At 46.2% G+C, this 72089-nt stretch overlaps 1 protein-coding gene across 1 annotated transcript; it reads left to right on the forward strand.

Moving 5' to 3' along the window:
- The first annotated feature begins 30430 nt into the window (after positions 1–30430).
- LOC138268623 (uncharacterized) lies at positions 30431–35162 on the forward strand. Its single transcript, XM_069218461.1, has 2 exons — positions 30431–32958; positions 33485–35162. The coding sequence occupies exons 1-2, from the start codon at positions 31808–31810 to the stop codon at positions 33594–33596; spliced, it is 1263 nt and encodes a 420-aa protein (XP_069074562.1). The 5' UTR covers positions 30431–31807; the 3' UTR covers positions 33597–35162.
- The last annotated feature ends 36927 nt before the right edge of the window (positions 35163–72089 follow it).

A 72089-nucleotide genomic window follows, 5' to 3' on the forward strand; every position in this document is an offset into this window, starting at 1 on the left:
CCTGGCACATCCACAAAGGGAGGCAAGGGCCCCAGAGAATCGGCGAAGGAGGGCAAGGGCAGCAGGGCGGACATTTCCGGCAGCTGGCGACCAGGAGGGCCCCACCAGCCCCATTTCGGGTGTGAAGGGGCCCAGGACTCCAGCACAGGAGGGCCCCGCAAGCGACAGGTCGGATCGCGACTGAGCGGAAAATATTGGCCCGATCTGGTTCCCTGGGAACACATGTCAAGCACCGCTGAACAGGGCACCGCCGTGAGAAGCACCGCTGAACAGGGCCCCACCGTGACAAGCACCGCTGAACAGGGCCGCGCCGTGACAAGCACCGCTGAACAGGGTCCCGCCGTGACAAGCACCGCTGAACAGGGCCCCGCCGTGACAAGCACCGCTGAACTGGGCCCCGTCGTGACAAGCACTGCTGAACAGGGCCCAGCCGTGACAAGCACCGCTGAACAGGGCCCTTCCTGTCAAGCACCGCTGAACAGGGCCCCGCCGTGACAAGCACTGCCGAACTGGGCCCTTCCTGTCAAGCACCGTTGAACAGGGCCCCGCCGTGACAAGCACCGCCGAACTGGGCCCGCCGTGACAAGCACCGCAGAACAGGGCCCCGCCGTGACAAGCACCGCCGAACAGGGCCCCGCCGTGACAAGCACTGCTGAACAGGGCCTGCCGTGACAAGCACCACCGAACAGGGCCCCGCCGTGACAAGCACCGCCGAACTGGGCCCCGCCGTGACAAGCACCGCTGAACAGGGCCCCGCCGTGACAAGCACCGCTGAACAGGGCCCTTCCTGTGAAGCACCGCTCCGCTGGGCCCTTCATCTCAAGCACCGCTCCGCTGGGCCCTTCATCTCAAGCACCGCTCCGCTGGGCCCTTCCTGTCAAGCACGTCTCCGCTGGGCCCTTCATCTCAAGCACCGCTCCGCTGGGCCCTTCATCTCAAGCACCGCTCCGCTGGGCCCTTCATCTCAAGCACCGCTCCGCTGGGCCCTTCATCTCAAGCACTGCTCCGCTGGGCCCTTCATCTCAAGCATCGCTCCGCTGGGCCCTTCATCTCAAGCACCGCTCCGCTGGGCCCTACCTGTCAAGCACCGCTCCGCTGGGCCCTTCATCTCAAGCACCGCTCCGCTGGGCCCTTCATCTCAAGCACCACTCCGCTTGGCCCTTCATCTCAAGCACCGCTCCGCTGGGCCATTCCTGTCAAGCACCGCTCCGCTGGGCCCTTCATCTCAAGCATCGCTCCGCTGGGCCCTTCATCTCAAGCACCGCTCCGCTGGGCCCTTCATCTCAAGCACCGCTCCGCTGGGCCCTTCCTGTCAAGCACCGCTCCGCTGGGCCCTTCATCTCAAGCACCGCTCCGCTGGGCCCTTCATCTCAAGCACCGCTGCCCCATTGGCAGGGCCGGATCTGTGTCGGCCAGGGCTTCACGAAGCACTCTGGGCACCATGCCTCCTCCAGAACCAGTGGAGTCTGTAATCCACTTGATGGACTGTGGCTTTGCACTCCCCAGGATGGATCAGTGGGCAAGCCACCCACTGTAGAGACTTGAGAGACTGGCTTTGCACTCCCCAGGATGGTACAGTGGGCAACCCACCCACTGTAGAGACTTGTGAGACTGTGGCTTTGCACTCCCCAGGATGGTACAGTGGGCATGGAGGCCCCTCGTGGATCTGGCGTCGTGGACTCAACTGGCTGAGGTGCCCCCCTTCCCTTCCCCCTGAGGTGCCTGTAGTTTTACTATCTGATGCCCCTGCAGTGTTCGCTCCAATGGAATCGGGTCTCGTGTGTGGGCTTTGCCCATGTGTTTAGGCCCATTGGCCCACGAACAATGGATGATAGCCAATATGGCCCGGACTTTTGACCTATGTATATATTGTTCATGATGTAATATATTTTATTTATATATTTCATATTTCACTTAACTTCAATTATGCTATAATATACTTCATTTTTAATGATCATTTTATTTAGTCTTTGCATTCTTCCGGGGGGGCTGGGGGGGTGTCACTCTGACTTGTTGCTCTGCATTCATGTGTGTGTTGTAGTGGGTGAGGGTGGGTGTGTGGCGTATGTGTGTCCCTGTAATTTTTTGCCTCCCCCCACCCCTGTGTCGTAGGTGCAGTACTCACCGTTGTCTTCTGTGCCGGCGTTCGTGCTCCTGGTCGAGGAGCAGGTAGACAATAGCTGGTAGGATGTGTAGTTCGGGTTCCATGCTGTCCAGATTCCTCGTGGAGTGTGTAGAGGTGAGCGTTTTCCTGTTCGAAGTCTGTTTCCGCCGTGTTTTTATCGGCGGGGCTCCCGCCCCGGAAAAGGTGGCGGATTGGTGAGTTGTGATAGGGTGGGTGGTACATTGTCTGCCGCCTGTCTGTCGGCGGTGACCGCCGCGCTGCTTGTCTGTACCGCCGTGGCGGTCGGAGTGTTAAAGTGGCGGGCTGTGTTGGCGGTTCCCGCCAGGGTCGGAATTACATTTTTTTGGCCGCCTGCCTGTTTGCGGATTGATCGCCGCTTTTACACATACCGCCAGGGTTGGAATGACCCCCTAAATCCCATATGTATCTGGATTTGGACCATAAAGCATGGAGTATGAGTGTGATACGTTGTACAAAAGCACTGTCTCACCAAGAAAGGGAAATTGCAAGTCTGCCTGCTGGGTGAGGAGCTATCATCCAGGAAGTCAGATCACTTGCCCTGAGCGTGGAGCACCAGTCTTCTATCTTCATACCAAAACCAGAATAGCTTGTGAGGAGGAGAGTGCCTAGATTCTGTCTGCCTGTCAGGATGGGTGGGCCTGTGTGGTGGAAAAGAGCACCTGGATGGAGTTGACGCCACCCTCCATGTGCACCAGGGGGCAGGAGACACAATGAATTCTGGACCATAATCTGTGTGTGGTGGAGTTGCCCCGTCCCTTGTGCCAGGAAGGGGACTCACAGCCTACGTGTGGGCCAGAGTGGGTTACCCCCTTGAGTCTGGAAGGGGGGCATCTTGGAGCCATGGCCATCACCCTGACTTGTTGTGCCAAAGGAACTATTGGGAACAATTACTGATCACTGGGGGAGCTGAGGCAGTGGTCCTCCAACATCAACACAGTCACTCAGACACTGAAAAGGCTGATGCAACATTGGGAAACGACCGCAAGAGGTAGTGGGACATCAACGTGTGGCGACCATAGCCTATGAAGTAGTGCCCCAGTCCTCTGAAGTTGTTTGTTTACCTCAGATCCCGTACGACTGTTTGAGTCTTTTGGGACTGCAGGAGACTTGCATGAACCTAGTGGTTGAGTGCAGCTGACTGAACTCTGAAGGTCAAGCATAAACTTTGCAAGTGGCTAGCATAAGCTACATCTATGAGCCTACTCTAGCATGAAATGGGGAATAATAGACCCAACTAGACACAACTGGGGAAATTGAGGATTCTTGCTAGAATTCCGTTGGCATGCCGACCTGAAGAGGCTGTGGAGATTATTGAGGAATGCTGATGCTATGCTTTGTGTGTTACGTTAAAATGCTCAATTTTTCACAAAACCAAGTATTTGACTGGACAATTGCCTTATTGTTGTTGCTGTTTGCACTTTGAGTTTCAACCTGTGCATGTTACACCTATTTTCACCTGAAGAGCTTTGTATTGCAAGACTTGCACTACCACAAGAGTGTACTGCTGGACGTGGTAGTACGTGGTCCACTTACAAGGGCCCTATAGTCCAGTAGCTCCTGCTTGCCCTGTGGCCCTCTGAGACTAGTTCTGACAAAGTAAAACTTATGTTTTGCTTTTTTTACCTCAAAATGTAAAGGCTTTAATTACATTTACCATTTACAAAGTGCACTTTCTCTACATACAGAATTGCTTCATTGTGTTTTACCCATCTGTGTTTATTTTCTCAAATTCAAAATAATTAAAGCCTTAGTTGTGTGAACCTGCATTCAAATCCATGACCTGTAGTTTGCAAAAGCATCTTTAAGCAGTCACTGAGCACGCAGAGCTATCTTTATATAGTTAGATGTTTAGTAGCTTAAAAACAGGACGAGAATAATAGTACCTGGGTAAACGAAAGTTACATAAAGGTGGTCATTTTAATATAACTGAATTGTAAATATGAATACAAATACTAATGATATCATACACAGTTATTGTTACTAAGCTATGATTACTAATTGGAGTTGATATGTAGAAAAAGTTTGAGAAAAAATGGGGAAAATAAAAGAAAGAAAAGACGAAAAGACAATAGTGGCGAACTATCTCTAAGATAAATTTTTCCTTTGAGTGAAATTTAGAATAAAACATGACAAGAACAAAGATGCAAATGAAAACTGGGGAAATGCAGGCGGTTCTAAAGCTGGGGAGATTCAGAAATGCAATAAGGTTTTAGAGGCATCTTCGAATCATCGGATGGTCTAAAATAGAACCAGAAATGTGTGTCACAGTGCACGATTGTCTGATCATTGTTAAATACACCGGACTATTTGGAAGGGTGCTGTGAAGGCAAGCAGCATTTTGGTTTTTCGCAGTACATTATTGTCTTGTAACCAACCACAAGACCATGTTCAATACCTGATGTAGGTGCGAAGGGTGTCTTTCGCGGAAACGCATGGCCCATCAACCAGATTCGAGCTGTACTTCCCTGAACAGAATTCTGTAATCCTGAGTCTGAGATCTTTAAAGAAGTGAGCTGTCTTTCAAATGAACTTATGATACAGTGGATCCTAAATGTATTTAAATGATCATCAGACGTACCTTTAAGTGAATTTTTCTTTTGCTTGTTATTTGGGAGGGAATTTGTGAGAATGGAGTCAGGTGCAAGCATGAGAGACTCAACTCTAAATGTATATGCTGTTAAAGCTGATTCAAAAAGTGACTACTATGTAAACGAACCATAATCACCAAATATCTAAAACACTGAAAAGTGATTGAAAAAAAAATCGAATGTTTGTTTATAAGCTCTGATGAAAACTGTAAGAGGGCCACCGTTGTACTCCACTATGGCCCCTTCGAAATGTGCCTCAAATGGATCAAGAGACGTATGTGGATACTCTTTAATAGCGCAGACCCTTTAATGGGTGCATGAACCCGAGCTCCGGCTCCTCCTAATAATCATGGGTCCATATCATAAGCACACACAGCGTGATGCCTGTGTTTAGGTGACTGCAATGCTGTGCATAGGTTGAAGTCTGAATGTATTTTCAAGTTAGTGGATGAGCTGCAGAAAGTCAGCTGGAAAACAGAGAAAGGCAACCACTGGTGTTGATTCACCAATATGTCACATGTGGTGGAAAAGACATTACATATCCCTTGACATTAACAACGTCATAGGATGTGACATCATGTGACCCTTGGTGTAATTTAATTTCTTCCAGGAAGCATGTCACAAGACCCTAACATTACAATTGACATTGCTGAAGTTCCATGATAACTGCATGATTAATGCAATAGCATAACACACACAAACGTCTATTTTAGATACCACCTAAGCTGTATTGCTGACTTGATTATGGAAAGTTATGTGGCATGAAACATGACCTGAGTTGTAGTGAGTGAGGAAAAGAGAATAAGTCAGTAAGCCAGACCTCTGCTAAGGGGTTTCTTTGAATTGATGGGGTGAAATTGTGCATTTTGAAGCAGAATTGTCATATACATTTGCTAAAGTGTCAAGGGCCTAGAATGGACACTCATCGAATCTCCAAATCCTGTCATGGCAGTCCAAGAAAAGGAAATCTAGCGTTCCTCAGGAGTTGGCCCCATTTTATCATGGTGCCATATGTCAAAATTACATAAATTGGGCAAGGGCTAGCATTTTGTAATATGTGCCCCTTATATCAAAAATAGCACAAAATGTGCCAGTGCCAATTGTTTATGCTATTCATATAACATAGGTGACATTTATAACATTACCTCTCTATGTCAGTGTTAGCATTTTGTCATGGTTGCCGCACTCAAATATGCCAGTTTGTCCACCTTTGTGCCAAAAATTAACTTCATTGTGCTAGTAGCAGCGTTCTGCCACTGGTGTCAATATGCCAAGAATTTCCTCACGTGTGCTAGTATTTTTTCACAGGTGCCCTATATGGTATGAAGTACCTCTAGTTTGCCAATAGATGTATTTTAACAGTGTTTCCCGTTATGCCAAGAATTGCCCTTTGTGTGCCATTGCCAATATTTTGTTACAGGTGTCTGTCATGATAAGTATTGCTGCAAGAGTGCCAGCACAGGTATATCTCCGTATTTCTAAAGGACAATGGTTACCTTCAGTATGCTAGGGCCAATGAAAACTCTCAAGCATCATATCACAGTCTCACTCACACCCACATTCACTTACTCACACTCACTCTTACTCGTTTGTTCTCACTCACACTCACACCTCTTTACACTCATTCTTTTTCATTTTTACTCACACACTTGCATTCACTCGATCTCACTTATTCTCATTCAGTCACACTTTCTGACACTCAGGCTGAGGTTTAGTAGTGCTTTTCACTTGGTTTGCATCACTTTTTTAATGTAAATCTGACGTAAAATATTAGGGTGGGATTTACTACTCAACGCACATCAGAATTTGTGTTTGATAGGATCCCAAAGTAACACAGAGTTGTGCTATGCGCTCTTTTGTGTTACCTTGTGTCAAGGGGACGTTCCGTGAGTGGTGCAAGGGCATTACCAAGCAACCACCAAAGGGTTTTGACCCAGATCAATATCTACTAACATTGACAGGAATTTGTGTCAAATATTACACCTCCTCAATACAAGTATAACTAGAAGAAATAATTTAATTTCTCCTGATTTTTACAGGAAAGGACCACTTCTAGGACAAACCCTATGCTTCAGATAACACACAGACATGTTTTGGCACATGAATGCCAAAGTGCGCAAGCACTCAGGTAGAGAAAGAAAACACACAATATCTTAGTAGATATGGTGCATTTTTTCTCTCCCTTTGAAACAAGGCATCAAAGCAACCTTGTTGCAGTGTTGCCTTGCATCAAAGAACAGTAAATGTGGATCTCAATCTCACTTAATCCCACGTACTACCTCTCACTCTCAGAGACTTTTCCTCAAACACACATGCTTACACATACACACATGCTCGCACATACACGTACTCTCTCATATAAATACACTCACCCAAATGCACACTGCACACACACAACATACATTTAAAACAAAAAACATTTTTACTTACCACATCTGCCACCAGAGCTCCTGTTCCAGCTGAGTGTGTGCCATTTTTTTTTTCTGCAAATAGTGACTAATCAATGTTTACGACCGGCACAGTCCTCAGCTACTCCCAATATCGGGCCTGTTAGCACTTTTTTATTATGAGTCCCAGATATGAGAGCTCCAAGACACGTTAGGGGGTGACTTAACCAATGTTAAACTTTTTCTCCGACGTGTCTAAATGGTTTATTTTGATATGTGGCTGGTGTAGTTTTGACTGCAGCCATCCAGTCACTAACATGGGCTGTCAATAGTGCTACAGATGGAGTGTCACTGGAGCCCAAGGTTTGAGAGACTCACTTCATCGTATCTCAGGGTGTGTGCAATTTGTGTAATTTGCTTTCATGTAATTATGCAAAAGTTCGGCAAAATTACGCTTAATTAGGCTATCTACAAAACTTTCATCTTGCAGTATTTTTAATATGTTTTCCCATCATTTTTTGCCACATAGATGCATTTTAAGAAAGCGCCACAAAAACAGTCGCTCAGGTTCTGTTGTTCCTCCTAATAGTGTGAATGTCACCATTGGCTGAAAAACTTTACTGTGAACGTCGCATAATTCAGCAAAATCGAGTGATAGCGTAATTTCAGGAAGTTTGCATAATGTGTATGCGAAATTCCTGAAATTATTCAAAATACACCAGCATATTTTAAATTTCCACCTGGCCAAATCTCACATATAGCAGCTGTCTGTTATTATTCAGCTTGGTGGCAGATACCAAATTTCATTACCTACATGTCCTCTTCTTAGGGTGACCAGATTTTGAGGAGCAAAAACGTGACAGAAAAGAAGGACTAAAGACATTACTCACTTTTATACCTGGCCTGTCCGGTTTTGTTTGCGTAGCTTTGTAAATGTGTGCCTATACGTGTGTGTGTGTATACACACACACATACATATGTGCATTCACACATGTACAAGACTACATATAGAAAATTAGCTATGTCTAGACCTCCCACCCTGCACCTCCAACTGCCCCCACCCACCTCTCCCTGCTCCCCACTCCGTCTCTCTGCTGGGAGTAGACAGGGACTGTGTTGCCTGACAGTAACAGATAAATAACTTGAATTATTTCATACTTTGTAGGCCTCTTTAACTTATGCTTCCCTAGATAATCTGACCTTTGTCATAAAAACCGGGACATTCATTTAATAATATGACCGTTGATCCAAAAACCAGGACATTCATTTAAAATTAGGAGAAGCGTCGGGACACCGGGACAGTCCTCTAAAAACCGGGACTGTCCGGGGAAATCCGGGACGTCTGGTCACCGTACCTCTTCTACGCTCCTCAGTTCAGCTGGGCCTTGTGGATCTTTTACATATCTTAAAGGGTAAAGCACGGCAAAGGTAATCTGAATTGCAGTTTCTCAGTGCCCTAAACGCCAGAAAATTGAGTCCCAAATCAGAAAAATAAACAAATCTGAGGATCTGAGGAGCCCACACAGAAGGGAATTATTCCCTACTCTAGGTGATTCTGAACATTGTAGAAAGTTTAATTAAGATACGTTACTGCGTTTTATTATAAATCAATAATCAGAATACAGACTAGGAGCTAATATCTATTGATCTACATTTCATTTTTTGCTAACAATTGGAGTCTCACTATCATTTTACTTTTTATTAAACACACCCCTCAACTTCTCTTCCCGACAACTTTCTGGACCTTCAATGTACATCATGTATTCTGTAATGTTTACTGTTGAAGTGGTTCATCAAAATTCGTTATCATCAGAGTTAGCAATAGAATATAATCGTAACCATGCCTTTGTGCATCTTCTAGGGCATGGGTACTCACAAACTTTTTCTCGGGGGCCAAAATTGCAGTATGGTTTGCGGCCGAGGGCCGCACTGAAGTGACAGTGGGGGGCGGGGCTTAGAGGGGGCGGGGCTTAGAGGGGGAACAACCACCCCACCCCCTTTTTACAGCGCCATCTGCTCCCACCCCTACCCCAGTAACACACACAGCGCCATCTGCTCTCACCCCTACCCCAGTAACACACACTGCGCCATCAAAATGGGGAGACTGTTTGCATGATTTTATAAGGTATAGTTAAGAGAGAACGGTTAGTAGACAAAATTTTGACTAATAGTGGGGTAGGTTAGACCCTAGTTAGGTGGGATGCCTTATAAATCGGGTTTATCGGTTAATGGCCGTCTCCCGGGTCCAGTAATGGCACTAGTACATGCGTGTCAGCTCTGTCGCCCACTGGGCCTCCACTCTGAAAATCAGTTTGTTGTGAAAGCATCGGGTGGGGGGAGGGCCTTTCCTGATGGTTATGGGTCGCAGCCGAGGCTCACAGTGTTCAATTAGAGCTGGGATTTCGCTACGATTGGTAAAGAGGCTACAAGCGTTTTCCTTTTTTTGTCGGAAAGCTACCCATTTAATGTTATTAGGTGTGGTATGTTGGATTTACGAATGTATTGACTAGTGCCTGCAACTCTGTTAAAATACGAAAAGAAGATCGGTGCAGGCCCTGAAGAACAAAGCGATGTATCTGTCCTCGGATTGTTCCTAATGGGGGTACATTATTCCGTGTAATACCAGAGTGGCACTGTGGAAGCAGTCAGTGTGTGCCTTGAGTTAATGGCAGCACCGCTTTGCCTTTTATTTATACAGAGTGCAGCTGGGTGCGAGCTGATGTGCCCTGGGTCATGGCTCCAGTGAGGAGAGACAGCACGCGCTGGTGGTAGGGGGACAGACTCTGGTGAAGAAGCCGGGCGGGGGCACCTGCTGTGCCATTCGCACTGTGACTGTGGGCTGCGAGTGTGACGTCACAAGTGCCCGGTGATCTGAGTCTCCCATTACTACGTCATAAGGCACCTACCATCATCATTTCCATTATGTATTATTCAGTGTCCGGTTATTTGAAGACTTTTATCTTCATTATATTTCCAAACTGTAGTTGCCGAGGCCCAAAAAAAAAAAAAGAAACATATTTGCTACAGGAAGTGGTGAGCGAAAATGTCCAATTGTGTGTATAATGCTTGATGGCTTTTTGGGGTGCAAATTTAGTAAAGTGTGAGCACGTTTAAGCTATTAATGGTGTACAGTGGAATCGTTTAACCGTTATCAAAATAAGATATGTATTTTTAACATCTTAAAGCGCGTGACGTCAGAGGTGTAAAATGAAGGCCATGTGCACATTAAAGGCTGCTGACGTACGGTGAATTCACAGGCATGGTCTAAGTTGTTGTGCGTCTCGCGGGCCGCCAAGCTAGGTCCGTGGGGCCGCTGGCGGCCTGCGGGCCGTACTTTGAGTACCGTTGTTCTAGGGAGTACATCATTGATTCCTCACCCAAATCCCCGGCGCCATGATTACACCACATTAGCATCATTTTGTAACACTAACGTTGTGATATTATTGCAAAAACGGTGCACCAGATTTACAAAGTGGTACAATGCATGCTTTGTGCCACTTTGTAACCTCTTGCACCACATTATGCCTGCGCCAGGCATATTGTATGCAATGGGGGCGTTCCCCCGTTAGTGGGGGCCCTAAAAAATGACGCAAAGAAATCTAAAAGATTTTTTTCAGCATTTTTAAGGCCTGCTCAGAGCAGAAGCAGGAGGCACACCATTATTTACAATGGGCCTTTTGTGCTGTTCAGATTTAACTCCTACATTTTGGCGCTGACCCTGAACAGTACATCAATAGCATATAAATTCTGATGCTATTGCCCCCTGCCTTGCGCCATGATGCACCGTATTTTAAATACGGTGCAGACATGGTGGTGGTAGGGGGCGCTAATGGGTGCAAGGAAAGTGGCATTGCACTGGGTGCAGTGCACTTTTTTTAAATCTTCCCCTCTGTTTATAATATGTGAACTGTTTCAGTGGGTATGTCACAGTGGGTATGTCACTGATTGGGTTTCTTCTCTAGTATTTCAATAGTGGGCCCAGATAGTCTCAAAGTCCAAGGTACTCTCAAGCCTGTTGAAAGCTAGTTCTGTTTTTTCATGGCATAATGTTCCAGAAATGCGAGTGCAAGTATGCAGTGTGTGTCCCTTTTTTCTTCACCTGTGTAGTTACTGTAGTTTTCGCTGCTCCCAAGAAATTCCATAAAAGTGTTCCATGCGCTTTAATTGATATTGCAAGTTGTATGCGCTGAGCCCTTTGGGCACATATGGAAGTTTCTCTGGCATGGGGTAACCAAATATGGATTTAAGTGCAGCTAGGAATTCCCCACAATAGAGGCTGATGTTGGGGCCTTCCCTCCAAAGTTAATCAGACCTCCCCACAATTCCACAATCTCTCCAAGATAATGGTTTACCCAAGGTATTGAATTTAGACAAGTTGAAAGGATGCAGGCGCCAATCGTACAGTAACTTATAACCCGCTTCCCTCCCTAGTATGATTTATGGCCTTATTTAAGACTTTCCAAATGTGTGTTCATTAGCCTTCCGTAGGCTCACTTCCCGTAAGTTTCTCTCATTTGTCTCTATTTATGTTGTGTATATCTGTTGGCACTTTCATTAGAAGCTTGCAATTTTGAGACTACTCCCCTAATCGTGGATGGTTGTTCTACAAATTGCACACTTGGGGCAAATTCCCCTAGGGCTGCTTTTTTAACCAAGGGGTGTAATACCCAGTTTGTGCGTAGTAGAGCTGTCCCATTTTCTCTATTTGGAATTCTTGTTCACAATAATTAAATGTTTTAAATGTCCCATCACTATACATGTCTACCTCCTTGAGACTTTCTCCATTATCTTAAGCATTAAATGGCCCCAGGACAAAGGCTAGATTGAAGGAGGGGTTTAATTGAATTGAGGTTTATGCCGAAGGACAGGTCGCCAAGTGCAGACACAATTGAACATTGTTCACATTTTCAATGTGGGGCCAGCTGTCCTGCTTAAATGCACATTCGAGTTTCTGTCTTCTTTTGCCTTCTATATTAGGTCCCATTTGGTGGGTCTCTCAATGGCTCTGTCCATGTGCACAGATATCGTGTCCAACATACAAGTAACCTTAAATGTGTTGCTCTGTAATATGTGTCCATGTCTGGTAAGGCCTATTGTCCACTTTCCATGGGCTGGCATACAATTAAGCAAGAGACATTTGATCTGTCTGACCCCCAATATATTTCAGTACCATGCTCTTCAAGTTTGAAAAGAAGCTTTCGGGTATTGTAATAGGTAACCCTGAAACAAACAAAATATTCTTGGCAGTACATTCATTTTTATGGCATCGATCCTGCTTAAACGTGATACCAGCAAGGCAGCTGATTTCAGGAGGACTTCGCATATTACTAAGAGAAAGGGGATCTTATTAACTTTGACAAATCTGCCACATCTGGTGTGATCATAACCCTTAAGTGATGTCCTTTGAGGACCATCTAAAGTGAGTGTGACCGATAATCACGTCTAGCTGTCTGTGAGAGCATGAGATGCGAAGTGTCTGTTTGGATACATTTATTTGAAGCCCATAAACATCTCAAAATCATTTAATTGGATCGGTAGATAAGGCAGGGCTCTAGCTGGACCTGTTAGAGTTAAAAGAGCATTGTCAGCAAAAACATTATTTTACAGGTATCTGAGCAGAATTGGAGGCTTCTTTCCCTCTGTCTTACCTTATTTCAAACACCAAAAGCTTGATGCGTAAGCCAAACAACATTGGGGAGAGGGGCATCCTTTGCATATTCCACTAGCCAGACTAAATGGTCAGGAGGTTCCTCCATTGATTGTTATTCTTGTTGTGGGCGACATATCCTGCTAGGGCTATTGCTATGAAGTTTGATCCAACTACTCCTTCCATGTACCTTTGCGAGGAAACTCAGTTCTCATTCTCTACCAGGTGCTTCACCCTTCTGATGTTATCCTGGTTTTGACAATGTTTAATAAACCCTGACTGCTCCAGGAGTTAGAGATCCGATAGGGTGTTCTCCAGCCTCAATGCCAAGAACTTTCTATAGCTCATAGGCAGTACCACCATCAAGGTTTTTCGAAGACTTGCAAATGAGGCATCCTGTCTGTGAAAATTGTCAAAGTAATCTTTCATATGTGTACACAGTTTATTTCAAAGTACAGAATCCCTCAGCATTTGTGGGGGAATTAACCACCTCCCACAAACCCCCCCAATATATGTATATCGATAGCAGGGAATTGTTGAAAATAGACACTGGCTGCTTTCACAGGGTGGCACCTGCAGCATATGCTGTACCACTTTGAATCTGATCCCTTTTTGGTGCTGCATGCACCTAAATCACACCAACCTCTAGGTAGAGGATGGGCCTATGAAGGGGGTCCAGCATGTTGTTATTCAATTTTCAGTGTCTTTTCAGACACATTAACTACATGTGTGTACACTGTTGTGATAATGATCTTTCAACATGCTCCTTTTTTGCCTAAAGAATGATCATGTAAGCCCATTAGCAGTAACATGCTTGCATCTGTATTTGAAAGACCATCGCTGTCCTCTCACCCAATGGGCTGTCTAACCCTTGATCACTCACAAGAATACAAAGGTGGAACGTTTTATTTTGCATTTCAGTAGTCTCACAGTTGGCCTGTGACATACAATCAGGGCCAATGGAAATAAGCATTTCTGAGGCTGCAGCATTTCCTGCATTATCATAGATTTTCCTCATTTGCCAGATTATGCTAACCCGGATGGATCAAAGTTTTTGACTAAAGAGTGCCACCTGTAATTCTCAGCAGTGGCAGATCCTTTGTAAAGTTTAAGAAATCACGTTCATTGTATGAATGCTGTGATTATAGACTCAAAAACCAGCAATGAATTGTGCTGTTGGTTTCATTACTAGAATTGACCCACTGTGTTATGTATGACATTAAGCCACTTTTCAGCTATGCTTTCAATTTTTACAACTTCATCTAGCCCATTTAAAAAAAAACTACTTGATTCACAGATAAAGCCAAACGTAAACTCGGCTCACATATTTTGTGAGGGCTCACTCTTTCATTGGCATCATGCAGTAAAACAAGCATTGGCAATGCAAATCGTTTTGTCTTTTGTGTAGTGATAAGTTTAATACTGAACTTCACATCACAACAAAGTTACAACAGAAGCAGCAGCAGCGCAACATTCCTTAATGTACCTAATAAGTAGGAGACAAATTATCGAACCAGGAGCATCACGTGTTCTCTAAGACATGCAGGACAGGTACACTACAGTTGGCTGACACACTAACGAGGGAGTGAGAGGAGTTAAGGAAGAAACACCCATACCTTCTATAGATATGCTAGGCCTGGTTGACATTTAAATTACACCTTTATAATTCTTGTAATTTCAGTAATTTCACATTACTCTTATTGTGAGGAAATATTGAAATTATGTTATTACACAACTTCAAGTAATGTACAATGAACACACCATTCGCTATAAAAATGTACTGTGGATGTACATGAACAACAAAACAAGTGCAGCCGTTGCTCATGTTGTTTTTGCTTTATGCACTTTTTTTAGTGCAAAATGCTTCCTCATGTTAAACATTGATGCAAGGATGTATTTCAAGCTGAAATATAGCCCAAAATGACAGATTCACATTTTGTGTAACTTCACAAACTTTTAGTGACATTTTATATAATTAGGAGAATTTCGCACACCCCTAGGAATGATCATAGATTAATTTACTCACCTACGCATTGTGGTAAGGAAACGTCCTAAACAACGCATTCCAAACAATGCAGGTGTTTCCTACGCAAGTGGAACAACACTTGCCGGAACAACGCATGCCTTTTTCTCTGCCTTAACCACACATGTGCTAAACTATGTTCAAGCATGGTTAAGGCAGAGAAAAAGGCAGAGCGCTCGGGAGAGGGCACGGGGAGGTAAGTGGGGCTATGGCAGGGTTAGGGGTAGTTTTTAGGGGTGGCGAGTGGATTAAGGTCTTAGGGTGGGTGGAGGGTTATACTATTTTATTTTTTAGGGGTGGGGTTTGGGGAAGTTTTTAGGGCTTAGGGTGGGTGGGGGCCTGGGTAGTTTATTTTTTAGGGGTGGGGTATTGGGATATTTTGTTTTAAGGTGGGGTAGTTTATTTATTAGGGGCGAGGAAGGCTTAAGGAAGGGCAGGAGGAAAGAAGGAAGGATTGGGAGAGGATGCGGTGAGGTAAGTGGGGTTGGATTTAGTGCTTAGGGTGGGTGGTGGTTCAAGTAGTTTATTGTTTAGGGGTGGGGTGGGCGGTTAGGTTTGTTTTTTTGTTTAGGGCTTAGGGTGGGTGAAGGGTTGGGGAAGTTACTTTTTAGGGGTAGGGTGGGGAGGTGGGGTCATATATTTTTTTAGGGGTGGGGAAGATTTAAGGATGGGTGGGAGGAGAGAAGAGGAGGAAAGATAGGGAGAGGATGCAGTGAGTAATTGAGGTTGGGGCAGAGTTTGGAGGCTAGTTTTTAGCGGTGGGGTTGGATTTAGTGCTTAGGGTGGGTGAGGAGTCAGGTAGTTTATTTTTTAGGGGTGCGGTGGGAGTTTAGGTTCGTTTTTTGTTTAGGGCTTAGGGTGGGTGAAGGGTTGGGGTAGTTATTTTTTAAGGATATGGTGGGGAGGCGGGGTCATTTATTTTTTAGGGGTGGGAAAGGTTCAAGGAAGGGTGGGAGGAGAGAAGAGGAGGAAGGATAGGGAGACGTAAGTGAGGTTGGGGCAGAGTTTGGGGGCTAGTTTTCAGCCGTGTTGGTGGGCTTAGGGTGGGTGGGGGGGGTCAGGGTATTTTTTTAGGGCGGGTGGGGGTGTCAGTGTAGTTTCGCTTCAAGGGGTGGGGGGAGGTGGGGTTGGGTTAGTATTCTTTTAGGGCTTAGGGTGGGTGGGGGGGTCGGGTAGTTTGTTTGGGGTAGAGTGGGGAGGTGGGGTAGTTTTTTTAGGGCTCAGGGTAGGTAGTTTAGTTATTAGGGGTAGGGGAAGGTTTTAGGGCTCAAGGCGAGTGGGGGGTGTCTGGGTAGTTTACTTATTAGGGGTGGGGGTAGTTTTGGGGCTCAGGGCAGGTTGGGGGGTTGTATGACAGAAGCACAATGCCATTTCCCCATATGCCATTACTATGCATGCTTCTCCCCAAAAAATAGCTGTAAAGGCATGCATGGTAAAGGCATGCATGGAAAAGATGTGGTTGTAGTTCCAACTGCGTTATTGAGGCATGTGCTGTTCCGGTATGTGTGGTTGTGTCATACAACCATTGTGCTGTGCTTTACTAATGGATTTCACATCTAGAACTGGAACACTGTTACTATTACTGTTCACTGGTTGTATAGTTTCCCAGTTATGAACTCCCTTAGTTTGGATGAGGTTATGTCCTTCGAGTAAACACATAGGTTATCCTCTTGTTAAACTCAGACCTATATTGAAATTGTATGTTGATAAGCAAAAATGTTTATACTAATATCTCCCTATTAAAAAATTCAGGAGTTTCAAGCATTGGAAGCTACTTCTCTTTTCGGTCACCATGTTTCAGTGCTCAAATATTGCTTTCTTCAGGACTAAGGATCTTGGTGTCTCTCATCAAATATTCCCTGATACGTTGGGCATGGTATGCAAGTGAATTCAGTATATCCCTTATTTTTCCAAAGGATGGGGCAACAGTAGAGGAAACATTTCTTTATAGAACAGGCACATCTTGGGCAGAAACTAGGTGAGCTTTCATCTGTCAGAGGACAAATACACGTAGATCATGAGCAGCTTTCTCCATCACAGGAGATATATAAATCCGGTAGAAGCAGTGCAAGCTTTGCTTCCTCACAGAACATGTACAGAATGATGGTAGCAAAGCAAACTTCACTCTCTCAGGCAGAAAGCAGGAAAGACTAGTATAAGCTCCCATCACTCACACAACTTGCACGGTTAAGGCATTAGTGACATGAAGACTACAGACAAATCACATGAGAAGGTGTTTAACTCACTGAGGGGAATACATAGGTGAATGAGTGAAAAATAAGCAAGTTCTGACACCATTCTCACTACAGGGTCATCAGCGTCATCATCACACTGAAAGTCCTGCTGCTGTCACTTAGAGACCCTCTGTAACTCTGGTGTCTTATCCTGTAGATTTGCTGCTGTCACTTTCCTTAGATCCATCTGCTGACAATTGATACACATTTATCAACAACTGGGCATTTGTGATCCTGTGCAAAGACCTTCCCTACCCATGGTGTAAAAGGGGATGGAGAGAGGGCCTTTTGCCAGTATAGCCGGTTTGAAGAAAAATTGGCAAAAGCAAAGAGAGCACACCCATCTGCCACTTCTCTCTTTATATTCCCCATTTCTTTAATAAATATTCTCTTCTCTTGCTCCCTTTCCCTCTACCCAGCCTCTAACTCTATATCTTTACTCCTTTCCTACCTTTTGTCTCTTTCTAATTCTTTCTCAATCCAAGCCCTTGGAAAACAATTGGAAGCAGGATGTAGAAAGCATTTTCAAACTTACAATTTCAAAACCAACTTCACCAAAGAAGTATTTTTAAATTGTAGTTCAGAGACCTAAAACTCCATATCTCTATCTGTTCCAAATGGAAAATTACACTCATAAGATATTTCAAGACAACCCACATGTTACCCTTTGGGAGAGATTGGCCTTGCAATAGTGAAAATCAAATTTAGCAGTATTTCACTATCAGGACTGTAAACACACCAGTGCATGTCCTACATTTCAAATACAGTGCACCCTGCTATTGGGACAGCCTTAGGCCTACATTAAGGATGACATACATGTAGTAAAAGGGAAGGTTTGGGCCTGGTAAGTGGGTGCACTTACCAGGTCGAAATGGCAGTTTAAAACTGCCAGCACAGACACTACAGTGGCAGGTATGAGCATTTTTACAGGGCTACTCATGTGGGTGGCACAATCAGTGCTGCAGACCCACTAGTAGCATTTGATTTACAGGGCCTGGGCACACCTGGTACACTATGCTAGGGACTAACTAGCAAATCAAATATGCCAATCATGGATAAACAAATCACCAATACAATTTAGACAGAGAGCATATGCACTTTAGCACTGGTTAGCAGTAGTAAAGTGCCCAGAGTCCTAACACCAACAAAACAGGCCAGAAAACATAGAAGGAAGGAGGCAAAAAGTTTGGGGATAACCCTGCAAAATGGACAATGTTCAACACAAACCCTTTCCAGCCTAAAGCCTGGGTAGACCAGTCAATACCATTATGGACTTCCCTGCTAATGGCAATAGAACATTGACCCTGGCCCGCAATAGCAGGGGTGTGTTCCAGTTCTATGCCTTTCTGAACCCAGTTGGATTCCTCTGTCCATACTCTAAGGGCCCACTAAGCTAACACATGTGGAATCCTTCTCCTCACCTCCAGACCTTATCTGTGCAGTACCTAAGCTTACCTTGCTCACAGATGTATCCCAATAGACAGACAGTACCACCATGGTCAACGTAGTGGTGTGGCCCATTTAACATTTGGGGTGTGACTCCTGTCCCCAACCCAAGGGCAACTCTGTCCACAAGGACAGCAACCCACAGTGCCCACTGACAGCTGTCGGTGACGAGAGCCAGGCCACAGCCCTTCCGGGGCTCTCTAACCTCTGTGGTTTCTCAAAGTCTAGAGACTGGTCCATCAGCTAGGGTTGATACCCTTAGGCAGGACAGGAGTCAGGGGTGAGTCCTTCCTCCCCCAGCCCCCTTTCTCGGAGCTCTGTATCCTCATTTTGGGATTGGTACCCTCAGAATCCAGAACGGTCAGGGTGCTTTTGGCAGCCATCCTGCACAATTCTCCCACCAGTTCAGGTGTGCTCCTGGTCCCTCAACCCAGGGCCTGTACCCTTAGGCTGAGCATGTGCCTGGCAAACCAGGACTTCCAGGGGAGTACATTCACTCGCACAAGGAAAACACATTCTTCATGTGTTGCGTGAGAGTCTGTCTGCCGCAGGTCTCCCAACCGCTGTCTACCTGACAGAGCCTCAAGCCCTTCCAGGCCAAAAGTGGCATCATCAGGGTGACAGGCCTGGACCACTCACCTGAAATCCAGGTTTCCACAGGAACAAAGAGCAAGACACACACCCCTGTGGACTAGAGCTTCACTGATGAGGTTACAAGCAGTGAGCGAAGAGTCCCGAGGGGTGACGGGTAGGGAATAGGGAGATGGGAAGAGAGGGTATGAGACCAAAGGTCCTAAGATGTCTCGACTCTGCAGTGTTTGCTAGTGGGAGGCTTCTGTCTTGCGAGTAAAGGACCCTGGGCAAAAGACAGAAATAGTATTAACCTTTAGTATTAATTCACCCTACTACATTTCTTAGTATATGTTTAGACAATTAACCATTGACAAAATACACAACACAAATATCTTGCTCTGAATCTCTCAGCAGAAGCAACAGTAGTGTCCAAGGCATACAAAACTTCTTATACAATTTTCTTGTTGCATAATATCTCAGTGTTCCTATACCATGATATGCAGAATAATAAATGAAGTGTGTTGGTATCAGTGCCCCCACGGCTCAGGAGAGCTGCTGGTCGTGCTCCCGCGGCACAGGAAGGAGCCACTGGTAGTTGGACCTGGCCCTTTTACACAATCGTTCACCAGACTTTTTGCCTTTTTCCTCCTTGTTTTTCAGACACTTGCTGGCTGACGTTATGACTCTGAGCACTTTTTCACTGCTAATCAGTGCTAAAGTGCATGTGCTCGCCCTTGTAAAATTGGTATAATTGGCTTATACCTAATTGGCATATTTAATTTACCTATAAATCCCTTGTAAAGTGGTATCCCTATACCCAGGGCCTGTATATTAAATGCTACTAGTGGGCCTGCAGCGCTGCTTGCGCCACCAACTGAAATAGCCTTTTAAACCTATTGCAGGCCTGCTAGCGCAGAGCCTGTGTGCACAGTTTTCTGCCACAGGGACCTGGCATCTATATTTACTTGCCAGGCCCAGAACTCTTTTACTACATGTAAGTCACCCCTAATATACACCCTAGCTAGCCCTATGGGTACGGTGCCATGTATGTAGAAGGCAGGAAGTGTGCCCAGCAAGGTGGCCTGTCCTGGTAGTGACAAACAGCCTAACTTGGCGTCTCACTGCTGTGAGTGGTGCCTTCTAATAGGTTTGCATTAGAAATGCCCTGCCTTATGTGTAAGGGGTATTGTCTGATTTATGAGGGGTAGCGTTTGCATGCTTAGTATGTTTGTAATGGTGGTAAGAAATGCTGCTTACTAGTGTAGGGATTTTTTTATTACTATTACAGAAATGCCACTTCTAGAAAGTGAGCATTTCTCTGTGTTTATGACTCTGGTGTTTTGCATCTTGACTCCAATCCACGACTGGGCAGAGTGACAGTTGGGCTTTGTGCATACTTTTCAGACAGCCTGTACACGGAGGGTGGAGGTGTCACAGAGGTGCATCTACACACTGTATGGTCCTCCTGGGCTGAGAGAAGGGAGATGCGGGGCACACCTGAATTTGTAAAGTCTGTGGCCTGGCCTCACACAATAGAGTCGTTCACCCCCCACTGATGTTTGGAGCCTGTGCTGGAGGAGAGAAGGGGGCACTCCCAGAACCAGTTGTAACTGGTTGAAATCCCCCTCCTCCTCATTGTAAAACACACTGTAAACTGAGTATAAGTACAGGGGAATTTTCCCCACAATTTAGACATTCTTGGAACTCCAGATACTCTTCTGGAACTGGACACTAGATGCTGTTGACTAGGACTCACCAGGACCCACCTTGGACTGCTGCTGCTACGCTGACCTGTGACTTGCCTGGTCCCTAGGAGAAGCTGCCACCATCTGCATCCTTTGTGCTGGCCTGTTGTTGGGCCTGCAGCCCTCTGCTTCCCCCTTCTATTGTCTCCAGGGGCAGGGTGCTGTGGGCCCTGACCGCTGCAATGAACCCAAGCTGAGGAGGGCTGCTTTTTCTTATAAAGCGCTGGGTGAGCGCTTCTCCTTTGTGCTCCCCCATGCCTCTAGGCACGCTGGCAGTAAAGAAGCTTCACCGCCGCAACCGAGGCTCCCAGAAGTGGCCCCAGCGCTCGTAAGCGCTTCTCCAAATGCTGAGATCACCACCGCTGCCCGAGCACCCGTATCGATTGGAGCACATCTGAAGTGTGCTGGGATCAGTGCTCCTGGGGCTCAGGAGAGCTGCTGGTGGTGCCCCCGGGGCACAGGAAGGAGTCTCTGGTAGTCCGCATTTCACCACCGCAGCCTCGGACAGCAGAGTACCCGCACATCGTGTTGGGTGCTTCGGAAGGCTAGTGGAGGAGCGGGACAGGCCCTGGGGCCAGGAAGCCGAGGTCCACAGGAGCCCTCAGCCTGCAAATAGGAGGCGCGACCTCCTGTAAGATGTCTGGAGGCCGTGCATCCAGAGTGCCTCACTGGGCGGAAGGAAGCCTCATCAGAGGCCCCGCCCGGTCAAGGCAGAAAGACAATGGGACGGCCCCCGACTAAGGAGTGGGGCCGACCGTGCAGACTGCTGTCTCTCCCAGCGAGGGGCCTGGGCAGTGGGGGGAAGGCAGGAGTGCTGTTTCCCCTTTCCCCCGGCTGCTGCAAAAGGAGCATGAAGCTCCAAGCCTTTGTCGCCCATCGTGCCCCAGGCGGGGCCCGATATTATCGTAGGAGGGGTGTGTGTATCGCCCCTCTTCCCCCCTTACAGCAGCCTAGGGTCCCCGCTCTGCGCAGAGGAGCGCCGGGGCCCCCCTTGTCAGCTTCTAGGCACGGGGAGTGCCTTCTCATCCTAACACAGGTACTAGTTTGGGACATACTCTTTCTTATGTTGACATAGGGAAGAAATATGGTAGCCTGCTTACTTTATGGGATGCTGAATGTATGAGCTGATGTTCTTTCTACTGCCCTTGAATTGTCATAGGTTTTATAATGTTCTTAATAGAGGCATTTATTAATATGTTTATGAGAAGGGCATTTATTTCTTTACTGTGATTTCTGACTACTGCTTATGTTGCAGAATCCTGAGTACTTACGTGTTCTAATGTGACAACTGCTTATTCTTTCAGAGTATTAGTAACTTGTGTAACGTTCTGACAACCGCTAAGGTAGCAGGATATTACTGACATGTAATGTTTGGTCTAATTATGTTTTGTGCAATACAGTTTACTTTTACATAGCTCAGTGTTGTGTTTACTTTGTGGTGTACATATTGCGTCACGTGTGTTGTGTGTGTTGTGCAAACGCTTTACACATTGCCTCCGGGTTAGGCCTGACTGCTCATGCCAAGCTACGAAGGGGGTGAGCAGGGGTTATCTGAGATGTGTAACCCCTTGCCTTGACTAGAGTGGGTGGGTTCAGCCTGGCCTAGGTGCATACCCTAGCCAACCAGAAACCCCATTTCTAACAGGAAGCCTCTCACCTGGCTTGACATGGGAGCTGGGGGAATGAGTCATTGTTCCCCCTCAGGTGTTGGAAGCAGGGAAGTCAGTCATCATTATCCCCCTTAGGTGCGGGAGCAGGCAATGTGCAAAGAGATGAGTCATAAACAGCACATTTTAAAGGCATGTGAAAAAACACACATTGAAGTAATAACATTGTACACTCCTTCTTGGTTACAATGTACATGAAATCCGCAGATTATATAGACAATACACAAAACATAAATTTTCACTAGACAAATATGGAAATGTTCACCAGACTAATACAGAAATGTGTGGGCCCTGGGATCAATTAGGGTACCTAGAGGGTTGCAAATAACGCAGGATGAGTGTGTTTTAGCATTCTTGGGGTGTTCTGACCTTGGAGAGGGCAACCCCAGACCCACTGGTCCTCCCACTGGGGACTGTCTCTCCCTCTCACCCCTCCATCTGGGTTTCTGCACCCCACTCTCTAGAGTGGTGCTGCCAGACACAAGAACTGATAGGACACTTGTGACAGCCGCCCCCCAAGTTCTCCTGACACTATCGGATCAGTGGATGGTCTCCTGGTACAGACCAGGTCCCCTTGCCTGTGCCCCCTCTGACAGCAATACAAGCACCATGGCTAAAGATAGGGCACCTGGGACTTTTGGCCACTACCACCTCTTCTCCTACTCCTGGAAAGGATGTGGGACCCACCCCTCCTACTACACTGGGACCCGTCTGGGTCACTGTAACCCTCTCCCTCACTCGTTTTGGGAAAACCTGAGCCATTCTCTTTCAGATCACTCCCCAATGCCATCCCAGACACTCTGGCACTCACTCAGAAGCCTACCTTCAGTGCAAGCTCCCTGGGGACATAGAACTCACACCCCACCAGGTGTTGGCATAGCTCTGGAAAACTGTGACTCAACAAATGCTCCAGAAATCAAATTGTAGAGCCCCTCACATGTGTTAACCATACTACCCTTCACCCACACATCTAGTGCATTGAAAGAGTTCCTCACATCATTCCCCATCTGGTGAGACAGTATCTGACTGCCCTTCAAACTCAACCTACCCTCCTCTGGTGTGGCCCCAATGTCCCAGATCAGGGCTTCCTCCATAGGGGTACACCTCTCCCTGTCACTCACTTCTAGAGCCAGCAGAGTATCCCTCCCACCACCAGGAATATAACTCCCCATGCCAGGTCCCCCATCTACCTCAGGAACCCTGCACTCCTCTTAAGCTACCTAATATGCTTGGATCCACTTATATAAGTCACCCCTCCTTCATAAAAACCAAGTCTCAGGGTACGTGGACCTTTTCTTCAATACTGGACCTGGTACTTTTGCTGCCGCTTTCTAAGTGGAACTCAGCCCCCTGGCATCCAAGTCCAGCTCTCTTAACTTCAGCTCACGAGCTAAACTCATTTCCTGTTTGAGCCAGCTGCAGCAACAGGTCTCTCTCTCTTAGCCTGTCTGACCTTAAACTCCTCAGGGGACAGGGTGTGGGAGGGGACACTGCTCCTAACAGTAGACCTAGCAGGAGACTCCCTCTCTGTTGGTTCCCTTCTGTCCTGTGGAACCTATGCAAAATCATTTTCCCCTCCTCTTCTATTTCCTCAGGGCACTGCCGTCTTGGAAGTCTGGTTTGGGATCATCCAGGTGGTTCTAAGGCCTTACACCCTTTACACTTTCCCATCAGTGTCCTCCCCAGAGTCATCTGATAGTGTTGCCACCCAGCGAGTTTCCTCATAGAAATACAGTGTTGTCATCTTCACAGCCAGCACCCTCTCCTTTCAGTAAACTCTCAGCTCCTTCATAGTATAGATGTTTAGGTGCCAGAAGTTAATTTCCATTCTTTCTAGGCTTCACTGGTGAAACCACCACACAGAGTTCCAAGTTGATCCAGATGAAGCAGGAGACACAGTATATTGGTTTGTAGTAGACTGCTATATGGAAGTTATATACACCAGTCAATGTATGTGAAGTCAAATACAAGTCCTAGCCCCACATCTGATGACCAATGTTAGATATGGGGTATCTAGCTGGCAGTGGTTTGCACCCTGTCCATGTATGGGCCCTCACTTTAGTCGGGGTAAGGGAGTCACACAGCTAAGATATGCCCTGCTCACCCCCTTGATAGCTTAGTAGGCTTATCTCAGAGGCAATGTGTAAAGTATTTGTACACACACACAGAGTAACACAGTGAAAACACCACAAAAGTACTCGACACAATTTTATAAAAATAGACAATATTTATCTGAGTGCAAGAAGTCGAAAATGACAAAAGTCCAACATACAAAAGCAAAGAAATGAATTTGTAAAGATTAAGGGGGTCATTACGACCCCAGCGGTCGGCGATAATATGGCGGTAAAAACTTGCCAATGTACCAGTCGGACCGCCACAGCGGTAACAGCAGCCGGGATGGAGATATCCATCTCCAGCCTGGCGGCCGTCACTGTTCTGCCTGCCGGATTATGTCCCCACCTACTGCCATGGTTTTCATGGCTTCCTTAACGCCATGAAAACCATGGCGGTAGGCACTATCACTGACAGGGAATTCCTTCCCTGTCACTAATAGGGGTCTTCCCCCACTCCAGTTAGCCCCCCTACCTCACCATAGCCCCCAACCCACCCTACATTCACGTCCCCCTTACAGACACACACACGCATACACACACCCATTCCCACATGCATCCACGCATGCATACATCCATTCACACACACATCCACACACACTTTCAAACATACACCCAGACATGCAGTCACATCACACAACATACACACACTCACACCTCCATACATGCACACACACATTCAACACCCACACACACCCACATTCACACACATACAAACATTCACACACACACAACACCCCCTACTCCCCTCCCTGTCAGAGACCCGACATACCTGGATCCAGGGGGTCCTCCGGCAGGAGACAGGATGGGGCGCTGCTGCCAGCATCAGCACCCACCAGCAGAATACTGCCAGGCAGTATTATTTCTCATAATGCGGCTGGCGGCGGTCTACTGGTGTGGTGCTGCTGCTGGCAGCAGCGCCACCTTACCGCCATCGCCGGCATGGCCATAGCCAGATTTCTGCCATTCTTGTGGTGGAAATCCGGCTGTGGTCATAATACGGCGGACGGCTGATAGCCACGTTGATGGTCTTTTGGTGGCCGTCGCCACGGTGGTAGGTGGTTTTTACTGCCAATGTTATAATGAGGGCCTAAATCTCAGTATAGTGCTTAGAAACACAATAGCTCCAATCAGGGGCTATCATGACGTCTTGAAAGGGTCGTTCCCAACAGTCCAATGCCACTCGCGAGGGAGTGCGGGCCAGTCACGGAGTCGAATGGACCCCAGGCACAGTGTCTTTGAAAACAATGAGAAAACAAAGTTGTTGCACTGAGTCGGGGAGGTGAGGCATTGCTGAAGCCAGTACGGAGTCAGTTCCTTACTGCTACAGGGGAGGTGAGGTGTTGGTTCCTTACTCTTAGGCAGAGGAGGTGAGGCATTGGTTCCTTATGGTTCTGGTGAAGGCAGCAGTGTGGAGTTGGACAGTGGCACAGGTTCCGAAGTTGTTCTGGAGTTGATGGGCCTGGTTTCTTCTTGGCTACACCAGAACTCACTCCCACAGGCCCAGGGTCTGGCACCACTTGGAAAGTCAGATCTCTCAGCAAGAGAGCCCAGGTGCTGGCAGATGAAGTCGTTGATGTCCCTGAGACGTCTAACAGCTCAATCTAAACCATTGGAGAACCATTGGAAGCAGGATGTAGAAAGCAAAGTCCAGTCCTTTCACTTCCAGGACAGAACCAGCAAGCAGCAGGCCAGCACAGAAAAGTAACAGGCAGAGTGGCAGTCCCTCCAACAGCATCTATCTCTTCTTCCTGACCGATTATCCTCAGTCCAGAAAGATTTTAAAGTTGTAGTCTCAAAGGTCCAGTACTTGTACTCATTTCTGCCTTTGAAGTAGGCAAACTTCAAAGGAAAGTCTTTGTACTGCACAAGACCCTGCCTTTCCTGCCCTGACCCCAGACACACTCCAGGGGGTTTGAGACTGCTTTGTGTAAGGACAGACAAAGCCCCACTCAGGTACAAGTGTGAGCTCCTCTGACCACTGTAGCCCAGGAAGACCCATCAAGATATGCAGGGCTCACATCAGCTCCCTTTGCATTCACAAACAGCCCAACTGTCATTGAGACCCAGATATGTATTCCACAGCCAGGCAGAGGCACTGAACTTTCCTAAAGTGGCATTTTCTAACTTACAATTTAAAAAACAACTTCACCAAAAGGTGTATTTTTAAATTGTGAGTTCAGAGACCCAAAACTCCATATCTCTATCTGCTCCCAATGGGAAATTACATTCAAAAGATATTTTAAGGCAATCTCCATGTTACCCTTTGGGAGAGATTGACCTTGCAATACTGACATTTTGTTTAGCAGAATTTCACTATCAGGACATGTAAAACACACCAGTGCATGTCCTATCTTTTAAATACACTGCACGTTCTTCCATTGGGATGCCTGGGCCTACCTTAGGGGCTTCTTACATGTAGTATAAGGGAAGGTGTTGGCCTGGCAAGTGGGTGCATTTGCTAGGTAGAAATGGCAGTTTACAACTGCCCACACAAACATTGCAGTGACATGTCTGAGACATGTTTACATGGCTACTCACATGGGTGGCACAATCAGTGCTACAGGCCCACAAGTAGCATTTGGTTTACAGGACCTGGGCTCACCTGGTGCACTATACTAGGGACTTACTAGTAAATCAAATATGCCACTCATAAATAAACCAATCAGCAATACAATTTAGACAGAGACCATATGCACTATAGCATTGGTTAACGGTGGTAAAGTGCCCAGAGTCCTAAAGTCAGAAAAAACAGGTCAGAAAAAAGAGAGGAAGGAGGCAAAAATTTGGGGGATAACCCTGCAAAAAAGGCCAAGTCCAACACTGTGGGAAATGTTTCAAACTCACATGTAAAGGTAGAAAAAATGTAGGTCAATACCATATTCACAGAAATGTATTTACAGAGTTATTTTGTTTTAAAAGTACTGTAACATGAACACTATTGAACGTTTATTAATGTTGAATTTATAATTTTATTGTTCTATATTCTTTATTTGTATGATGTAATGTGTTGTTTTATTACATTTGCATTAGTCTAAGCGAGGCCTGCAAGGCCCTGTATTTTTGACTGTGCAGAAAATGTTAAGTCATTCGGTTAACGTGAACTTTTATTTACAGATTTAATACTCATGAGAATGCTAGCTTGGTAATAGATGCTTTATTATTTTACACATAGTGACCCCGGGAAGTTGTCCTTGAGTACAGTGCATTTATGACTGTGGTACTGGCAACATACGCAGATGTTACAATTTGAATGGATGAGACCAAATGGAAATGTTCACTACCTGTTGGTAATGGGAATCTTCAGTAATGTTGCAGTCTCAGTCGCATGATCATTTAGTATTGGATATTGCATCTTCAACATCATGTGGAGAGATGGATGGATGAATCATCTTGCCCTATGAACTTTATATTTTGTTCCCTAGTTGGACTTTGGTCAGATTCTGCATTTTCCTTTCAAACACGTTTCCTTGCTCAACTCCTTGGACTCTGTAAGGTATAATCCTCTCTCCCCTTTGAAATGCTTTGCAGAAACTTGAAGATTTTCTCCTTGACCCAAAGAAGATTCTTGACTGAGCTTCTGAACTGCTGACTTCTTCCCTCTTCACTTACTCTTTGCCCATTTTAGTTAGTAATTTGTTGTCCCAGATTTTCTTTTTTCAGATTCTTGTGGTCCTTTACTCTTTTTGTCTTTTGTCCATGTGTTCAACCTAGCACATGTTAATCCTTGATTGGGTCATCTGTAGAGTTTCCCTTGCCCAAGCAAGCTAAACTTTGATGTCATATTTTATGGATGAATTTTTAGATATGCTGCTTCACTGTAATTGTCGCAGGCTCAACTCGTTTAATGAGCACTATGGTGGTCATTACAACATTGGCTGTAAAAGCCGCTTACCGCCGTGCAGAAGACCGTCAACACACTGCCGTGGCCGTGAAATTCTGCCACAGCTATTATGACCCACAGCACGGAATCCGCCACTATTCAGACACCCACACAAGTCTGCCACACCAAAGGTCAGTGAGAAACTGGCGCAAACAAAACCGACACGTCACGCCAACAGAAATACGCACACACTATCACGACCCAAGAATCCACGCAGCGGTCTTTCAACCTCGGTATTCCATTGGTGGTACACACCGCTGCGCTCAAAATACACACACATATACAAAACACAGCCACATTGGACAATTCGAAATACACACACCTCATACACATACACACACCACTCCCACACATCCAATACAATATAAAACACATACCCACATCACCCACAAACCCCTATGACCACAATTACTGAGAGAAGGCCAGAGAGAGACACCACCGTCAACAATACTAGCATCCACAAGCACACAACACCATCACCCACATAACTTCCACACACCTCACACAAAACACCACTACATATCAGCACACTTATCACCCCACACCCCACCCCACACATCACCCACACCACCCCATTTTCTATCTGTTCAATCACTCGATACCTGATCTTCGACAGGAGAGGACCTACACTGCAAGTGCTGCTGTGACCTCGGTCTGGAAGAGACAATGGCTTGTGCGTCTGGGGAAAGGGCCCCTGCCTTCACATCGGAGGAGTTGGAGAAACTCGTGGACGGAGTCCTCCCCCAGTACATGCTACTCTACGGTCCTCCAGACAAACAGGTAAGTACACTGGGAGCATGCTGTATGGGCTATGCCTGTGTGGAGTGGGGTGGATGTAAGAAGGGGGGTGATATTGCGGCGTGCATGAAACGACGGTGAGTGCATGTGCCACATGGCAAGGGTAGGGATGGGGGCCAATGACTGTGACGGTGCAGTTGGTAATAAGTTCCTCTACCCCCTGTACTATTCATGTAGGTCAGCTCCCACCAGAAGAAAGATATTTGGCGTTCCATGGCCAAGGACGTCCGGACCCAGGGGTCTACCACAGACGGAGCACCCACTGCCGGAAAAGATGGGAGGACATTCACAGCTGGAGCAAGAAGACGGCGGAGGCTCAGCTGGGGATGGCCTCCCAACGTGGGAGGGGTGCCCGTCGCACCATGACCCCCCTGATGTTCAGGATCCTGGCGGTGGCATACCCGGAGTTGGATGGGCGCTTGAGGGCATCACAGCAGCCACAAGGGGGTGAGTACACTCTCATCCTGCTGATTTTGCAGGCAGTGGAGGGGTCTGGGTGGGGGAGGTGGGCTATGGGTTTCCCTAGGACAGGACGAGTTCTGAGGGCAAGGTCCCTCCATAAGGCAGGCCATGTGGCACCCCACCCCACCTATGTAGAGTGCCAAGTACACTTAGTCATGCCCCTGTGTCATCCATGTGTGCAGATGTCGTCCATAGCCTAGTAGGCCGTTTCCCAGGAATTGAACAGTGGAGCCCAAGAGCGCAGCGTAGTGCAGGGGGCTTGTGTGTCTGTTGTGTCCGCCAACGGTAGCGGTAATGCATGCACTCAACATGTCTTTCTTCTGTCGTCGTCCCCCTTTTTGTGGTCTCCCTGATCTTGTGTGCATTAGCATCATCAGGCGGAGGAGCAGTGGCACCGGAGCACGAGGGGGCTGCATCCCACTTGGCCATGGAGGGCCACACTACGGACTCGGACTTCACCAGTGGGACGGAGGGCGAGGGGAGCTCCACGGCGGTACCAGGAGCTGAGATCAGCGACACGGACTCGTCCTCTGATGGGAGCTCCCTTGTGGTGGCGGCAACATATGTGCCTCCCCCCCCCATCTACAGGTACTGCCGCCACCCCCCTACCAGCACCGCCCTCCCAGCAGCCCCTCAAACTTTTCCCCGTGCCCGCTCACCCGGGAGGGTGGGCATCACCTTCGCCCCAGGCACCTCAGCCCCTGCCCCAGTGTCCTGCCATTTGATAAAGTTTTGTTTTGACCAATGACTTTGTGTTTCACCACTGCGCATATTAGTTGCTCAATGTTCACCAGTAGCACATGGTATGTTTTGTTCAGTTTAGCCGCCTATGGGCTTTGACATTGCATTAGTCATTACATTCTGTATTGTGCCTATTGGCTTTGACATGGCATTAGCCATTGCTTTCTGTATTCAGTTTAGCCGTCTATGGGCTTTGACATTGCATTAGCCATTACATTCTGTATTCTGCCTATTGGCTTTGACATGATGTATTCAGTTTAGCTGCCTATTGACTTTGACATGCTATTAGATATTCTGCCTATTGGCTTTGACATGATATCATATATTACATTTTGTATTCAGCTCCGCTGCCTATTGGCTTTGACATGATATTATACATTGCATTTTGTATTCAGCTCAGCTGCCTATGGGCTTTGACATGATATAAGACATTGTATTTTGTATTCAGCTTAGATGCCTATTGGCTTTGACATGACACTAGACATTGCATTTGATATTTAGGTTAGCTGCCTATTGCCTTTAACATGACATTGCATTTGATATTTAGGTTAGCTGCCCATTGCCTTTAACGTGGAGTTCTGTATTTTTCCAAGCTGTGTTTTTGCACCAGAGAACCAAGATGTTTTGCTCTCACAGTAGACTAGACCTGATAAGAGAGAGTACATGGGCGTCGTTTCTCTTCCCTTGAGCTTGGGAACAGGAGTAGTCTTGGAGACCTGGCCAGTCTCCAAAAGGCTTGCTCAGTTTCCCAGGTCTGAGAGGAGGGGGCACACCTTTGTAACGAATGTAACAGGCTGCAGAGAGTCAGATTCGAATCTGCCGGACCTCGTGCTGGAGCTTGGCGCAGGCTGCCAGCAATCCCGTGTGGGTAGATGAATCTCTCTTTCTCGCGGCTGACAGGGGTCCTCAGCTTGCAGACCTTAGAAAGATGAAGCTGTAAATAGTTCCCACACGGTGAAGTATTTGTTTTGCTTTGCATTCAATATCTTATAAATATAACCTGCTGTGTATATTGCAAACTGATATATTTTGTTTGATTAACGCGGACTTGAAAGCTACTAATTCGTCATTCATTCATAAACATTGTGGTTGGGGAAGAATAAAATAACAATAAAAGTCTTCTTTGACCTCAGAAGTGCATTTCTGTTGTGTTATGTTAGTGCTTAGAAACTAAATAAGAGGAAAGCACTACAATTGGTACCAGAAGTGGGGCCGGTCATTAAGAGGTGATTAAGAAGGGGTTTGACGAGTTAGTAGATTTCTAAGTGCACACTTTAAAAGTGTAATTGTTTTTTGTTGTTTGGAGAATTACAGAAATTGTTTTCTGTTTGGAGAATCACAGTAGCACGGCAGACCATGTCTGAGAATACATGTGTTGATGAACTGCCTGATGGTGCTAAGAAAAACTGTGAATTGTTTTCTGTTTGGGGAATTACAGAAGAAAATGCATGTGTAGCTAAAAGGCCTGATAATGTTTTGAGAAATAATTCCGGTTGTATATATGTAGAAAAAGTGTGTTTTGGAAGTAATGATGACAGAAAGGTCTGGATACCTTTATCTGCTTACAGAGAAATGCAGGAGAAATGTAGGCAGTTGGAACATGAAAATAGGAATTTACGTGAGCAAATTAGCCAGGATACGATAATTCAAAATAATGCTGAAAGTTATAAAAATGAAGAATCTTTCTTGTCCCATTCCAGTAATGAGGGGGTTAAGACAGCTCCGAGCTGCACTGAGTTTCCGTGTGAGCCAGGGTTTTTGGCAGCCAAAGTGCATTCCTTAACTGATAACACGGACGAGAGAGCTCAGAATGTGATTTACGAGTTACCGTTGCAAAATGCACAAGTAAAACGAAGGATTTTAGAGCAAGACACCCCGAGTTTCATTAGCTTGTTTGATTTTTGGAAAAAGAATAGCCCTCATTTGAGAGAAATCCTAACACTTTTGTACATGGTCACTGTGAAAAATAATATGCAGCTGCGCGCTTGTGATTTGGCAAATGAAATAATGCAGACTTTAGGTTTCTGCGCAGTGCAAGAAGGAAATACTTATGTACATGTAACTCAAGAACAAGGAAAGAAAATAGTGCCCCTAGCTAGAATCATACAATGGATCTGGTACTTGCAAGACAGGGCTAGAGTACCACAGATAAAAGAATTACCGATGAAATTGTGTGCACCATTTGAATTCGTGTCTACTGAAGATAAAAAGCATGTTTGTTTTACTAATGATCCATTGACTGAAATGTTGCTTTCTGGCACAGTAGAAGGAACAGCGTTGTATAATGTGTGTCAGATTTTAAAGCAAGAGCTACGTGAGATGTGTCATTTTTACGCTGATTTTTGGTTCTTTGATAATGTTTTAGCCACATGGCTTGTACCTAACTGGTTCAATTACCTTGCAGATGTTAATGAGAAAAATTCAGAGAGAGAAGTGTTCACCCAGAATTCTGCCTTAGTGGGGATGGCTATGTGGGTGCCCCAGAAATGTGAAAAGGCCACTTACAGGTGGGCAGAGATGAGAGAGATGCCCATTCCCCTAGATTTGATAAAAACTGTGCAGCACGCACAAAAGCAATCTGTCATGCAAGCAGTCACAGAGCAGTTGGGGAGAGGAAAGTTACCAGAACAGAAATGGCAAATTGATCAGGTTTTAGGGAGAGTGATTGCTGCAAATTACCAAGGAAAAATCGAAATTATGCTGATACCTAGAAAAGAATCTGATTTATTCATACAAATTGGAGACAGAATGGCCCAAATTGGCGAAAATGCAGTGAATGGAGGTTTGGTAAAGAAGGAGTCTGCCCCAGCCCTTCTGACAGTGCAAGAAAAGGGGAGCTGTGGCGCAGCAGATAAAAACCTCAGTGCTGATGTGTGGGCTGACGCCCCAAGTGACCCTCCAGAACCTGCAGAAAATATAACAAAGGGCCCCAAAAACGTCCTGCTGATTATAAAACAGGGAAAGAAAGAGGAAGGGTGCAGTTTAAATGAAAAATGTTATTTGCAAGAAAAGTCATACTTGTTTCTTTTGCAGATCCTACCACGTTTCGCCACTGTCCCTGAGTGTGCTGCGTGGTCCCCCTTCCGGTGTGTGCGTGTGGGGTCGGGGAAGGGACCGAATCCCCAACCTGAACCTGGCTGAGTAAAGTGCCAGCACCATGGATCCATTTTGCGCAAACTGCGCCTTCAGTTCAAGTTCAACTTGTTTGCTGTGTTTTTTTTTTTTTCCCTCTCGTATGGAACTCTGACTTTTGCTTATCTTCCAGCAAACCTTTCAGGTGGACCGTGCACCTTTACATGAGCAGAACTCATGCCACATCAAATTGCTAACACTGTTGAATTAGAGACTCATTCAGAAAAAAAAAAAAAAAAAAGAATTGCCCAGTCTTTTCTGTATAGATGTATCTGATGTGAAAGGTTATGAAATCAATGTGTTAATTCACTTCTATTGCTTTACAGGGATTGCTTTGATCATAATGTTTTTTTTGTGCTGATGTTTTTTTTTATGTTTGTTTGAAATATGAGATATGTGAAACAAAAATTCATTGGTCAAAGGGCGGAATGTCCTGCCATTTGATAAAGTTTTGTTTTGACCAATGACTTTGTGTTTCACCACTGCGCATATTAGTTGCTCAATGTTCACCAGTAGCACATGGTATGTTTTGTTCAGTTTAGCCGCCTATGGGCTTTGACATTGCATTAGTCATTACATTCTGTATTGTGCCTATTGGCTTTGACATGGCATTAGCCATTGCTTTCTGTATTCAGTTTAGCCGTCTATGGGCTTTGACATTGCATTAGCCATTACATTCTGTATTCTGCCTATTGGCTTTGACATGATGTATTCAGTTTAGCTGCCTATTGACTTTGACATGCTATTAGATATTCTGCCTATTGGCTTTGACATGATATCATATATTACATTTTGTATTCAGCTCCGCTGCCTATTGGCTTTGACATGATATTATACATTGCATTTTGTATTCAGCTCAGCTGCCTATGGGCTTTGACATGATATAAGACATTGTATTTTGTATTCAGCTTAGATGCCTATTGGCTTTGACATGACACTAGACATTGCATTTGATATTTAGGTTAGCTGCCTATTGCCTTTAACATGACATTGCATTTGATATTTAGGTTAGCTGCCCATTGCCTTTAACGTGGAGTTCTGTATTTTTCCAAGCTGTGTTTTTGCACCAGAGAACCAAGATGTTTTGCTCTCACAGTAGACTAGACCTGATAAGAGAGAGTACATGGGCGTCGTTTCTCTTCCCTTGAGCTTGGGAACAGGAGTAGTCTTGGAGACCTGGCCAGTCTCCAAAAGGCTTGCTCAGTTTCCCAGGTCTGAGAGGAGGGGGCACACCTTTGTAACGAATGTAACAGGCTGCAGAGAGTCAGATTCGAATCTGCCGGACCTCGTGCTGGAGCTTGGCGCAGGCTGCCAGCAATCCCGTGTGGGTAGATGAATCTCTCTTTCTCGCGGCTGACAGGGGTCCTCAGCTTGCAGACCTTAGAAAGATGAAGCTGTAAATAGTTCCCACACGGTGAAGTATTTGTTTTGCTTTGCATTCAATATCTTATAAATATAACCTGCTGTGTATATTGCAAACTGATATATTTTGTTTGATTAACGCGGACTTGAAAGCTACTAATTCGTCATTCATTCATAAACATTGTGGTTGGGGAAGAATAAAATAACAATAAAAGTCTTCTTTGACCTCAGAAGTGCATTTCTGTTGTGTTATGTTAGTGCTTAGAAACTAAATAAGAGGAAAGCACTACACCCAGTCACCCCTGCTGCCCTCAGTGAGGAGGCCATTGACCTCCTCAGGTCCCTCACTGTTGGGCAGTCTACCATTTTGAATGCCATCCAGGGTGTCGAAAGGCAGTTGCAACAAACCAATGCATTCCTGGAGGGCATTCATTCTGGTCAGGCGGCCCTTCAGCGAGCTTTTCAGACTCTGGCCTCAGCACTGATGGCAGCCATTGTCCCTGTGTCTATCCTCCCCCCTCCAACTTCCTCCACCCAGACCCAATCCCCTGTACCCCAGCCTATCACAAGCACACCTACAGACCAGCATGCACACACGTCAACACACAAGGGAAGCTCAGGTAAACATAAGCACCACACATCCCACAGGCACTGACGCAAGCATCAGACACATGCAGACACACCAACATCCACTGCCTCCACTGTGTCCCCCTCCTCCTCGTCTCCCTCCTCCCTCCCAGTCTCATCTCCACTCACACCTGCATGCACTACATCTACAGCCACTACTACCATCACCAGCAGTAACACCACCACACCCCGCTCACGTGCAGTCACGATCCCCACTACCATTCACACGTCCCCTGTGTCCTCTCCCAGTGTGTCTGTGACGCCACCTCCCAAGATACACAAATGCAGGCACACACCCACCCAACAGCCATTCACCTCACGACAGCCTACAGCGCATGCACCTTCACCCAAAGTCACCAAACGAACACCTCCTACAACCACAACCTCTTCCTCCACTCCCAAACACCCTCCAGCTACCCGTCCCAGTGTCTCCCAAAAACTTTTCCTGTCCAACCTTGACCTCTTTCCCACACCTCCCCCACCCCGTCCGTCTCCTAGGTCCTGAACTGGCACCTCAGCCACAACATCTCCGGGACCAGTGGTGCCTGTAGTCACCGGAATCTGGAGTGCACCGGCCACCAGGGCAGCCAGTGTGGCACGGAGCCACAGCACAGACAGTCCCCCACCTGTCAAGCATCAAAAGTTGGCCAGTGCCCAGCGGGAGAGGGGGAAGACTCCAAAGCTGCTCTCAGGGGTCCCAGTGGGAGTGTGGAGTCAGCTGCGACACCTTCCAAGTTGGGGAAGGGCCACAAGAAACCAGGAAAGTCTGGGAAGAGCAGCACGGCGGAGGAGACCGCCATCATCCCCGCTGCCCAGGAGGCCACAGCCGTCATCCCCGCTGCCCAGGAGGCCACAGCCATCATCCCCGCTGCCCAGGAGGCCACCGCCATCATCCCCGCTGGGCCAGAGAGGACCGCCAGCACAAGCCCCGCTGGGCTAGAGAGGACCGCCAGCACAAGCGCCGCTGGGCGAGAGAGGACCGCCACCACAAGCCCCGCTGGGCTAGAGAGGACCGCCAGCACAAGCCCTGCTGGGACAGAGAGGACCACCACCACAAGCCCCGCTGGGCTAGAGAGGACCGCCAGCACAAGCCCCACTGGGTCAGAGAGGACCGCCAGCAAAAGCTCCGCTGGGACAGAGAGGAAAGCCAGCACAAGCCCTGTTGGGACAAAGAGGACCACCACCAGCTGAGTCACTGCAAAGGAGCCCACCGCTCCAAGCACCGCTGAACAGGGCACCGCCGCCACAAGCACTGCTGAACAGGGCACCGCCACTCCAAGCACCGCTGAACAGGGCACCGCCGCCTCAAGTACTGCTGGCCCTTGAGCGCCAAGGGCACTGACACTACTGAGTCCGTCACGAGCAGGATGAAGCACTCTGGGCACAATGCCCCCTCCAGAACCAGTGGAGAGATACATCCACTACCTCTGTCCTTAGCAGGATGAAGCACTCTGGGCACCAGGTCCCCTCCAGAATCAGTGGAGAGATACATCCACTACCTCTGTCCTTAGCAGGATGAAGCACTCTGGGCACAAAGCCCCCTCCAGAACCAGTGGAGAGATACATCCACTACCTCTGTCTTTAGCAGGATGAAGCACTCTGGGCACAAAGCCCCCTCCAGAACCAGTGGAGACTGTCATCCACTACCTCTGTCCTTAGCAGGATGAAGTACTCTGGGCACAATGCCTCCTCCAGAACCAGTGGAGACTGTTATCCAGTTAAGAGACTGTGGCTTTGCACTCCCCAAGATAGAACAGTGGGCAGCCCACCCACTGTAGAGACTTGAGAGACTGTGGCTTTGCACTCCCCAGGATGGAACAGAGGGCAACCCACCCACTGTAGAGATTTGAGAGACTGTGGCTTTGCACTCCCCAGGATTGAACAGTGGGCAACCCACCCACTGTAGAGACTTGAGAGACTGTGGCTTTGCACTCCCCAGGATGGAATAGTGGGCAACCCACCCACTGTAGAGACTTGAGAGACTGTGGCTTTGCACTCCCCAGGATGGAACAGTGGGTAACCCACCTACTGTAGAGACTTGAGAGACTGTGGCTTTGCACTCCCCAGGATTGAACAGTGGGCAACCCACCCACTGTAGAGACTTGAGAGACTGCGGCTTTGCACTCCCCAGGATTGAACAATGAGCATGTGGCTCTCTCATGGATTTGGCATCGTGCACTCAACCGGCTGAGGTGCCCCCCCTTTCCCTCCCCCTGAGGTGCCTGTTTTCTTGCTCTCTGATGCACCTGCAGTGTTCTCTCCGTCATGGTCGGGGATCTTGTGTGGGCCTCGCCCATACCGTGTGGGCCCAGTGTTCCACGGAGTTAATTGGAGCACTGCCTGGACTACTATGCTTGGTGTATATTTTGTTTATGGTGTATATATATATTTTTGCGTACTTGATTTTAATATATTACAATGGTTACACTCATTTTCTTTTGTCTTTGCATTCTTCCGGGGGGGTGGGGGTTGTATCTATCATGTATTAATATGTATTAGTGTGTGTGTTGTAGTGGGTGAGGGTGGGGTGGGGGTGTTGCGTGTGTGTGTCCCTGTTTTTTCCCTCCCCTGTGTCGTAAGTGCAGTACTCACCATGGTCTTCGCCGCCGGCGTTCGTGATCCTGGTAGAGGAGCAGGAAGACTATTGCAGGGAGAATTTGGAGTTCCAGCTCCATGGTGTCCTGGTTCCTCGTGGGGTGTGTAGAGGTAAGCGTTTTCCCTTCGAAATCCTGTTTCCGCCGTGTTTTTATCCGCAGTAAATCCACCCCGGAAAAGGTGGCAGATTGGTAGGTTGTGATACTGTGGGCGTTACTTTGTCTTCCGCCTGTCTGTTGGCGGTGACCGCCAAGCTGTTTGTTTGTATCGCCATGGCGGTCGGAGTGTTAAAGTGGCTGTCTTTGTTGGCGGTTTCCGCCATGGTCGTAATGGCAAATTGTTTCCGCTGGCCTGTTGGCGGTCTTAGCGCCGCTTTAACACCGACCGCCAGGGTTGTAATGACCGCCTATATCTTTTCCTGAAAAATCCCAAACTGCAGGTGTCACTGTGACTTTTAAATCCTTGGGTAAATCATTACATCAGCCAAGCCACAGCCTACATAACTATGCTCCAGACAGTCACACATATGCCAGCCTCTCCAAAACGTTTTGAATGCACATATACCTGGCATTGTGCAATCCCGACCTCAGTTCTGTACCTGTTTGAAATGCTGTGGGCCTCCAGTTAATATAGATATTGTCACTTTCTCAGGAAAGAAATTGGGCAAATGCATTATTGGTTCAAATGTATTCAATCCTTGAATGTGTTCAATTGATCTGTGGGAATGTACAAACTAGTTGTGTGTCATGTTGTTTATGTCAGATGTCATGGAAACCTAGCTAGTCAAGTTTGCCTTTAAGTTTCTTTGAGAAAGGACGTTAAGTGCGTAATAGCTGTTCCCATTCTATCATTAATCATTATCAGTGTTCCAAACTGCGTTCAGGTCTAATATGAGTATATTGTCTCCTTCTGCAATTCCAGCTAATTCATTTACTCCAATACACAGGATGGTATGGTCTGTAGCTGGACTATAGTTCACAGTGAAATGCCCCTTTTTCCCCTATGCCTGACCCTTATCTTGTCCGTTCATTTTTAATGTGTTTCTTCAATTATTACTAAGAGTTCATTCATTTCACAGTCAATAATATTGTCTTCACCAAAGTATGACCTTGGTGAAACGGCTGCTAATAATGTCCTGAATATACCCTGAAGCCCATGCCCACCTAAACATTTCACAGCCTTTTTAAACCTTTTAGGAAAAGAAGATTAGCTATCTTCTAATGCTTTGTTAGTCTTTAATCACATCTGAAACTGCCCTTGAGCACTAAACTTGTCATTGTATGTACCTTAAAGGTGGGGCCATCTACATTTCTATCTCTGTCCTAAAAATGTCTTCAGTTGCATATTAGAGGCCAGATGTTGCAAGCATTTTGCACATTGCAAACAGCGATTTTCGAAATTGAAGGGGAACCAAAGCGGGTCCAAAAGGGCAGTTAGAAAAATAAAGCACTTTTTGCTGACAAGTGGGGCAGAGTTTTTATCTGTATAGATGAGACAATGCTGAGTGCTAAGAATTTTGTGGATTCCTCAGATTCCGGAAGGTTCCATTAAAAAAATGTGGAAAATTTGTGATTTCCAGCAAAGTTAGAGGTTTCCAGGGCATTGTGGGTAGGAACATGGTGTGGGGTGCATGGGAAGCACACCACCCTGGACTCACCCAGATGTTCAGTTTTTTAGATGTGTCTGGTCGTGTGTATTTTTCTACATGGCAGTGTCCCAAAGTCCAAAAAGTGCAGCGCTCACCATTCCAAGTTGGATGATTTTGAGAGTTAGCCAAGCTCTCATGGCCCAAATGTAAAACCAAAACCCCAAATAATCAAATGTCCTCCTGCTTGCTGTGGCATAAGATGTTTTAGTGTGTGGGAGGAGAGATGAAAGACTGCTACCCCCTTCATTTGGCTTGTGGGCATAACCATGTCCATAATGGTTGGTAGCCACCACCACATAATTTTTTTTTTAATTCCCTGGCATCTAGTAGACATTATGCCCCCCCCCCCCCAGGTGTGGATTGGGGGTAATTGCCCATTCTGCCGACAGAACAACTTTGGCCCCATTTATTTGTGGTGGGGGTATGGCCATAACCCCACCCTCTTATTTTGAAAATAAAATCTTCCCTGGTCTCTGGTGGGCTTTCTGCCCTTCTTGGGGGCGCATGGGCCTTCCAAAAATAGGCAAATCTGCCCCCAAATGGGGCAATATGGCCAACAGTAATGTGCCCCCATGGGGAGCGACCCTTGCCCAAGGGGCTGCCCCCTCAAACAAAACACATACACACACACCTATCCCTGGTGCCTAACTGGTTTCTGCCCCCCCACTCACCCCGGGGAAGATCAGCCTAATAGAAATAGGCTGATCTGCCCCCAACTGGGGCAGAAGTGGCCTAAAAACAATTTGCCCTCCCTTGCCTAAGGGGTCGCTCCCCTTATCAATATAAAGAAAAAGAAAAAAAATCCCTGATGTCTAGTGGCTTCTGCCCCCCTGGGGCAGATCTGCCTAATTAATATAAGCTGATGTGCCCCCAGTGGGGGCAGAAAAGTCCTAATAAAAAAATTGCCCCCCGGGGAGTGACCCTTGCCTAAGGGGTCGCTCTCCTTATCAATATAAATAAAAAATAAAAGAACATCCCTGGTTCCTAATGTCTTGTGCCCCCCTGGGGGCAGATCAGTCTAATTAATTTAGGCCAATCTGCCCCCAGGGGGGCAGAAAAGGCTTAATAAAAAAATTGCCCCTCGGGGAGCGACCCTTGCCTAAGGGGTCGCTCCCCTTATCAATCTTAATAAAAAATAAAAGAACATCCCTGGTTCCTAATGGCTTAAGCCCCCCTGGGGGCAGATCCGCCTAATTAATTTAGGCCAATCTGCCCCCGGGGGGCAGAAAAGGCTTAATTAAAAAATTTACCCCCGGGGAGCGACCCTTACCTAAGGGGTCGCTCCCCTTATTAATCTACATAAAAAATATAAAAAATCCCTGGTGCTTAATGGCTTGTGCCCCCCCCCGGGGGCAGATCAGCCTAATTACTTAGGCCGATCTGCCCCCAGGAGGGTAGAAAAGGCCTAATAAATAAGTTTCCCCACGGGGAGCGACCCTTGCCTAAGGGGTCACCCCCCCTTATCAATATAAATATAAATAAATAAAAATTACCCTGGTGTCTAGTGGCTTTTGCCCCCCCTGGTAGCACATCGGCCTAATTAATCTAGGATGATCTGCCCAAGGGGGGGGGGGAGGCAGAAAAGGCCTAATAAAAAAATTGTACCCCGGGGAGTGACCCTTGCCTAAGGGGGGGGGGGCAGAAAAGGCCTAGTAAAAAAAATTCCCCCAAGGAGCGACCCTTGCCTAAGGGGTGCCCCCCCCCTTATCAATATAAATAAAATTATAAAAATCCCTGGTGTCTAGTGGCTTCTACCCCCCTGGGGGCACATCGGCATAATTAATATAGGACGATCGCCTAATTAAAAAATTTGGCCTAAGAGGTCGCTCCCCTTATCAATATATTTAAAAAAAAAAAAAAAAAACATCCCTGGTGCCTAGTGGCTTCATCGGCCTAATTAATATAGGCCAATCTGCCCCCAGGGTGACAGAAATGACCGTATAATAAATTTGCCCCCTTAGGAGCGACCCTTGCCCAAGGGGCCACTCCCCTTCTTTGTTTACCTATGGTAAACAAACATCCCTGGTGTCTAGATGACATTCCTGCAGCATGATCACTATGCGATCGTGCTGCAGGAATGCTCAGAGAGACATGAAAAGTTAAGGAAAAGCCTTTCCTTACCTTTTCATGCCTCTCTGCCTCCCCTGCCCCCGGTACCGATGAGAAACTAATCTGTTTCTCATAAGGTCAGCTTCAAGCGCAACGGAAGTTGACCTCTGATGAGGTCAGTGCGCAATCGTGCTCTGACATCATCAGACGTCACTAGGGGGGCCAGGTGGGGGTGGAGGTGGAAGGGGAAGCGATTCTAGCCCTGCCCTGGGGTGGTGGGGTGGAGGCCCTCAGAGGGAGAGCCAGCGCTTCCCCTGAGGGCCAGTCCCAGGATGTAATGATTACGTCCGTGGCGCCTGAGCTCTGTGCCACCGGACGTAACCATTACGTCTGTGGCGGCGAACGAGTTAAAGGAAGACTGTGTCATACATGTTTTTGATTTGAAAATGCTTTATTGGTAATATTGGCCACAGGCAATACAATGTTTACACTTATAATAAATTATATTGAATACTGATATAGTACCCATAATTTTGTTGGAGTTACATTGAGAAAGTATGCTATTTACTTATTGGTACTAATGTGGTGTCATCCTGACATAGTTATTAAGTCTCCCTTAATTATACCGATAAGCCTTATATTGCAATGTTGTATTTGGTGTAGGTGGCGGTATTGTGGTTACCAAGTTCAGGATCCATAAGGAATACCTTTGGTGCAAAGAGGGTATCACCAACGCTACCTGAAATAATATATTTGCAATGTAGTGCATAGCATTCAGTAGTATGTGTGTGATAATGGTACTTTTCCTTTGTAAACAAAATAGTGCTGACTGTACTGTTGCTAAGTACTAGTGAGTTGAAATTATTCACAGCACTACTCCTGATTAGCCCTTGGACTGTTCTTCTGCACTACGCTTGGAGACTCAACTCTTACAATGGGGGCACTTGGTTCCCAATAGAAGTTCTCACATCCTTGACCACTAATACACACAGGGGGTGATTCTAACTTTGGCAGGCGGCGGAGGCCGCCCGCCAAAGTTCCCCCAACAGAATACCGCTACGCGGTCAGAAGACCGCGGCGGTTATTCTGTGTTTCCCGCTGGGCTGGCGGGCGACCGCCAGAAGGCCGCCCGCCAGCCCAGCGGGAAACCCCTTCCCACGAGGAAGCCGGCTCCGAATGGAGCCGGCAGATTGGGAAGGGTGCGACGGGTGCAGTAGCACCCGTCGCGATTTTCAGTGTCTGCATGGCACTGAAAATCTTTTAGGGGCCCCACGACACCCCTCACCGCCATCCTGTTCCTGGCGGTCAAAACCACCATGGAGGATTCCTCAGGGCAGCGGAAAACCGGCGGGAGACCGCCGGTTTTCCGTTTCTGACCGCGGCCATACCGCCGCAGTCAGAATGCCCTTGGGAGCACCGCCAGCCTGTTGGCGGTGCTCCCGCGGTCGTTAACCCTGGCGGTCAATGACCGCCAGGGTCAGAATGACCCCCACAGTTTCTTACATTATGGCACTAATTTGCCCATACATTAATATTTTCTCAAGAAAGTTGTTTTCTGCTATGACTAAATTAGGGGTGTGCAAAATTGGAATAATTTGCTTTCACGAAATTACACAAAACTGCCCTGTGGGGATTATTCATGTGTGATATAAATTGCACAAACTCTCAAATCACCCCTGTTACACCGTTACACTGCTACAAAGCATGGGCTAAGTACAATACCACTTTGTTCAATAAATAATTTTCTTTATAGCTCAATTTAATATGACTGGTGAGATTTGAAACCATGTTATCCTGAATGGAAGATATATCAATAACTACACATTTCCTCCAATAAACATTTCCTGCACAATTCCCTTTAATAGAATAGAATCTAATAGAATGCCACAGAACATAAATAAAAATAATCTAACACACTCAACCTTTTGCTACAAGCAATAAAACGACTACAAACATAAATCATCACAAAAGAATTGGACGGCTAGTAAATACTGTCTAACATGGCTTAATCCACAGTAACGTAAATGAGAAACAACATTTCAGTGTGTATCTGCATGTTATTTTTGCACAGAAATGAAAAAAGTACCTTTAAACAATGACAACGAATATACACCAGCAACCCAGCACTATTGAATTTAAAACTAAATAGAAAAATGAAAACACACACTATTGAACGGAAACAAAGTTGATATGTGCAAGAAATTAACCGAGCACAGAACACGTTTTGAAGTTTGGAACAAAGTTTAATTTGAGCAATAGGCTTAAGAACCAGCAATTAGACTTTATTGGGACATTGACTTGGCAAACATAATATTTTAAGAAGGATCAACATTTTAGATTTTGGACAAAATATAGTGAAAAATACAGAACTTGAATGAATGGCCCAAATATTTTTATACCTTGTCACATTAATACATTTTTGTCCACGGCCACCATGAGCATGAACGCGGAGAGACACAAAAGAAAAAAGAAGTTCACTCGCAGTCAAACGTATCGGCAAAAGTGCAGTTATCCATGTAACAGGGTCGATGACCGAGGTGGTAACAGCACTGCCCCAGGGATGGACGAACGTAAAGCATTTACCAATGTCATTCTAGGTTTTTTGGAAGGCTATCCCACGAGCAAGTGAAAGTGATGGGCGTGTGGTGGGCATGGTTAAAAGCCCACATAGATAACAACACGTCCGAAAAGCAGCGCTTGTGCGACCTAAAAAGGACTTTTTGAGGTTATATTTTATCTTGAATGTGCAGGTGGACCTATACTAACATTAAAAATAGGCCAGTTGAAAATTCATCAAACATTTTGTAAATAAATTAACTGTAATGATACTCAGCAACTGTGCAGATTATTAATTGATTCATTTTTATTGTAATTATTTGTTGATTTCACTTAAATGTTAATTGGTAGATCAGTTTTTAACTTTTTAAAATTGTATTAAATAATTTTATACTTATTTACTTTTTGAACTCAAAATATATTTATTATTAATTAAAATGTAATATTTACTTTTTGTTTGTAAAATAAAAATGTTTTTTAATGCTTAATTGTATTTGTTATTATATTTAATAATGTATACATGTATTCTATTCTAAATATGTATAAATTTTTTGGTCTATTTTTATATATTTTATTTAAACGATTTAGGTGTGGTAATAGTAAATTCGATTTACCCAAGTATATAATTTTTTCTTCTGTTGCTTAGGTAGGAGTGGGGATAGTAAATCGGACCACTCCAAAGTCCAACACTTTCCCTACTGTTGCTTAGATTGAAATGGGAATAGTAGATCTAACACCTCCAGAGTCTAACACTTGCTCTACTTTTGCTAACTTTTCAACAGGAATAGTAAATCTGACCCCTCCAATGCCCAACACTCTCCCTGCTTTTGATTATGATGAACTGTGAATAGTAAACATAATTCCTCGAAAGTCCAACACATCCTCTACTTTTGCTGAGACTAGAGTGAGAATAGTAAATTTGACCCACTCTGAAGTCCAACTTTTTCCTTACTGTTGCTTAGATTGGGGTGGTGGGAATAGTAAATATAACCCCTCCAAAGTGCAACACATTCCCTATTGTTGCCTATGTTGGAGTGGGAACAACAAAGCTGATCCCTCTAAAGCCCAACACATTCCCTGCTTTTGCATATGTTGGTGTGAAAATAGTAAGCCAAACCTTTCCAGCGTTCAACACTTTCCCTACATTTGCTTATGGTGGGGTGGGAATAATACATTTGAACCCTGTAAAATCATACACCTTTCCTACTGTAGCTCGGATTGAGAATGGTAACAGTAAATATGACCCTTCCAAAGTCCAACACTTTCCTTACTTTTGCTTACATTTGAGTAGGAAAATACATTGCTGTGGAAATAATAAATTTAACACCTTTGAAGTCCAACGCCATCCCTACTGTTGTTCAGATTAGAATGGGAATAGTAAACCTACCCCTTTACATGTTTTACTATCTAGTTATTGAAATTATGACTATTTTTTATTGGTATTTTATATATTTATGTTTATATAATATATATTTTTTAACATTTATTATTTTTTGTCATTTTAAATTACGTATTTTAACTTATGCTTGTAAATTATTTTGTAAATACATTTTAATATTGTAGTAAAGGATATTGGATTTAAATGTGATATTCATTTTGAAGATGAGATATATGTATATATATATATATATATATATATATATATATATATATCTATATCTATATGTATACATAAATAGAATGCATAATATTTAAAGTTAGATAACTTACACATTTTTTATGATATTGTGATTGTCTATATTTCTGTTGGGAATATGCTTGATATTACATGAAAAGCATACAAATTCAATATTTGTATTCTGGATATTTTGGAGCAATAATTTTTTCATCCATATTTTTGCAGCTATATTTATTCAAACAACCCTGGAATCTGGGTACTTGCATACGATTTTGTGTATTTTTATATGTGTTTCACCATATGGTTAAATATATGTTAAGTCCAGTTTACAACATGGTATTAATTAAACAGGCTAGTGTCCACCCTCTTCCTAGGACAAATTTCAAAAGGGTAAATAAACTTTCTTTAATACAAAGGGATTTTTAGTCTATTACGTAACATGTGTTTACTAAACTGAGCACATGAAGCTAAGACTATTATTACCCTCGATATGTATAACACACAAGCTCCGGCAAAGCCAATAGATTTGGCCTTTTCATAACTATGGTCCCTCAGGTCATTATTAGAGGTCCCTCATGAGTCACAACAATTGAAGTCAAAACAAGGCTTCAGTCCTTCAAGACTTTAGCAAATGTCGCTCTCAAGTCAGAAGTAAATGCTTAAAAAGCCTTTTACAAAGCTTGAATTCTTCACTAAGCTGCAGTATTACAAGCCATTGCTAGATGACCCGCTGAGTCACATGCAACCACTTCAAACATCCTTCAATGTGTTGCTTTCACATAAAAATTGACAAATCCTCAAAAAACATAAGGGTACAATATCAACTGATATCCAGCATTTAATAAAGAGAAGCCAAACACTCTCCCTAAATTAGACTATGGGATCCATTCACATGCACCCTTGTGGGGATAATATTGTAGAGCTGTTGTTATTAATCTTTTGACTTTCTTGGAATCCTACTTAGGGCCTCATTACTAGTTCGACAGTTGGACCGCCAGACGGCCTTGTTGGCAGTCCTAAAAAGACCGCCATGTTGGTGGTCTCTCAGACCACCCTATTATGATTTATACAGGAAGGACCGCTGACAGTCAATGAAAAAAGGCAGACTGCCAGTGGCACGGAGGCCTGGAAATAGGCAGTCCAACTTCCAGTGCCAACAGCACTGCAATCAACCACTGACCTTATTACAAGCACACAGTCGTCAAGGTGGACCCCCATGGAGGTCAGCCAATGGCCGTCAGAACCACAGTGGTCCATGGTCAGTAAATTCATACACAACTGCACATTGGTTGAATTTGAAAACAACACAGCTGACACACATTGCTGCACTGGGCACACATGGAAGGAACACTATAAAACACAACCATTCACAGACAACAATCCTTTGCATTTCCACTTGGAGTCAAAGAACCATGACCAGCACATATCGATTATTACACAGATTAGACACCCCTTGTTTCACCATCCCATTAAACACCCTGCACACACTTTTGTCCATTCACACCCTATTGCACTTCCCTGTTTGGTACGTCTAGTCAACCTTTTTTTTTGTTCCACCATGTCACGTTCCAAAAATCCCTGTTTTTCTCAGGATGAGTTAAGAGACATGGTGGATGAAATCTTAACAGTACAGCCACAATTGTTTGGAGCACAAGTCCAGCATACTCCTCTCAGTAAAAAAATGTAAATGTTGGACAGGATCGTCGATAGAGTGAACGCTATAGGCACCACTCTTGGCACAAGGGAGAATGTTAGGAAGAGGTGAAACAACCTCATGGGTAAGGGTCATTCCCTGGTCTCCAGGCACCTGCTGCAGGCCAAGAAGGCTGGTGGTGTCCCTCCCAGTACCCCATTACATCTCTTTCCCTGGGAGGAGAATGTCTTGGCCATCCTGCATCCTGAGGGCTTGACAGGAATACCTGGGGGAGTGGAGTCTGGTAAGTCAACACTCAATTTCTTTCACCAAAATGCTATGTCATGCATGCCCACAGCTCACCTTTTGCCACTTTTACTGTCACTCCACTCACCACTCCAGTGTCCACCTGTTCAAAGACCTCTGTTTGGTAACTCACAATTGAAGTGTACTCACTTAGGGGGATGGCATGTGTAAAAGGTGTGTAGTACAGAGCCTGACATGACTCCCTCTCCCAGCAGGCACTATTCTACAACTCAAGACACCAGACCAGTAGTCACCTCTTCACATATCCCTTTTTGGCTAATCACAAATGAACTTCACTCACCTGGGAGGATACCATTTGTCAAATATGGGAAGTAGAGGTAGAGACATGACTACTAAGGCCAGGAAGGCCCTGTATCTGTAAAACCAACCATGAGTCCAGTGTTCCCTTGTCCAAAAAACATTGTTTAGTAACTTTAACTGGAAGTGAACTCATCTGGGAGGATACAATTTGTATAGTGTGTATAGTACAGGGAGTTTCATGACTGCATCTCCCAGCAGCCCTTTTGTCTGTAACTCCAAACGCCAGCAGAGGGTTCACTTGCCCGAATACACCTGTTTTTAATCTCTCCAATGCTCTTGACTCACCTGGGAGTATACCATTTGTCAAGTGTTGGGAACAAGAGGGAGTGCCATGACAGCAACTCCCAGCAGGCCATGTATCTGTAACTCCAAGCACTGGCCCAGTGTACTCTTGCCCAAGGGCCTCTGTGTCTTAACTCCCAATTGAAGTTCATTCACCTGGGTGATTGTATAGTGTGTGTAGTACACAGAGATTTATTACTACAACTCACAGGAGGCTCTGTTACTGTTACCCCAAACACCAGTTCAGTGTCCTCTCCTCCAAGGCTTGACAGGAATACCTGGGGGAGTGGAGTCTGGTAAGTCAACACTCAAATAATTTAACCAAAATGCTATGCCATGCATGCCCACAGCTCACCTTTCGCCACTTTTACTGTCACTCCACTCACCAATCCAGTGTCCACCTGTTCAAAGACCTCTTTTGGTAACTCACACATGATGTACACTCACTTGGGGGGATAATATTTGAATAGTGTATGTAGTAGAGGGACTGACATGACTCCAACTCCCAGCAGGCCCTGTTTCTATATCTCCAGTGGTCACTTGCCCATATGCCCCTGTTTGTCAACTCAGAAATGAAGTATACCCACCAGGGAGGAGAACATTGGAAAAGTGTGTGAACTAGATGGAATAACCTGACTGCAACTCACAGGATGTACTGTTTCAGCAACTCCAAACACCAGAACAGTGTTCATTCATCGAAAGACCCCTGTTTGGCACACCTCAATGTAAGTTCACACAGCTGGGAGGATACCATTACTATAGCATGTGTAGTAGAGGGACTGAAATAACTGCTAAATCCACAGTTACTTTACTCACCAGCCCAGTGCCCTCAACTCCAAAGACTCCTGTTTGTAATTCACAAATGAAGTGTACTCACCTGGGGGGATAACATTTGTATAGTGTGTGTACTAGTGAGAGTTACATGACTGCAACTCCCAGGAGGCTATGTTACTGTCACTCTAACCACCAATGCAGTGTCCTCTGCTCCAAAGGCTTCTGTTTGGTAGCTCACAAATGAAGTGTACTCATATGGCGGATATCATTTGTATGGTGTGTGTACTGGAGAGAGTAACATGAATGCAACTCCCAGCAGGCCCTGTTTCTGTAACTCCAAAGACCAGCCCAGTGTTCTCATGCCCAAATACCCTTGTGTCTTAACTCTTAAATGAAATCTACTCATCTGGGAGGATAACATTTGTATGGTGGTGAGAAGTATTGGGGCCCTTTTTCTCTAACTCCAACTACAAAAACAATGTTCACTTGCCCAAATCCATCTATTTGTGAACTCTCAATTGAAGTTTACCCACCTGGGAGGATAACATTTGTCATGTTTGTGTAGTATAGATAGTGACCTGACTGCTCCTCCCAGGAGGCACTGTTTCAGTAACTCCAAACACCAGACCAGTGGTCACTTGTCCAAATACCATTGCCTGCTAACTCTCAACTGACATGTACTCATCTGGTAGTGACCAAGATACAGCTCATGCTCAACTCTGAGCTTTGTCTGGCCACATAGTTCATTCTTGAGCTGCTAACCCAAGATGAAACTATTGAGGACAGGAAGGACACCTTACCCAGTGTGCAAAACAATGATCCCAAAGGCCTCAAGATGCATCACCAGAATGCCATTGGCAGAAAACACATTTACAATGCACTGACCACATGATGACTCTAGTCACATATACAACAAACTCCTGGGTCTGCCTGCAATACAATCAACTAGGTCTCAAAATGGCCAAACACATAGCTTGACTAGGAATTGTTTTGTCTACACTGATGGGAAGATCGCATTCTCATGCCATCCTCCCAAATGCTAATGATCTGCACATTTCAGCAGCTGTTTGACTTCGATGGAACTGGCATGCTTCAAAAATGTCAGGTCGATACAATCAATATCATGGGTACTTGCCACAATATGATTAACTGCAAATTTACTTTGTACTAGGTCTATGCTTAAGGTAACAATAAATTGTTGGAGGCAGATGTCACAATGCAAACTAACATTGTAACCTTCACATCAATAGGTTGAACTGCCACTGGACACACAGAAGCCACAGAAGAGAATGCCACTACCCCCTTGGATGAAGCCATCAGTGAAGAAGAGCTCCTGGACATCTGGATGTGGAGGATAGTTCTGGCCCATCTCAGCAACCTGGCCAGACACCAACAGTGAGTCTCACTTTGGTCACATCAACACTTCCCAGCTTGGTTGCCTCCAAATTACAGGCAAACATTCACCCCCCCCCCAACCTATGTACCGAGAACAATGTCTACCATCTTGTACCCCTCAGTCTTGGATCCTGAGTTGCAGCGCAACACTTTGGGAAATGATGGTCCAGGAACCAGTGGGCGTGGGCACTATGTGGCAAGAACACATGCCTGTTGGGGTAGGGTGCGTGGGAGGGATGCTGTGGGCCAGCGGGGTGAGGCCACTGGGGCTGCTTCTGGCCAGGACACCATCAGTCATGTATTGGGGGTCTATCAGGAGTTCAAAGGCGTGATGGGCCCGGTCTTGGCTGAACTCCTGGAATTCTAAGGTACATGCATAGGGACATGTGAGAACAGATGTGTGTCTCCAATACCAACATGGTCTCCCTAACAAAGGTAATGAGGGACATTCACAGAGTCCTAAGCCGGGCATTTCCAAACCAATTTTCTCCTTCCTTTGGCTCATCAACACCAGGCACATCTACATCAGTGCCAGCCAATGCAAGGGAGGCCCTGTCAGTAGAAGAACCCACCCCAGACACCCCTGCCTCTGTAGCAGCAGATCTCCCCCAATCTCGCTAGTGGGGATATCCAGAAAAGAAACCAGGAGGTGATGATGGCAAGACACTGACCACTGCCAGCAGGTTACCTCTTCCTAAAGGAACTTCTTTGTGTTGACTGATCCTGAACAACCTACCAGTTCCAATGGGAGGAGTGCTCTGGACTTTGGACTCCCAATGGTGTGGAATCTACTCCAAATATTTCATTCACCATTACTGACACCTTCACTTTATTTTTTTCTTCTTTTCTGTCCAAATGTTATTTACTGCATCAGCACTGTAATAAATTCAACCATCAGAAACTCATTGCCTGCTTGCTTAGTTTCAACATTTTGCTATGTAGAGATGAAAAAGACCATGTGAACCATCTGATGAAGACATAACTTATTTGTGCAAGGAGGGATATGTTACAGGTACACATTGTCCTGCTCAGAATTACAACCATTACACACAAACATACATACAAGTGTCTGGTCACACCAAACATTTTATTCCAGTGTACAGCACATAGGCTGATCATATGTCTGGACCTTTTTGACACAAGACAGTGTGACTCATACTGAGTCAAAGTACATATTCCAGGGTACAGCCCCCCCAGACTACGGAAGGAAGGGATTTGTCAGACATCGTCCTGGAGAATAGCCAAACACTAAAGTTGATGATGTCAGCAGATTGAGCCTTATCACATACCACACCAAAGTAGTCCAACATCACATAATCCAAGATACAGGCAGATGGCAGTAAAACAGTCCATGATCACAGGCCCATCATGATCCAATGACTATGCATCTAGTGGTATGACACAAACATATGTTAGTGTCGTGGCACAGAAACTGTGGCCTGCAATAATGAAGCACATCTACAGCTACATATAGGTCATGCAAGAATAGTGTCTGACCAATGTGAAGGGTGAATGACTTGGTAGCAATTGATGAATACATACTTCATGCCCAAATGATGATAAACATAATGCAATCGGCCCGACACAGCACAAAAAACAACTCCAATGTGAACTTCTGACCTTCCACCCAAACACTGTGCAAGCTGTCTTGACACAGGTCTCATAAACCCCAAATCTGTGACCTACATTACCTGGAACAATATATGTCCACTTTGTATATCAGAACAGCATTAGATACCTGCCAAAGTCACAACTCTGAAATGCCCACATGAGGATGTCATGATGAAGGTACCTGTACAAAGACAAAACAAGGAGTATAGGCTTGAAAACATACCTATTACATAAATTACATAGCAAGCGACTCAAAATGTAATTACCTTACAAGGAAACTGACACAAACAAAGCAACTTCATCAAGGTGGTGATATGTCAAAGAGTAACTCTTCAAGCAGCCTTTGGCTGAACATTGCAGAGTATCAGATCTAGTTGTTGCTAAAACACTCAACTCCACATAGTCTCACAACTATAGTTCATTGTTCAGTCACAGTCATTGCATCATATGACATACTTGCACACATGAAAAGGAGCTGTTGATGAGATCTTCCCGCAAGCCAGCTCCTTCATGTTCACCACTGTCATCCCCACTTGGCATTTCAGGATTCTCACCCAGTGGCAATGCAGGCTCCCCCTACTCTAGAATGTATGGGATATTCCTCCTCAGTGAGATGTTGTGAAGCACGCAGCGTGCCACAGTGATCTGACAAACTTTTCCGGGTGAGTAGAGGAAAGCTTCACCAGTCCTGTCAAGACACCTAAATCTGGCCTTCAGGAGCCCAAAGCCCACTCCACTACCCACCATGTTCTTCCAAGGGCCTCACTGAAGCAGACTTTCCATGGTGTAGTTGGATTCCTTAGTGGCTTCAACAACCTAGGATGGTTTCGATATACAGAGTCTCCTGTTAAGGAATGGGACATATGTGCAACAATGAGTCACTTAGTTCATGATTGTAGCACCTGACATTCCAAACACACAAACAGGACTAATGTGACTCACCCTCTCTGGGTACAGTTGTGACATCAGCTTGGGTATGGTGCTGTTCTGCATGAGGAAGGAATCATGGGCTCAACCCGAATAACAGGCACACACATGTGAAATGTAGAGATTCGCAAACAGACAAATTGCACGTTGATAGAAATGAAGTTCTTTCAGTTGCAATAGATTTGTTAATTGGCTCGCGGTGGAACCAAGCCAACATGTGTGCCATCATGTGGAATACGTGCAAAACCATAAATGTCAGCCTTCACATGGCTTAAATCCTCACATCAGGAAAAACAGATATAACTGTCAAGGTTTTTCAATATTGATGAGAGGACATCCTTCAACACCAGACTAAACATAGGTTGGGATATACCAGCAGATAGGGCCACTGTATGTTGGAAGGACACGGTGGCAGTACTGTCATGACTTGTACACTGGGTGGTATGCTGGTTGCATAACTAATAGCTGGCATCAGATCTGACTTTACCTGACAAAATAAGTCCACTATTGTTTGCCTATCCTGGTGATAATATGTTGTTATGTTCCTTTGCTCCATGGTCTGAAGTTCTGGCAGTGGACAGTAGACATGATGTTGTCCATCTTTGCTCTCCCTGGGTACCTATGTATGAAAAGACATGGGCCCTCATTACAACCTTGGTGGTCTTCCCTGACGACCGCCGAGGCTGCAGGGACCAAAATTCTGCCTTTGCTGGCGATATGTCTGGCTCCCTTTTACGACTTTTCCCCTGGGCTAGTGGACGGTAACAGTGTTACTGTCCGCTGGCCCAGCGGAAAAGTCACATCAACATTGCTGCCAGCTCGTAATAGAGCCGGCGGCAATGCTGATGTGCAGAGGGTGCAGTAGCACCTGTCGCACATTTCACTGCCTGAACTCTGGGCAGTGAAATGCGCGATGGGGCTATGCCTGGGCACCCTGAGTCCCCTTACCGCCAACACCGCCATGGACAGGCTGGCAGTAAGGGGAGTCAAAATCCCCAGGGCAGCGATGCTATGGCAGATTACAACCGCTGGGACCGTCATGGCGGTATACCGCCAGTCCCAGCGGTGTTACCGCAGCGGTACCGCAGTGGTAAAAATATATTGTACTGTACCACCAGCCTGTTGGCGGTATGAGCTCCACTATAGTCCTGGGTTATAATGAGGGCCTTGATGTCTAACATTAGTCAATGTGTCCACAGCAGCATACATGATGCATGTCAATGATATCATGTGATAAGGCATTTCTGAATGGATAGACATGGCACTCAGTAGACATCACAGCTGTAAACACAAGGGTCACATGTGCCCCCTATGGTTTTCCACACACATGTCCACAACATGGATATGGGCAAAATGATGTGCAACACAATTGCCCCTGAAATGTGACTATATATCCCGACCACCAAAATGACTGTTGGCAGTGGTCGACTGTGCCCCACTGTTAAATGGCATCTATGCCCTGCAACATACTACAATGGTGTTTGAGCAGTAGGACCTACATGGCAAGACAGGATAAGGATGTTTGTGAGGCCAAAAAATCCTTTTTTGCAGGTGAGACACAGTTTCTAAAGCCCACTACAGCATTTCAAGCCAACAAAATGGCAACTGCCTTACCTACTCCACTGGACATTAGGAACCGCCCTGACCTTGGGCGGAAGTCATCATGGTGGTAGGCGGTTACAACCATGGCAAACACAGTCATAGGTTAACATTATTGTCAGTGGCCATCATGGGCCAATGGCTATGTCTGCAGGAGGCAATGACTGTGTATGTGGCGGATGTGACAGCCATATTCTGCAGGTTCACTCACTTGACTCCTGACACTGCTGCCAGCAACACCTCCATGGCCTGAGCTGCTGTGTGCTGCCTCTGGGAGCAATCATGCCACATACAGCATGTGATAGGCTCCTGCCTTCTCATCAGGGGAGCTGGAGAGGCTGGTGACTGAGATCCTAGCCCTGTATGGACAGGTTTATGGCTCACCAGAGGAGCAAGTAAGTACCTCATGTGCACCATTTTCTCTGTACTTCACCATCCTTTCTATTCTCACAGACTAGAATATGCTCATGTGTGCCAGTTAGACTTCTTGTGTGCCTGTAGTTGCAGTCTGTTGTGGCATCAATGGGATGGACAATGTGCATTTATTGGTGGTCAGTGCCGTAGGTTAAGTTCATTCACATTGTGTTGTGTGAGTTTTTTTGGGCCCTAGATCATCCTTGTGTTGGATGCACATAACTAAGTAAGGAGACATTACTGCCATCCACTTGCATCTCTTTCTTCATTGTTGTTGTAAATGTCAGACCACATCTATGTGCATGACAGTGCCACAAGTCTTTTAAACCACATCTGTCCTTGCTAACCTGTTATTTGGAAGGCCTTCCATAACTCAATCTACCCTTCAGGTTGCCACATACATACCACACCACATGCCAAGTTGCTGTTGGCTACATGATGCACTCTCATGCTTGGAAGTGATGGGAATGGAGTGTCATGTAGGTTCTGCCTGCTCAGCCTGCAGATACCAGGGCCTGTCAAATGTATTTCCCAGTATGGGACCTAGTCTAGGCTGTGGTAGAGTCACTCTGGCTATGTAGCTGTGGCACTGTGCCCACTCCCCTTACCCCAGCAGAGCCTGTCAAGTGGCCAATATGATGCTCTGGTGGCAAAACCTGCCCTGAATGCCTCATTATTTTGACTAGATTAGGATTGGTTACACAGGTAAATCATTATCTAGTCCATATGTGCATTTAGCATAATTGTCAATGTGTCCTAGACTCATGATACTTCCCTTACTCCCGCAGCTCTGTTGTCACCTTCACAGAGGTCACCTGTACACGCGTATGGCATAACTGACAGTCACACAGTACAGACAGCGCGCTGATTCTGGGAGGCCATGATATGTGACTCAGTAGCTTGGTCGCATAGCAGAAACTGTACAATGCATGCCTTTGTTTGTTGGATGCCAACTCTGTAGGATAGGATAGACACATATGTCCAAAGGAGTGTTCTGTGGTACAGGTACATACCACAGAACCCCACACCCTGAAGTGGGATGAGTGCATTTGCTACTCCACATGTCCACAAATGGACAAGAAAGACACTTTCTGCAACCACAATGGCAGCCCCTGGATTGTTACTCATCTTTAATGTTGAAGTTTGTATTCTGGTAGTTGCCTAAGGGATTGTATGAGTGTGAATGTGTTGGTCCATTTATGCCTAAGGAGTTTACCCTTCAGAAGCTACATAGGTGTGTAGTGTTTCATTGTGCCTTACATCACAGTACAGGTTGCTAAAGCATGGCTACCTGATGTTAGTAAGCTTGCTTAGTCATTGTAGGCCATGAGTACAGTAGTGGGTTAGTCTGCAAATGCAAATGCATATGTCTATAGTCAGGTCACTGTACTTATTGGCTTGTGTGTTTCACATTTGGGGAGTATTAACATGATAGAAAAGTCTTGGTGTTGCTGACATGTATGTGACTCAACCATTTGTGAGAAAACTTGTACTTATAATCTCTTGATTTGTCTTTTGTATCAATGCAGGTCAACACCTGTCAGAAAAAGAAACTATGGAGAGCCATTGGCAAGAAGGTGCGGACCCCGGTGGCCACACCCAATGGAGCGCCCACTGTTGGAAGAGGTGGGTGGACCTGAGACGCTGGGCCCCGAAGATCGCAAAAGTACAGTTGGGGATGTCCTCCCAATGTGGGGGGTACCTGTTAGACTATGACCTTCCTAATGGCCCACATTCTGGCATTGGCCAGACGTTGATGGGCATTTGTGGACAGCACAGCAGCCACAAGGGGGTGAGTACAGGGAATATTCTTGCCTGTCACATTGCAAAGTGAATGTGTTAGGTTCTGACAGCTCCCCCTGACGATTAGGGATGAGACATGTGTAACAAAGTAGATGAGATTGTTTGTGTAGACATATCATGTGTTGTACATTGATGTGCCTTGCCTATTGGCCTAGGGACCTAGGACACAACTGTGTACAATCCACAAACAACTTGCTCTCCGGGGACAACCTATAGCTGTGTACAGTGATCAATCAAGTACTGTTTGGTGTTATAGTCGGTGTACATTCTATGCAACAGACCACTACTCCTCAGTTTTACAGGCCAAAGGTAAGGAAGTGATGGATCGCTGTCCTCAGCCATGTGTCTGGTTAAATGAATATTTTGGCATCTGTCACCCAGTGGCTAGTTGTCTTCAGCATATGGTGGGTGCTGGTGCCTCACTACAGTCTGTATTGTGAAGATGTCCATCATACATGTGACATACAGAGCATATATTGTTCCATGGGTGCAGCTACCAATCAATACTTTCTCTTGGTAAGTGGGGAATGCATATTGACATGATTTATGTGTCATCACTGTTGCAAAACTTTCTTGTGCCTATATGTCAGCATATGTCCCTTTCTCATTGGCAAAACATTTGAAAGTTGCTGTTTCATGCATGGTCTACCTGTGTTGATGGGATGATGTCTATATTCCCTCACATATATGTGCATGGCAACCTGTGTGTGGAATAAGACATTTACAATGGTGATACATTTCATGTTGTGCCACATACAAGAGTGTGTCACCATTGTTTATTGGCTGACACATACCCTCATGTATCATAGCATGTAATTTGGTAGGTACAACTACAGTAGCAATGATGGGTTTTAGCCACTATTTGCATTTCTATGCAATTGATGTAGAATCATGTAGCAAGGTGTTTAGCACATGTGAAATGGGTAAGGTTTGTAACCCGACTGTTGGCATGCATCATGGAGTGACTTGCAGTTAAGTTGAGATCACATGTGTTTGGGTACAAGCATTCATCCACAGACATCTGGATGTGCCTGACCACAATGGGTACAATGATGTAGCTTCAAATTGAGCAACATTTTGAGGATATTCAATAAGTAATTGCAAATCTCTGGGCCTCTTCAACATCCAAGCGACTAATAGCATCTCAGATACACTCAGGCCCATATTTATACTTTTTTAGCGCCGCATTTGCGCCGCCTTTTGATGCAAAAATGGCGCAAACTTACAAAATACATTTATTGTGGTGAATGTATTTTGTAAGTTTGCGCCATTTTTGCGTCAAAAAGGCGGCGCAAATGCGGCGCTAAAAAAGTATAAATATGGGCCTCAGAGTATGTCATTGTAAGGGGTGCCAGACATTAGTGGTAATTTCCCTGGGGATTGCTGATTCATTGTGTTGTGGAGTTTAGAGACATCTCTCACTGACATATTGCACATGAAGTCTACAGTGCCCATTTCCAAGCCAAATGTGTAGCCTATCTGAGCAACATTAGTACTACCTCCATGACACCAGTGGGACAAATATCACTTGGTGAAGTGTGCACTGTGGAACTGCTTTAAGTGTGAAATTAGTATTTCCATATCACCTTCTCCAGGTATTGTACTTTTGTCAGCCACATGACAGGATTTTTTAGCATAATTTCTTATTTTTTGGTCATTATGTATGTGACAAATAGATGTGTGCATGGCCTTGTATGGTATCTGTGGGAATGCAGTTGGTATTGGCCTACTATTGTATAGCAACAGGTCACTGAGGTATGCACCATGGGACAAAGCATTGAGGATAATGGGGTCTCCTACTAGTTCAATGGTTACTGTGATTGCAAAACTTCAGCCATGCAAGTGTAGTTATCTGAGATCCTGATTTTCCTGTGGGCAACTGTTGACAGTTCAGGTAGCATGCATCATGCATACATATGGTATGGCACTTGTATAGGCCACTTGGGTGGAGTTTGTTGCTGGGGCCTACTTGACATCATGGTAATGTTTGCTAATCAGAACTGTTGTTCAAATGTGATCATGGACATGTTATGACCCTGTTTTGCTTTGTATTGACAGCATCAGCCCTGTGAAGCAAAGGAAACAGGGTTCAACTGAGTAGGGATACATCTGGTCACAGGACTTCAGGTCAAGACAACATGGACACAGAAGGAGGGGCAGGGAGGGTGAGGGGGAGACTGGAACAACATCATCTTCATCATCAGATTCTTCCTCCAGTGGATACTTCTTAGTGATGGCGAACCCATCGGGTATTCCAATGTACCATCTTTGTCTGTCACCCCCGTTCTATTGCCACCCTCCCTGTTGTTCCCCACCCAGTTGACTGTGCCCACGCACCCAAGAAGGTGGTGGTCTCCTTTGCCGCAGGCACCTCCACCCCAGCTCCTGTTTCCCCTGCTGCCCTCATTGAGGAGACTATTGACCTCCTGAGGAATTTCCCTGTGGGTCAGAAAGCCATTGTGAATACCATCCAGGGATTGTCAACCCAACTTCAGCAGACCAATGCATTCCTGGAAGGCATATATGGTGTAATGTCTGGCGTACAGCGATATTTTTAGGTTCTGGCCTCCACACTGATGGCAGTCAGTCACCCCCTCACCTTCTGACCCCCCTCCACCTCCCTCTTCCCAATCCATATCCCCCATCCCCCTACCTACCCCAAGCAAACAGACCGATATTCACACACCCACCTCAAAAGATAAGAGCAACACACATAGGTGGTCATTCTGACCCTGGCGGTCTTTGACCGCCAGGGCGGAGGACCGCGGGAGCACCGCCGACAGGCCGGCGGTGCTCCAATGGGTATTCCGACCGCGGCGGTAAAGCCGCGGTCGGACCGGCACCACTGGCGGGGTCCCGCCAGTGTACCGCCGCCCCATTGAATCCTCCGCGGCGGCGCAGCTTGCTGCACCGCCGCGGGGATTCCGACCCCCCCTACCGCCATCCAGATCCCGGCGGTCGGACCGCCGGGATCCGGATGGCGGTAGGGGGGGTTGCGGGGCCCCTGGGGGCCCCTGCAGTGCCCATGCCACTGGCATGGGCATTGCAGGGGCCCCCGTAAGAGGGCCCCTACATGTATTTCACTGTCTGCTGCGCAGACAGTGAAATACGCGACGGGTGCAACTGCACCCGTCGCACAGCTTCCACTCCGCCGGCTCGATTCCGAGCCGGCTTCATCGTGGAAGCCTCTTTCCCGCTGGGCTGGCGGGCGGTCTGAAGGCGACCGCCCGCCAGCCCAGCGGGAAAGTCAGAATTACCGCCGCGGTCTTTCGACCGCGGAACGGTAATCTGACGGCGGGACTTTGGCGGGCGGCCTCCGCCGCCCGCCAAGGTCAGAATGAGGGCCATAGACACAAACCCTAGAAATACACTGGCACGCAAGCAAACAACAAACACCGACATACACAAAGTCAGTCGCCCCTTCCCCAGACACACCAATCACCCCCACCCTAACACACACAACATCAAGCATACCCACAGGTACCACAACAGTCAGAGACACATGCACCACAACCAGCATACTCCCAGACACCACCCCAACAGATACACAGAAATCCACCACAACCACCATACCTGCAGATACCACCAGAACAGACACACAGACATCTATCACTAGCAGAATACCCACAGACACCACACCAACACACACACACACACATCCACTACTCCATCACCCACCGCCTCCCAGCCGCCAAGACACGCAAACACCCACACTCATACATGCAACAGACACCACCCAAACACAAGCATACCTTCTACACGCACACAGCCAAGACTTCCACACAGACACAGAAGACAACTACTCCCTTCACCTCTAAATCCCTGCCCCTTCTGCTGACCATCCCTGTGTTCCTAAGAAAAAAAAATGTTTGACCTTTCCCCTGTTCCCATCACCCCCTGTCCTAAACTCAAATGCCCCGAAGCACCTACCAACCCACCCCTTCCACCTCCAGGTCCTCCCTGTCAAACCTGCCCCACTTGCAAGCACCCATATCCTTCCCCCCCAAAAAGAAGCTCACTCCATCAAAGAAGCAGTCCACCCCTCCCAAACCCAAACCCACCCATCTCAAATTCAACCCCCCCAAGATAATCCTTGAGGTGCCCTTCCTGTGGAGGTTCCCTGGCGGTTAGCAGTCAAGTGACAGCATAGTGATGTGCCTGTGCATTTCAAAATGTACTGGCCAATGGTCTTGGACTTTTCATGATTCTATGTTAATAAATCCAAGTTGTTGTTTTTTTGGGTACACATTTGTTCTGCAATTCCTTTTCTACCTTTCTGGTGTTCATGAGTAATTTGTGTTGTCTGCCTTCAGTTGTGTGTGTTTCAAACTGCTTACTGATCACTTTGATGTTGTTTGCAGTATCTGGCTTTGTGGCCAGTGCTGGTGTCCCCCAAGACAAAGATATATGTTGACTGTATGAATATGTGGGTTTAAAAGCAATGGTGCTGTTATAGCTTTGTGAACTGTTTGTTATGGTGAGTATTTTATCTTGGGTTTTCCAATGTGGGCATGTATGGTGTTAGACCTGTCACCCTGATATGGATTATGGATTAATCTAATGTGTGGCAGCTTGAGTTTTGTTTGTGCAGACATGGAATGTGTTATATTGTGCTAGATTCCTTTGCATTTGACTGTGCATTTGTCCATTTGGCTGTGTGCACCCTGCAGCAACTTTATGTAGATGTATGTCCCATGCAGTTAGAGGTGTATGTGCTTTGCTGACTTGCACTTCCACATTGTGCAGCTAGGGGTGTAGTATTGGTTGTCCCTGAGATACATATAGGGCCAGTTCCTGTGCAAATCTTGTTCAAGGGGCATGTGTAAAGTGATATGTGACCAACATCCTAGGGATTCTAGAGGTACCCAGAGTTTGTGGGTTCCCATGGAGGAGACCAAGAAATCAGCCAAAATACAGCAAAGCGTTTTTTTTTTTTTTACAAAATGGGAAGGCTTGTGTTTTTTTCCCTTAAAACGGCATCAACAAAGCATTTGTGGTGGTAAAATCATCATCTTCCCAGCTTTTCAGTAACAGGCAGACTTGAATCAGAAAACCACATTTTTCAACACAATTTTGGCATTTTACTAAGACATACCCCATTTTCACTATTTTCTGTGCTTTTAGCCTCCTTCCAGTTAGTAACAGAAATGGGTAAGAAACCAATGCTGGATCCTGGACAGCTAACCCTTTCTGAAAAGTAGACAAAATTCTGAATTTAGCAAAGGGTAATTTGTGTAGATCCTACAAGGTTTTCCTACAGAAAATAACAGCTAAAATAAATAATATTAAAATTGAGATAAAAAAAAGCAATTTTTCTCCACATTTTACTCTGTAACTTTTTCCTGCGATGTCAACATTTTCAGAAGTAATATACCATTACATTTTCTGAACTCTTCTGGTTGCAGGGATATATAGGGATTGTAGGTTCATCAAGAACCCTAGGTTCACAGAGCCAATAAAAGAGCTGGACCTTGCAATAAGTTTTCTTTATATACCTGGTATACAGCAATTCATTTGATGAAATATAAAGAGTGAAAAATAGCTATCAAGAAAACCTTTGTATTTCCAAAATGGGCACACGATAAGGTGTTGAGAAGCAGTAATTATTTGCACATCTCTGAATTCCGGGGTGCCCATACTAGCATTTGAATTACTGGGCATTTCTCAAATAGACGTCTTTTTTACATACTGTCTTACATTTGGAAGGAATAAATGCAGAGAAAGCCAAGGGGCAATAACACTTGTTCTTCTATTCTGTGTTTCCCCAAGTCACCCGATAAAAATGGTACCTCACTTGCGTGGGTAGGCCTAATTCCCGCGACAGGAAATGCAACATGGACACATCACATTTTTACATTGAAAACTGATGTGTTTTTTGGAAAGTGCCTGGCTGAGGATTTTGATCTCTAGCTAAGCAGGCACCTAAGGAAACCTACCAAACCTGTGCATTTTTAAAACTAGGGGAATCTAATATGGGGTGACTTGTGGGGCTCTCACCAGATTATTTTATCCAGAATCCTTTGCAAACCTTAAAATTAGGAAAAAAAAAAAACCTTTTCCTCACATTTCAGTGACAAAAACGTTCTGGGATCTGAGAGGAGCCACAAAATCCTTCCACCCAGCGTTCCCCAAGTCTCCTGATAAAAATAGTACTTCACTTGTGTGGGTAGGCCTAGTGCCCGCGACAGGAAATGCCTCAAAACACAATGTAGACACATCACATTTTTCCAAAGAAAACAGGGCTGTTTTTTGCAAAGTGCCTAGCTGTGGATTATCGCCTCTAGCTCAGGTGGCACCTGGGGAAACCTAACAAACCTGTGCATTTTTTTAAACTAGACACCTAAGGGAATCCAATATGGGCGACTTGTGGGGCTCTCACCAGGTTCTGTTACCCAGAATTGTTTGCAAACCTCAAAATTTGGCCAAAAGAACACTTTTTCCTCACATTTTAGTGACAGAAAGTTTTTGAATCTGAGAGTAGCCACAAATTTCCTTCCACTCAGCATTCCCCCAAGTTTCCTAATAAAAATGGTTCCTCACTTGTGTGGGTAGGCCTAATGTACGTGACAGGAAATGCCCCAAAACACAACGTGGACACATCAGATTTTCCCAAAGAAAACACAGCTGTTTTTTTGCAAAGTGCCTAGCTGTGGATTTCCGCCTCTAGCTCAGCCGGCACCTAAGGAAACTTACCAAACCTGTGCATTTTTAAAAACTAGACACCTAGGGAAATCCAAGATAGGGTAACTTGTGGGGTTCTTAACAGATTCCGTTACCCAGAATCCTTTGCAAACAGCAATGTTTGTCCAAAAAACACTTTTCCTCAAATTTCAGTGACAGAAAGATCTGGAATCTGTGAGGAGCCACAAATTTCCTCCACCCAGCATTCCCCCAAGTCTCCCAGTAGAAATGGTACCTCACTTGTGTGGGTAAGCCTAGTGCCTGCGAAAAGAAATGCTCCCAAAACACTATGTGGACACATCAAAATTATCAAATACAAAACTACCTGTTTTTTGGGGGGAAGGGAACCTGCGTTTTTGGTCTTGGGCTCAGCAGCCAGCTAGGGAAACCTACCAAACCCAAACATTTCTGAAAGCTAGCTATCCAAGAGAGTCAAGGGAGGTGTGACTTGCGTGGATCCCCCAGTGTTTTCTTACCCAGAACCTTCAGCAAACCTCAAACTTAGCTAAAAAATCACATTTTCCGCAAATTTATGTGTGGGATCACCACACCGGGACAAATTTCCAACCACCCAACGTTCCCCTCAGTCTCTCGGTAAAAATTATACGTCACTTGTGTAGGTGGGCCAAGTGCCTGTGACAGGAAAGAGCCAAAAACATTTTGAAATTGAGGGGGAACCAAAGCGGGTCCAAAAGGGCAATTTAGAAAAGAACATTTGTAGGCTGACAAGTGGGGCAGAATTTGTATTGGTATAGATGCAACAATGCTGGGTGGTAGGAATTTTGTAGATTCCTGCAGATTCAGGAAGGGTCCAGCACACTATGGGGGTCATTACGACCCTGGCGGAACAAGTCCGCCAGGGCCGTGGGACGCGGTGGCACCGCCGACAGGCCGGCGGTGCCCCGCGGGGCATTCTGACCGCAGCGGCTCAGCCGCGGTCAGAGAAGGGAAACCGGCGGTCTCCCGCCGGTTTCCCGCTGCCCCAAAGGAATCCTCCAAGCCGGCGCAGCATGCTGCGCCGGCATGGGGATTCCGACTCCCCCTCCCGCCATCCAGTTCCTGGCGGTTCTCCCACCGGGAACCGGATGGCGGGAGGGGGAGTCGCGGGGCCCCCGTAAGAGGGCCCCTAAAAGTATTTCAGTGTCTGCAAAGCAGACACTGAAATACGCGACGGGTGCAACTGCACCCGTCGCACCTTCCCACTCCGCCGGCTCTATTACGAGCCGGCGTCATCGTGGGAAGGGAGTTTTCCCCTGGGCTGGCGGGCGGTCTTGTGAAGACCGCCCGCCAGCCCAGGGGAAAACTCGGAATACCCTCCGCGGTCTTACGACCGCGGAGCGGTATTTCGGAGGGGGGAAGCCTGGCGGGCGGCCTCCGCCGCCCGCCAGGCTCGGAATGAGGGCCTATATGTGGGAAAAATGTGTGATTTCCAGCAAAGTTAGAGGTTTGCAGGTCATTGTGGGCAAGAAAATGGTGCGGAGTGGATGTGAAGCACACCACCCTGGAATCACCCAGATGCTTAGTTTTCAGATGTGTCTAGGCTGTGTGTACTTTTCTACATGGCAGCGTCCCAAAGTCCAAAAAGTGCAGCCCTCACCATTCCAAGTCGTACGATTTTGAGAGTTAGACAAGCTCTCATGGCCCAAATGTAAAACAAAAACCCAAAATAATCAAATGTCCTCTTCCTTGCATGGGATAAGATGCTTTAGTGTGCGGGGAGAGCTGAAAGACTGTTACCCCCTTCAGTTGAGGTGGGGTCATAACCATGCCCCTACTGGTTGGTAGCCACCACCTACCTATTTTTATTGTTTTTTAAATTCCCTGGCATCTAGTAGACTTTCTGCCGCCCCCGCCCCGTGTAGTGGATCCGGCATAATTGCCCCATCTACCCAATGGTGGGCAGAACAACATTGGCACCATTTATTTGGGGTGGGGTATGGCCATACTCCCATCCTCTTTTGATTAAACAAATCTTCCCTGGTCTCTGGTGGGCTTTCTGCCCCCGGTGGGGGCAGACAGGCCTTCTAGAAATAGGCTGATCTGCCCCCAGGTGGGGCAGATATGGCCAACAGTAATGTGCCCCCATGGGGAATCACACTTGCCCAAGGAGCTGTCCCCCCAAACAAAACACGCACATACACACACACCAATCACTGGTGCCTAAGTGGTTTCAGAAATGGCCTAAAATAACCCTCCCCCCCAGGGGAGCGACCATTTGCCTAAGGGGTCGCTCCCTTTGCGTGAAATTGGCACAAAACAAAAAATCCCTAGTGCCTAGTGGTTTCTGGGGCAGATCGGCCTGATAACAATAGGCTGATCTGCCCCTAACGGGGGAAGAAATGGCCTAAAACTAATTTGGCCCCAAGTGAAGTGACCCTTGCCTAAGGGGTCGCTCCCTTCCTGCAAAACAAAATGAATACTAAATATTCCCTGGCGTCTAGAGGTTTCGGCCCCCCGGGAGCAGATCGGCCAAAAAACAATAGGCCGATCTGCCCCCGGAGAGGGCACAAAAGGCCTTATAAATAATTGCCCCCCTAGGGAGCTACCCTTGCCCAAGGGGCCGCTCCCCTTATTGAAATATATATATTTTTAAATCCCTGGTGTCTAGCGGGTATTTCTGGCAGCAGAAATACTGAGAAAAACATGAAAGGAAAGTGAAGGAGGGGAAAAGAAAGGAAAGGAAAGGAAAGGAAAGGCCCCTCCTTTCATGCCTCTCCTGCACCACCTCCCGGTCAGAAGAGAAATGCTTTTGGATTTCTCTGGTGTTTGTGTTCCATGCAACATCCATACATATGTGTATTGAATGTGACAACAGTCCATGGCAGGTGTGCAATTTGAGTGTGTGAGTTGTATTTGTAGTTGTGATGTTGCTGTGTTGTTGGTGTTGTGTGATATAATGTTGTGTATACACTTCATTGTCCCTGTGCCCGAGATGAGCAGATGTGTGTTTTTGTATAGTGTTGTGGTGAAGTGTGCATGATCTTCCTAGAAGGGATGTATTGTGAAGGTTAATGTGTCCTTATTTGTGTCTGACACAATGACAAGGGTTCTTGCTGCCCATAGGATGATCCTCATATGATGTGGCTGATGACGCGACGATCTATTGTTGAACATAAAGACACAGGTATGTGTGTTTGCTTATGGTCGGTTGCGTCCACGGTGGTGTGGATTTTGTGCACCTTCGATGATCATCAGCAGAGTCAGGATGTGTGTGATGGGCTTCAAGGCGGCACCGGATATATAAGGCTGCCTGCAGATGAGGGCCTCCCTTTATACTCCCTGCTTCCACCTGCTGAGAGGTGGTGGTTGGACCACCATGGTCACATTCGGGGGGGTGCAACTTCAAAACACAGGTTCTGCCAGCCTGTTTGTGCGCCTTCATGACCAAGGCAGTCTTTGCTGCTCGGCAGTGCCAACGGGACTATGGTGGTCTGTGCTCCATAGGCCCCCATGACTTGTGACACGAAGGTCTGGCCTCCAACCTGACTGTGGTCGGACCACTAATGCCACCATGGCGGTCCATGGACTGCCAAACTCGTAATGAGGTCCTTATTCATTACTGGAATCTGTGGACCGCCACTAAATCATTCAAGCAATTTTCATGATGTAACCTGCAAAGCCATACACAAAAGTACAAAAACAAACATTCATCAAACCAACACACAATTGGTGGAATATTTTATTTAATTCACAAAAAATATTTGAACAAAACAAAATTTTAATTGTAATGCAGTTGAGGCCACCCGCTGTCCCTGCTACTTGTTAGACTTAACACCCTTGTAGTTTGCCCTGAACTAGAGCCCCTGCGACTTTTATCTTGGAACATAGCTGGCGCACAATCATTTCTACAAAACTGTGTTCCGCCAAAACACTGGGAGCATATCGATGTAATTGCCCTCCAAGAAAAATGGTCTTAATATGATTTTCCAATGGGGGGGTTTACGTCCTATCAAACCAACGCAGTCAAGCATAAGCAACTTGTTAAACTCAGTGGGGGTCTAGTGGTTTACTTTTCACTGTACCTAAAAACAATCACAGAAGAGCTACCCAAAGTGGACCTCGATTTTCAAATCATAAAACTCAGCAATTGGGCCTCAGGAGACAGGCCACCAGGATTACTGGTTAATCTTTACATCTACCCTAGTATTTCCCAAAGAAGGCTACAATAGAAAAGTTATTGGCAGCTGTTATACTTGGAATCCTTGGCATGGTCTCCCCTAACTTTTTGCCTCTGCTTCCCAGGTTGTTTATGTGTGCTGGACTCTGTTTTTGCTGTTTTTGATACTCTGTGCACTTTACCACTGCTAACCAGTGCTAAAGCGCAAGTGCTTCTATGTAAAATGCATGTGTGATTGGCTTATCCGTGATTGGCATATTTGATTTACTAGTAAGTTCCTAGTAAAGTGCACTAGAGGTGCCCAGGGCCTGTAAATCAAATGCTACTAGTGGGCCAGCAGCACTTGTTGTGCCACCTATATGAGTAGCCCTGTAAACATGGCTCAGAACTGCCACTGCAGTGTATGTGTGGGCAGTTTTAAACTGCCAATTCGAATTGGGAAGTGTACCCACTTGCCAGGCCTAAACGTTCCCTTTTTCATACATGTAAGGCACCCCTAAGGTAGGCCCTAGTTAGCCCCCTGAGCAGGGTGCAGCGTATGTTAAAGGTAGGACATGTACTGATGTGTTACATGTCCTTACAGTGTAATAAAGCTAAATTCAGTCTTCACTATTGCAAGGCCTATCTCCCTCATAGGTTAATATGGGGCTGCCTTTAAAAAAAAAAAATAAGTGCAGATTCCCTTTGAGAGCAGATGGAAATTTGGAGTTTGGGGTCTCTGAACTCACAATTTAAAAATATATATTTTAGTTAAGTTGGTTTTTAGATTGTTAGTTTGAAAATGCCACTTTTAGAAAGTAGGCATTTTCTTGCTTAAACCATTCTGTGACTCTGCCTGTTTGTGGATTCCCTGTCTGGGTCAGTTTGACAGTTGGGCTGTTTGTGAATCCCCTCTGGACAGTAAGACAAAGGGATCTGGGGTATAGCCTGCATATCCTGATGAGCCATCTGTGCTAGAGTGAAAAATCAGTGGTCACTTACACCTGAATGGGCTGTTCCTGCCCTCTCACAATGCAGTCTCCGACCCTCTGGTGTGTGTCTGGGGTCTGGCCAGTGCAAGACAGGATTTTGTGAACAACAGAGACTTTCCTTTGAAGTCTGTCTACTTCAAAGGCAGAAAGGGATATAAGCATTGGACCCAAACCCCCTGAAAATTAGATCACTTCTAGAACCAAGAGAAACCTCTGTCAGGGAAAGAGCTGAAGAGTTGAGAAGGAGTGCTGCCCCTGCCTGTGACTGGGGGCCAGATGTAGCAAACGATTGCGACTCGCAAAAGGGCTGATTCGCAATTTGCGACAGTGCAAAATCGGAAATGGGATGCAAAAAGCCCATTTCCGACTCGCAAAAAGCGATGGGACCCGTTTGCGAGTCGCATCCGGTGCGACCCCATTTTGCGACCCGCAAATTGCAAGTCGCAATTTGCGAGTCACAAACCTTATGCAATTGCGACTAGTCGCAAAAAGCCCAGTTTGCATGTCCCATTTACCACTAACTCAGAGCAGGTGGTAACCATTACCAAAGTATAAAAGGGGACCCAGAAGCCATCTGGGTTACTCAAGATGGCGGAGATATACCTGATAGCAGTGAGGAGGAGAGTCTACGCAGCCCAGCAGAGGAGGAGGAGGGGCCACAGGCAGGAGAAGATATATAGAACCAGGCAGACTCTTTTTTAGCAAACTGAAGAGGAGATCTATGACAAATACCGCCTTAGCAGCGCAGCCATTCTAGAATTAATAGATTTACTGAAACCACAGCTAGAACACAAGACTCTGCGTGGCTGCGCCATCCCTACGCATGTGCAAGTACTATGCGCACTGCACCTCTTGGCCTCAGGGAGCTATCAGGGGGTCATTGCCGTGGCAGGTGGGGTATCCCAAAGTGCAGTGTCAAGGTTCCTCAGGGCATTCCTAGATGCCTTAGTCACGCACATGTCTCACTTCATATACTTACCAAGGAATGAGGCAGAAATTAACAGCACCAAGCTGGACTTTTACCGCATTGCCCACTTTCCTCATGTCATAGGGTGTGTAGGGACACACATTCAAATATGCCCCCCTGCTAATCTGGAACACATTTTCCGCAACAGGAAGTGTACCCACTCACTCAACATACAGGTTGTTTGTGATGCCCATTATGTCATCACGGACATCGTAGCTAAGTTTCCTGGCAGTACCCATGACTCATACATTTTTAGGCATAGTGGGATACATCAACGCCTGGAACGTGGGGAATTTGGAGACGGTTACCTCCTAGGTAGAGCCACAGACACTTGCAGACATACACACAGGTCACTGTGCACGACAATCTGGACTTCCTAACCGTGTACTTTTGTGCCCAACAGGTGACAGTGCATATGCTCTCAGGCCTTGGATCATGACTCCGTTTTTAACACCCAGAACTGAATCAGAGAGGCAATACAACAGTGCGCATAAGAGGACCAGGAACCTGATCGAGCGCACCTTCGGACTGCTGAAGGCAAGATTCAGATGCCCCCACCGCAGTGGAGGCGCCCTCCAATACACCCCCATTACCGCTTTCAAAATTGTGGTCGCATGCGCCATCCTCCACAACATAGCCACCCGACGTGGGCTACCTCTCACCCCTGCAGACCCAGATCCTGATGATGAAGAGCAAGAACAACCACATCGCCATCATGGGGATAGGAGTCTAGCTAATCAAGGCAGACTGAGACGGGACCACATTGCAACGCAATATTTTGGACGGTACGTGTCAACTCCCACCATACTCACCTATTAACCATTTGTTAAGTGGAACAAAAATAACTGTTTTATTAATGTCATGAAGAAACTATATACAAGTTGAAATTGTCCATGGGCAGGAAAATGCCAACCAGTCATGTGGCACATTAACGCCATGTGCCACATTAATCTGTCCTGGCTGTTATCTATGATCTCCTGCCCCTCCTGCCAGCCTGGCTGGTCCCTGCTGCGTCCATGGTGCTCTGCCTACCACTCCTCAGCACCCTACTGTGAGTGGCAGAGACACTGCTCACTGTTGAGCCCTCCTCCCAGGTGTATTTGTTAACTTCCTGGCTGTGATGTCATCATCATGTGCCAGGAAGTGTTTCCAGAGTGTTCTGGTATGCTTTCTGGAGTGTTCTGCTGCATCTGCAAGCAATTTTGAAGGTATTCGCAATTTGCGACACCCATTCGCTAATTGCGAGTTCGTTTTTTGCACACTCGCAAACAGCGACCTCGCAAACTGCGGACTCGCACACAGCGTTGCGAGTCTGGCTGCGAGTCGCAAAATCGGATCGCTTTTTTTTCTGGCATTCCAATTTGCGACTCGCATTTTGCGAGTCGCATCAACTCGCAAAATGCGAGTCGCAATTTTTATTTTTGCTACATCTGGCCCTGGGTTTGTTGGGCTATCCTGCAGTTGGTGCTTCTGCCTGTGAAAGGGGACAAAGACTGGACTTTGTGGTATATTCCTGCTTGTGAAGAATCTCAAACGGCTTAAACTGAGCTTGCCTCCTGTTTTGAAGTCTTGCAGCCATCAAAGACTTCCTCTGCCAGCACCTGGGCTCTCCGATGAGACTCCTGGCCTGCCAAGTGAAGTCCTATCCAGTCCCTGGGACCTTGAAAGGTGAAATTGGCAGAACAAGAGCTGAAAATCCACATACAGAACGGCATGCAGGGAAATGTTAAATGCACCATCTGCAACATGGCTGTTAAACGAAGCGCTGCCTGCTTCATGGCTAAAATCGATGCTCCACCTGCATTGTGGCTGGAAAATCGATGCATTGTGGCTGGAGAAATGACACACAACACCTGCTTGTGGCTGCTGAAAACTGCCAAACGCCACAGTGCACAGTTATCTAACACTGTACGACCAGATTTTCCATGCATCGTCCCTGGGAATGAAAGTTAACCCAACTCTGCATGGATCCGAGGTGCCCTGTGAAGAAATCGACGCATCACTCTCTTGCAAGGGAGAAAAACAACGCATCTCCATCCCGACCTGAGAAGAAATGACACACAGCCTCTCTTGCAAGGAAAGAATCGATTCATTGCTGCCTTTTCTGACCCATGCTCACCTATACAGCTTTATTTTTGATGCTAACCAGGTACTTTGTGCATAATCATCATTTCCATTGTTTTCTATGGAGTAAGACTCTTAGGGCCTGATTCTAACTTTGGAGGACGGTGTTAAACCGTCCCAAAAGTG

This window comes from Pleurodeles waltl, chromosome 2_1, assembly GCF_031143425.1.
Source record: "Pleurodeles waltl isolate 20211129_DDA chromosome 2_1, aPleWal1.hap1.20221129, whole genome shotgun sequence".
In the NCBI taxonomy this organism is placed as follows: domain Eukaryota; kingdom Metazoa; phylum Chordata; class Amphibia; order Caudata; family Salamandridae; genus Pleurodeles; species Pleurodeles waltl.

Coding starts and splice junctions, on each gene's coding strand:
- LOC138268623 (XM_069218461.1), top strand. CDS start 31,808: ATGTCTGAGAATACATGTGTTGATGAACTGCCTGATGGTGCTAAGAAA. Junction 32,959..33,484: donor TGTGAAAAGGCCACTTACAG/GTGGGCAGAGAT, acceptor TTTCTTTTGCAG/ATCCTACCACGTTTCGCCAC.